The 52,378-nt window shown below is 42.5% G+C and overlaps 1 pseudogene; it reads left to right on the top strand.

Annotated features, from left to right (window-relative positions):
- The first annotated feature begins 17,758 nt into the window (after window positions 1-17,758).
- LOC114683793 lies at window positions 17,759-35,762 on the top strand (annotated as a pseudogene).
- Window positions 35,763-52,378: the final 16,616 nt, after the last annotated feature.

Below are 52,378 nucleotides of genomic sequence, written 5' to 3'. Positions count from 1 at the left end.
GAGGCTTCCCACCTCCCCAGGGCTACAGCTCGATTTTGCCCATATGCCCACCATCAGGAAAAGTTAAATATCTCCTCAGACCAGTTCTAACACCAGGTCTTTTTTCCAAGCCTCCAACTGTTCCAGATAGCCTGTTAACCCCTCTTTTATGTCACCTAAGGTCTATTCTATGGAGCTATGCGGACTGTTCACTGCCTCAGCCGTGTGACAATCCTTGCCCATCTCCAATACACACTGGAGATCAGGTTCTTCTCTCTCCTCCAGGTCAGCACCCTTCACCTCTTTCCCCTAAGTGGCAGGGACCCTTCAAAGTAATTCTTGTAACTCCTACAGCTGCTAAACTCGAGGGCTTTCCTCACTGGGTCCACCTGTCTCACCTAAAACCTTTTATCTCACCTCCATCCCAGAAAAATCTCTCTTCATATACAGTGAAACAAACAGGGCCTCTCACTCTCAAGCTCCAGAGGACATCAGGATCCACTGCTTTGTCGCCAATTCCAGAGGAATAAGGTATCACCCCTTCCTTTTCCAACCAGGGCCACACAGAGCCGGAGGCAAAAGGACCATCAAAAATATCCAGGCGGTAAGGAATATTGTAATACAACAATTTATCATTGTTCAATACTCAGCAACTGATCACCTGTGTTTCCTAAATGCTAACCTAATGAGGGAAACAGGTGCCTTAAATAAACTACCTCCAGCAAGGCTTGCCTAAGGAAAACAGGTGCCTTAAACAAACTACCTCTAATGAGGCTTGTCTCAGATAGAAATTAAGCAGAGTACTAAGACCAGATCTACCTCAGGTAAATGTCATATGCCTCTATTTGGGCAGGCCAAATCTACCTCAGACAAATGCCAACTCCAAAATAAAATAATAATGATTCTTTCTCTCTAAGCTCTCTCTATGTCAACAGTATCTTGTTAAACAGGAGGTCCCCAGCCACGGCACAGGAGGTCCCCAGCAGCAGCACAGATGGACAGCCGCAGAACCAGGAGACGGCAGAACGTCATTCCAGGACCTCCACCATCATTCCCGGACTTCACAAAATACCCCCCCCCCAGAGCCAACCAACACCCACTATTCAGCTGGAAGCAGTCTTTGAGAGAAACGTCGCCCCCGTACCAAGTCAACCACAATTTTTTCTTTTTTTAAAAAATAAAAGAGTCGGGAATGAAGGGTTCACAACACAGTCGCATTTACCAGGCGGACACTTCCGCCTAGCCAATTCCAGTCAGGCCGGACACCTCCGCCTAGCAAGTACCGGCCAAGGCATCTCGCGTGACCAGAATCTGTGACATTACATGGCTACGTAAGCGCGCAACGTGACCATGTGATCTACGCACATGCGTGGAGTAGTGACGAGACCTGGCCACGCCCCCAGCCAGTTTTTAAAGCAGAGCGCCATATTCCCGGTTCTCTCTTCTCTCCTCTCTTCTTCTCCACGCACGTGTCTCTCCCACAGGCCTGCGCACTCTATCCCTTTATCTCTAGTAAACTCTTATAAGTGGAAAAAAAAAATACCACCTTATGCCACTAGGATGAGTTTTTATATGTATTCTCCCTCTTTGTGTGTGTGTGTGGGGGGGGGCACCAACACAACAAGGAAAACATCCCATCCATGTCCAGGTGGGTGAACAAATGAGTTTTCTTGGGTTACTTACTATTCAGAGACAGTTGTACCACTGGGAAGTTCTGTAGATGTAACCAACTGTCTTATTAAATAAGAAACACAGAACAATGTAAAAGAGAAAGCCGAGAGGTCAGAGCTCAGAGCTAAAATCTCACCCTTGCTCCTGCGGTGGTACTACCTCTCCAAAAAGAGACCTACTTCCTGTGTGTTTGTCTTCATATAGTCTTTCTGTTCTGTCTTCTCATTGGTTGTAAACTCAAACACGTGACTGCCTCATCACTGCCTGTAAGTACCGCCCTCCAGGTCTTAAAGGCGTATGTCTCCAATGTTGGCTGTATCCCTGAACACACAGAGAGTTACCTAGCTCTGCCTACCAAGTGCTGGGATTATAAGCGTACGCCACCACTGCCCTGCTTTCCTATGGCTTGCTAATACCTCTGACACCCGGGCAACTTTATTTATTAACATACAATTAAAATCACATTTCAATGCAAATAAAATACCACCATATTTCCCCTTTTCTATTTTAATAAAAAGAAAAAAAGCAAAAGGTTATAACTTAACAAAAAAACTATATACAAAAGTACAATAACTATATACAATATATACAAGTAATTAATACCTAAACAATGTCTAGTCCATTTGTATTTGACAAATTCAGAAAAAAGAATTTCATTATCTATCCTATTTTGGTATATCCAAAATATATCTAATTCACTTTCTATCCTAATTAATCTTCAACTATAACTAACTAATCTTCAACTCCCTCAGAGACCCAAGAAGGAAATAATATTAGCTAACAAAAATAAAAACAGGAAGTGGGTGCAAGCAACTTCCAAAAAATTTGTGAGTTGACAGAAACAGCCAGCTGCCTGGACAGTCACCTGAGATTTCTCTGCAGTGTTGGGGCATCATCTTCAGCCTATAGGCTTAGCGTATCTGACAGACTCATTTGTGAAGTAGGATATACACAAGGTCAACAGTTCAAACCTCACATTGGGTGAGAGCAGTCCATGTACCAGAAACACCTGAATTCCACTAGTGTCATGTCATGATTCAGGATTTTAAATTCTGGAAATTGCTGACGGTTTTTTAATTCAGCTGTCCATTCTTCTTGGCTGTGTATATATGGCTTCATCTCAGCATCCCCTTCTTCTCCACATCCCTCTATTAAATGCCAATCTACTATTGAGAGGCATGAGCTTAGCTGCTCTTCAAGAATAACTGTTTCAGCTGCTGTTCCATTGCACATCAGAAGCCATCAGCCCACTGCCTGTTCAGCTGCCTTTGAAGAAAAGGGCACTGTACCTTTTCCAGATTACAAAGGCCACTTCAGGGATGGTGCCATATTGTCCTGGCCTCAGAAGATGCCTTTTGATAAAGTCATAACCACACTGTTTTGGCAAGAATCAGTAGTTCTTTGTTTCGTGTCCTGTCTGTCCATTTTGTCCTGTTGATTCGAGGATACTTTATTGTCCAGTGGCTAACTTTTTTTTTTTTTTTTAAAGATTTATTTATTTATTATGTATACAGCATGTATGACTGCAGGCCAGAAGAGGGCACCAGATCTCATTACAGATGGTTGTGAGCCACCATGTGGTTGCTGGGAATTGAACTCAGGACCTCTGGAAGAGCAGTCAGTGCTCTTAATCTCTGAGCCATCTCTCCAGCCCCAGTGGCTAACTTTTGCCACAATGAAAGTTAACTCCATATGCAGTTTCTTCAATGCCCATATTTTCTCTGAAGTAGATTGGTACTGCCAGGAGCCGACATGTCTCAAAAAAGAAAAATTTTCTAAGTTATTAAAACATTTTAAATGCCATATTCTGTAGATCTCTGAAGGGTTTGAAGATGACCTGTCTATCTAAAATATATCTGCTCAATTTTTAAAACATATCTAATATGACTACAAGTTCTATTGTAATGTCTAACTACTAACTTTCATTTCTTTATATCCTAATAGTTGGTAATAATAACATTCAAGGATCAGAAAATTGCATTACATTGTTAAATGAACGGTATAAGTACAATTAGAAATATACATATAGCATTTTCTAACAATATCAATTTCAATATATATAATTTGTATACAATATAAAACAATCCAATCCAATGTAAAGTATTTAAAACTAGTAGTTTTTCTTCTTTTTTTTTTCTTTCTTTCTTTCTTTCTTTCTTTCTTTCTTTCTTTCTTTCTTTCTTTCTTTCTTTCTTTCTTTTCTTTCTTAAACAAGAACCTTAAATCTAATCTCCTTTGCTTAGCCTTTTTCCTAACCCTTGACAACAACTTGTAACCAACCCCCCTAAACAATGAAATTCATCCCAGACCCAAAACCCATTAAAAAGACCAAAAACACCACCTGCCCCACACCACCTCTTTGGGAATGTGGGCGTTGTATTCTTAAAATTGCTTCCTGCTGGGTATGGGTGTGGTGGTAATCTAATTGTACTGAAATATTATTTTGATTGTATGTTAATAAATAAAGTTGTCTGGGGGTCAGAGCTATTAGAGCCATAGCAAGAGTGTGGCGGTGGTGGCACACGCCTTTAATCCCATAAGATCTCTGTGTGTTCAGGGTCAGAGCTATTAGAGCCATAGCAAGAGTGTGGCGGTGGTGGCACACGCCTTTAATCCCATAAGATCTCTGTGTGTTCAGGGATACAGTCAGCATTGGAGACATATACCTTTAAGACCTAGGGGGCTGTACATTCAGACAGTGACGAGGCAGTCATGTGTTTGGGTTTACAACCAATGAGAAGGCAGAACGACATACTATAAAAAAACAAACCGACAGGAAGTAGGTCTCTTTTCGCGAAGCTGGGACAGCAGAAGGAAGGGTGAGATTTAGCTCTGAGCTCTGACCTCTCGACTTTCTCTTTTACATTGTTTCTGTGTTTCTTATTTAATAAGACGGTTGGTTACATCTACATCTGGCGCCCAACGTGACAAGAATCCATTAAAAACTGCTTGGCTTGGCGGCAGGTCCGCTTTCCCGCAAGGGCAGCAGGCGGCCCGCGGCGGCGGCGGTGGCACGCGGCGGCCGGCGGCGATCGGCTTCTTAGTCCGAGCCTGGGTCTAGTTCTGCTTGACCTCAGGCTGGACTATCGGTGAGCTGCTTGCTTAAATCCTGCTTGCTTAAAGCCGGTGCTACAAACAACTCAGACCTGCCCTGCCGAACAGGGCCCTGCCTGTAAAGCCAACGCACGTGGTCGGAGCTTAAGGAAGCCAGACCCAAGCCTTGATTCGGCACAAGAGGGAACACGTGGCTGCATTTAAACTTTAGCCAGCTACGCTTTCTTGCGCTCTCTCTCTCTCTCTCTCTCTCTCTCTCTCTCTCTCTCTCTCTTTCTCTTTGGATTTACACCTGGGACACTAGGTGGCTGTTTTGAAAATCCCCTCGGATTTCTACTGTTCTACGCAGATTTGGTAAGTCATAATATATCAGATATTTTAAAGGAAACTATCTAAAAGAGAATTTTTTTCCACGTTTAAAAAAAAATGGGTTTTATGTGTACATTGGAAGAAAATTGGTTTTTGTTCGAAATTTTAGGCAGTCTGGCAATGGAACAACTATATAATATTAGTATTGGTGGAATTATGCACCTTATCACTATAATAATCCACATTTTAATATTTAAAAAGATAGTCAATTTAAGTGCCAGGATAACAGCTTTAGAAGAACTTGCTAAACCTGTAAAAATTCAGACAGAAGAAATTAACAGTGAAGTTGTTTCAAGTCGGGATCATAAGGTTGCAGAAAGAAAGCCTGTTTTCACACAGTCACCCTTAATTTATCCTGTAACCGTACAGCAGATGCCTGATCAAATGGCTACACAAAATAATTGGGCTCCAATTGAAATGTTGGATTTAAAAAGGTTTAAGGAGGCAATAGTATCTTATGGCATGCATTCCCCATATGTAAAGCAAATGTTAAACTCTTGGTCAACATATAATAGGATAGTACCACAGGACTGGCGGGACCTGGCACAAGGTGTTCTGGAACCCAGCCAGAGACTTCAATTTCTGACTTGGTTTAAGGAGGAGGCTAAAAACATAGAAAAACAATGGAGGGATAAAGGAATACAAGTTTGCCAGGATCAGCTTATGGGCGAAGGCCAATATGCTTCAGCACAAACACAATGTTTATATGATGTCCAAACCCTAATTTTATGTCGAACGGCAGCCTTGAATGCATGGGACAAAGTTGAGGAACCAGGAAAAAAATCTGAGTCATTTACAAAGGTGAAGCAAGGCCCAAAAGAGTCTTTTACAGATTTTTTACAAAGACTGGCTTCAGCAGTAAAGAGAATGGTCTCGGATTCAGAAGCTAGTAAGGCAATAATTGAATCTTTGGCCTTTGAGAATGCGAATGCAGCATGCAAAACAATAATCAGGCCATTAAGGGCAAGATCTGCACCTATGGAAGATTGGATTAGAGAAACAATTAATGTTGAAGCTGATGAGCATGATGATACATGGGTAGGAGAAGTAATTTCAAAAGGTTTGAGGAGTGTTAGATGTTTTGGATGTGGAAAGCAAGGACATTTGAAAAGGGACTGTAGACAGGTCATTCCAGAAACAATGTTTCTTCAAGGAACAATGGCAACAGAAGGCCCCTTCCTTCTGGAGTATGCAGAAGGTGTGGCAAGGGAAAACACTGGACCAACGAATGTAGATCAACAAAGGACAGACAGGGTAATCCTTTGCCTCAGTCTTCGGGAAACTCCCAGAGGGGCCTCGCGCAGGCCCCCAGTGCAAATCCAGTTCAAACCTTTCCTGCAGCCATAGAGGAAATGCCTGCTCTGGAGAGCGATTAAATAACCAAATGCCTATTGGAATAAATCATGCTGGTCAGGATGATGAAACAGAGAGAATAAAAAATTCAGGAGAAAACATAAAGAAAATTTTTTGGCAAACTTCTATTAATGAACAAAGACCAAAATTAACAATAAAAATAAATGGTGTTTTGTTGTCTGGTCTGGTAGACACAGGTGCGGACGTTACCATAATTGCACCAGAATTTTGGCATCCAACTTGGCCTCTTCAGGAGGTAAACGTTCAACTGTTAGGAATTGGGACATTATCTCAGGTGAAACAGAGTGCAAGATGGCTCGAATGTATAGGTCCAGAAGGACAGAGAGGAAAATTAAAACCATATGTGGCTAACATAACTATGAACCTGTGGGGTCGAGACTTGTTGCAACAATGGAATACTCAGATTAACATCCCTCCAATCTCAGAAACAAATCATAAATTAGCACATGTTACTGAGAGAAATATTAGAAGATATTGTTCTAATGAGTGGTCACCAGCCATCCATATTATACAAGAACAGGGCACAATAACTGATGATCTTCCAAAGACACCAACAGCTCTACCTTTAAAATGGTTAACAGACAAGCCTGTATGGGTCCAGCAATGGCCTTTAACAACAGAGAAACTCCAGGCTTTAGAAGAGCTGGTAGAAGAACAGTTAAATGCTCAGCATATTGAAGAATCAACCAGCCCTTGGAATTCTCCTGTATTTGTTATTAAAAAGAAATCTGGTAAATGGAGAATGGTAACAGACCTTAGAGCAATTAACAAAGTAATTCAGCCAATGGGCTCTATACAATCTGGGATGCCTTTGCCTACTCTGTTACCAAAAGGATGGCCTCTCATAGTTATTGATTTAAAAGACTGTTTCTTTTCAATACCCTTACAAGAAAAAGACAAAGAAAGATTTGCTTTTACAGTGCCTACTTATAATAATTCTCAACCGGTTAAAAGATTTCAATGGAGGGTCCTCCCACAGGGAATGTTGAATAGCCCAACTCTGTGCCAATATTTTGTGCAACAGCCATTGGAAGTGATACGTAAAAAATTTTCTAAATCTATAATTTATCATTATATGGATGATATTTTACTAGCTGACTCAAATGCAGATACTTTAGAAATAATATTTGAAGAAGTAAAGAAAATATTGCCTTGCTGGGGATTACAAATTGCTCCTGAAAAGATACAAAGAGGAGATTCTATTAATTATTTAGGATATAAAATAGAGCTACAAAAAATTAGACCCCAAAAGGTGCAAATTCGGAGAGATAGACTACAGACTCTTAATGACTTTCAAAGATTATTTGGAGACATTTCTCATCTACGAACTATTGTTGGGGTAAAAAATGATGAACTGACTAATCTGTTCAGAACCTTAGAAGGTGACAAGGACTTAAATAGTCCAAGAGAATTATCACCTGAAGCTGAGAAAGAATTGGCCTTGGTAGAAAAGAAAGTGCATGAAGGACACGTGGATCGTATTGATCCAAAGCTGGATTGCATTTTGGTTATTTTACCTTCTAGGCGTTCTCCTACTGGAATATTAATGCAGAGGGAAGATATTATCTTGGAATGGATATTTTTACCAAATAAACCAAATAAAAAATTAAAAACTTATGTGGAAAAAATCTCTGACTTGATTTACAAAGGAAAACTGAGACTTCGTCAATTAGCAGGCATAGACCCAGCAGAAATTGTCGTACCATTAACTAAGGAGGACATTGAAAAATTATGGACAGAAAGTGAACCTTGGCAAAGAGCTTGCAGTAATTTTTTGGGAGAAATTAACAGCAAATATCCCAAAAGCAATAGAATTGATCTTATAAAGAGAGCTGAATGGATCTTGCCTCAAATTGTACGGCAAAAACCCATATCTGGAGTTCGTACATTTTATACAGATGCCAACAAAGAAGGAAAGGCAGGTTACAAATCAGAAAATTTAAGTAAAGTGGTTCAAAGTCCGTATAATTCAGTTCAAAAATCAGAATTGTATGCTATTCTATTGGTATTAATGGATTTTTCAGAACCTCTCAACATAGTAACTGACTCTCAATATGCTGAAAGAGTGGTGTTACATATTGAGACTGCAGAATTTATCCCTGATGCTTCAGAATTAACTTCACTATTTATTCAATTACAAGATACAATCAGGAAAAGGGATCATCCTTTATATATAACTCACATTCGATCCCATACTGGTCTGCCAGGTCCTCTAGCACAAGGCAATGATGAGATTGATAAATTATTGATAGGAAATGTGCTGGAAGCCTCAGAATTTCATAAAAAACATCACGTCAATAGTAAAGGTTTAAAAAAGGATTTTTCCATAACCTGGCAACAAGCCAAAGAAATAGTAAAGAAATGTCCTACTTGTTCCTTCTACAATCAAACGCCATTACCAGCAGGATGTAACCCAAAGGGTACTCAGAGAAATGAAATCTGGCAGATGGACGTGTTTCACTTTGCAGAATTTGGAAAACTGAAATATGTACACCACACCATTGATACTTTTTCAGGATTTCAATGGGCAACTGCTTTGAGTTCTGAAAAGGCTGATTCTGCAATCACTCATTTGCTAGAAGTTATGGCCATCATGGGTATACCTGCACAAATCAAAACTGACAATGCTCCATCATATGTCTCTGTTAAAATGAAACAGTTTTTTGCTTATTACAATATAAAGCATATTACAGGCATACCACATAATCCTACAGGTCAAGCAGTTATAGAAAGATCAAACAGAACTCTAAAGGATATGCTAAATAAACAGAAATGGGTAACAAAAACCCCCAGAAATAGACTGCATAATGCTCTTCTAACTTTGAATTTTCTGAATGCCAATGAGAAAGGAACAACAGCTGCAGAGAGACATTGGATAATAGAAAAAACTACAGAATTAAATCAGCCTATATACTTTAAGGATGTGCTGACCTCAGAATGGAAACCAGGGTATGTATTACATTGGGGACGAGGTTTTGCTTTTGTCTCTACAGGAGAAGATAAGCTGTGGGTACCATCAAAATTGATAAAGGTTCGATTTGAACAAGAGAGACCTCTTAATTAGAGGAGGTGATAGTTCATCAACCAGCATGAACATTCAATTTAAACTAACTTGTATCAATAAAACATGCCTTTTCATTTAATCAGATAATAACTTGCCAAAAAGGAACATCCCCAAAATTAGTCTTGGGGAAAGGTTTTTGTTTTTGTCTTTTAGGAAAATGAAGGTTAAGGAATCTGAAGAACACTGGACAAATGAGACAACTGAAGAAAAGGGACAAATCATCTATCCCAAGAAACAGAATGAAACGGTGTATGGGTATATATTATCTAAAAAATTTTATGTCTTCCTAAATGTTTGTTTCTGCTTTTCTCTAAAGATTTAACACTATTGGTTTTCTAATAGTCCCAGTTCAATTAAAATTTAAAGCTGACTTTGGAGTTGGAGAATGGCTCTCTCCTTCTTTAAAATCAAGCATGTTGTTAAAAGGAAAATGCAAACTCCCTGTATCATGCCAGAATAAGAGCCATCTTCTGCTATGGTACAGGACAAAAGCAAAATTAATTAAGGGACTATTCTATTACTAATCTCAACTCTTTGATTCTATTCTGATTCTTTAAACTTTTCTCAAAGTATAAATTTTATATCAAAATTTATAAGATTAATATATATATATATACATTTTAAACTTTGTTAAGATATGAATGGTCACATAGAGTACTAACTAATTCTAGAAAAAAGGCTAGCTGCATATATATGTTTTTGTGTTCGAGTCTCTTATCAGTTTTCTGCAGGAAATCATGGCCAGGCCTAACATCAACTGAAGTCTACAGAAAGAAGATGGGGCCCCACAACAACAACAATTCCACGTGGACAATAATAATATCATTAAGCTGACAAACATCATCCACAGATCAGCTTTGAACTACAAGGTGCTCAGAGCAAATTTGAGATGACTAGCTGAGATGATCCAGTCTCAAAGACTACTTGAATAAGGACTTGAGATAAACCCTGAACTTTGGCATTATACACAGACTGGATAATGAAGGATATAGTTACCTCTCCTAGAATTTGACAATTAACCTAAAATCTTTCTTTCAGGATAAAGAAAACTTCGCCCATACCCAGCAGGAAGCAATTTTAAGAATACGACGCCCACATTCCCAAAGAGGTGGTGTGGGGCGGGTGGTTTTTGGTCTTTTTAATGGGTTTTGGGTCTGGGATAATTTTCAGTATTTAGGGGGGTTGGTTACAAGTTATTGTCAAGGGTTAGGAAAAAGGCTAAGCAAAGGAGATTAGATTTAAGGTTCTTGTTTAAAAAAAAAAAAAAAAAAAAAAAAAAAAAGAAAAGAAAAAGACAATTACTAATTTTAAATACTTTACATTGGATTGGATTGTTTTATATTGTATACAAATTTGAAACTGATATTGTTAGAAAATGCTATATGTATATTTCTAATTGTATTTATTCCATCCATTTAACAATGTAATGCAAATTTCTGATCCTTGAATGTTATTATTATCAACTATTAGGATATAAAGAAATGAAAGCTAGTAGTTAGACATTATCATAGAACTTGTAGTCAGATTAGATATGTTTTAAAAATTAAGCAGAGATGTTTTAGACAGGTCATCTTCAAACCCTTCAGAGATCTACAGAATATGGCATTTAAAATGTTTTAATAACTTAGAAAATTTTTCTTTTTTGAGACATGTCAGCTCCTGGCAGTACTAATCTACTTCAGAGAAAATATGGGCATTGAAGAAACTGCATATGGAGTCAACTTTCCTTGTGGCAAAAGTTAGCCACTGGACAACAAAGTATCCTCGAATCAACAGGACAAAATGGACAGACAGAACACGAAACAAGGGACTACTGATTCTTGCCAAAACAAGTGTGGTTATGGCTTTATCAAAAGGCATCTTCTGAGGCCAGGACAATACGGCCCCATCCCTGAAATGGCCTTCGCATCCGGAAAAGGTACGGTGCCCTTTTCTTCAAAGCAGCTTAACAGGCAGAGGGCCAATGGATTCTGTTGTACAATGGAACAGCAGCTGAAAGCTCATGCCTCTCGAAAGTAGACTGGCATTTAATAGAGGGATGTGGAGAAGAAGGGGATGCTGAGATGAAGCCATATATACACAGCCAAGAAGAATGGACAGCTGAATTAAAAAACTGTCAACAATTTCCAGAATTTAAAATCCTGAATCATGACAGGACACTAGTGGAATTCAGGTGTTTCTGGTACGTGGACTGCTCTCACCCAATGTGAGGTTGAACTGTTGACCTTGTGTACATCCTACTTCACAAATGAGTCTGTCAGATACACTAAGCCTATAGGCTGAAGATGATGCCCCAACACTGCGGAGAAACCTCAGGTGACTGCCCAGGCAGCTGGCTGTTTCTGTCAACTCACAAAATTTTTTGGAAGTTGCTTGCATGCACTTCCTGTTTTTATTTTTGTTAGCTAATATTATTCCCTTCTTGGGTCTCTGAGGGAGTTGAAGATTAGTTAGTTATGGTTGAAGATTAGTTAGTTATAGTTGAAAATTAATTAGGATAGAAAGTGCATTAGATACATCTTGGATTTACCAAAATAGGATAGATAATGGAATTATTTTCTCTGATTTGTCAAATACCTGTTTAGGTATTTATTACTTGTATATATTGTATATAGTTATTGTACTTTTGTATATAGTTTTTCTTTTGTTAGTTATAACCTTTTGCTTTTTTTCTTTTTATTAAAATAGAAAAGGGGAAATGTGGTGGTAATCTAATTGTACTGAAATATTATTTTGATTGTATGTTAATAAATAAAGTTGTCTGGGGGTCAGAGCTATTAGAGCCATAGCAAGAGTGTGGCGGTGGTGGCACACGCCTTTAATCCCATAAGATCTCTGTGTGTTCAGGGTCAGAGCTATTAGAGCCATAGCAAGAGTGTGGCGGTGGTGGCACACGCCTTTAATCCCATAAGATCTCTGTGTGTTCAGGGATACAGTCAGCATTGGAGACATATACCTTTAAGACCTAGGGGGCTGTACATTCAGACAGTGACGAGGCAGTCATGTGTTTGGGTTTACAACCAATGAGAAGGCAGAACGACATACTATAAAAAAACAAACCGACAGGAAGTAGGTCTCTTTTCGCGAAGCTGGGACAGCAGAAGGAAGGGTGAGATTTAGCTCTGAGCTCTGACCTCTCGACTTTCTCTTTTACATTGTTTCTGTGTTTCTTATTTAATAAGACGGTTGGTTACATCTACATATGGGAGAAGTTATCTTTATCCTGAAAGAAAAATTTTAGGTTAATTGTCAAATTCTAGGAAAGGTAACTATATCCTTCATTATTATCCAGTCTGTGTATAATGCCAAAGTTCAGGGTTTATCTCAAGTCCTTATTCATGTAGTCTTTGAGACTGGATCATCTCAGCTAGTCATCTCAAAATTGCTCTGAGCACTTTGTAGTTCAAAGTTGATCTGTAGATGATTTTGTCAGCTTAGTGGTATTATTATTGTCCACGTGGAATTGTTGTTGTTGTGGGGCCCCATTTTCTTCCTGGAGACTTCAGTTGATGTTAGGCCTGGCCGTGATTTCCTGCAGAAAACTGATAAGAGACTGGAACACAAAGACATATATATGCAGCTAACTGAAGCCTTTTGTCTAGAATTAGTTAGTACTCTATATGACTATTCATATCTTAACAAAGTTTAAAATGTATATATATCTATATATAAATATTGTAAATTTTGATATAAAATGTATACTTTAAGAAAAGTTTAAAGAATCAGAATAGATTCAAAGAGTTGAGATTAGTAATAGAATAGTCCCTTAATTAATTTGGCTTTTCTCCTGTACCTGGATCATGACTGACTTCTGCAACAGTGTGTACCAAAGGAGAATCCACACCCCAGTGGAGAGAGGATCTGTTGAAGGCCTCCTTGGTGTCTCATGAGCCACACCTCCACCCCATCTTCAGGAGAGAAGTTTAATAGTCCATATCACATATGAGTTATAACAGCTGCAAATTAGGTTATGTCCAATTGGAGGAAACAGCTACCCTACAGAGATACGTTCAGAGATATGCATAGTCAAGTGATATTGTCATTGTTTGAACATCATAGAGCACATTTAACCCTACATGGAAAGAGGAGCTGGAAAGATGGCTCAGTGGTTAAGAGCAAATTACTGCCCTTGTAGAGAACCTAAATTTAGTTCCCAGTAATTATATCTAACCATATTGGAAAGCTCACAACAACTTGTATCTCCAGCTCCAGGGGATCCAATACCCTCTTCTGGTCTCCCTGGTACCCACACTTACATGAATGTATCCACCACAACCCTCCCCCCAATATATACAAAATTAAAATAAAAACCTACAATGTATAATTCAATAACTTCATGAGAACTCCACTTTACCTATTTATGTATATTTTTTGAGACAAGTTCTTATGTAGCACAGGCTGGCATCAAAGTCATTAGGTACACCGGGCGGTGGCAGTGCACACTTTTAAACCCAGCACACGGGAGGCAGAGGCAGGTGGATCTCAGTGAGTTTGAGGTCCGCCTAGGCTACAGAGTGAGTTCCAGGAAAGGCTCCAAAAGCTACACAGAGAAACCCTGCCTCAAAAAAATAAATAAAATAAAATAAAAGTCATTAGGTACACAAACTTGGGATCCTCTTTTTCTGTGTCCCAAATGTCTACCACTGTGCCAGACTAAAGACTCTTGATACAATCAGGAAGCACCAGTAAAGGCAAGATGTCTGAGGTAGCTGTTGGTGCAATACTGCACATACTTTTATGGCAAGCTTTGTTATATTTTTATTTTTTTGGAAGGGGTTCTCACCATGTAGCCCCGGCTGATCTGGAACTCACTCTGTAGAACATGCTGGTTTGCCACTCACAGAGATCCACCTGCCTCTGCCTCTAGAATGCTAAGATTATAGGTGTGAGCCACCATGCCTGGTTCAGTAAGCCTTTTTCATATATATGTAGAAACAAATATAATCTAAAATAACAATATTGTGTATCATAGGTGGCACTTGCCCGAAATTCTAGTACTTGGGTGGGTGAGGCAGGAGGATTGCTATAAATTCAAGGCCAGTCAGATCTACTTAATGAGATCCTTTCTAAAAACTATGAAACAATAATAAAAAATACAGAATAAGAAGAAGCAGAATCCCTGTGAGCACAATTCACAGGCCCCTGTTCCTCAAGAAGGTTTGATTCTTGTTCTAGACCTAAGTGTTCACTTACTGTCCATACATGAGATGGGATAGCCAATGCAAATTCTAGCTACAGTGGGAACTCCAGGCTTCTTAGGGTTTGAGTGAGAACACTGAAGAACTGAGTCTCAGCCAGAGTTAAACTTTTAAAATTTATTTTATGTGTATGTCTGCAGCATGAGCACCCAGAATCCAGACAAAGACATCAGATCTCCTGGATGTTGGTGCTGGGAATTGAACCAGGGTCCTGTTATACTGAGCCACCTCCCCAACCCCCATTGTCAACTTTTAATCCTAATGTTAAAGTCAATTTTAATCCTAATGTTTTGTTGGCAATTTTGGGTTGCCACATTAACTTTGTAAAGGTCAATAAAGTCTGGTTGTCTTAAAAAAAAAAAAGAGGATGAGGAAGAGAAAGAAAAAGTATAGTATATAGGCTGAGAAGGATTACTCAGTGTTAGAGAACTTGCCTAGCATTTGTGAGGCCTTTAGTTCAATTCTCAGCACTGTAAAAAAAAAAATATATATATATATATATATATATTGGGCTGGAGAGATGGCTCAGAGGTTAAGAGCACTGACTGCTCTTCCAGAGGTCCTGAGTTCAATTCCCAGCACCCACATGGTGTCTCACAACCATCTGTAATGAGATCTGGTGCCCTCTTCTGGCCTGCAGTCACATATGCTGTATACATAGTAAATAAATTAATCTTTAAAATATATATATATATACAAGGCCGGGCAGTGGTGGTGCACGCCTTTAATCCCAGCACTCGGGAGGCAGAGGCAGGCGGATCTTTGTGAGTTTGAGGCCAGCCTGGTCTACAGAGTGAGATCCAGGAAAGGCACAAGGCTACACAGAGAAACCCTATCTCGAAAAACCAAAACCAAACAAACAAACAAAAAAACCAAAAACAAAAACAAAGCAAAGTCAAACACCCAAGTTTATCTCTTAAAGCAAAAAAGTACAGTCCTGGGGTGATGGCTCAGCAGATAACAGTGCTGGCCACCCAGTCTAACAACTTGAGTTCAGTCCCAGGCATCTACATGGTAGAATCTGAGAAACAACTCCTGAGAGTTGTCCTTTGGCTTCCACACATGTTCCGTGGCATGTGTGTACAAACATACACAAAATAAATAAATGTGATAAATTCAAAACAAAAACCTATAGTGTAGTAAATAAATAAACCAGGGGACTGGAGAGATGGCTCAGTGGTTAAGAGCAATGGCTCCTCTTCCAGAGGACCTGGGTTCAATGCCCAGCGTCCACATGGCAGCTCACAACTGTCTGTAACTCCAGTTCTAGGCGATCCAACACCCTCACATCAACAATACATGCAGGCAAAACATCAATGTACATAAAATTAAAATAAATAAAACTGGTAACATTTTATATCTTTGTTGTCAACAGTTTATTATCCTTATCAAGTATTATGTGCTGTAGACAATTTTGTATGTTTTACTTGTACAGTGCAGAAGGTTTTTACATCAGGATCACTACAAAAGCATGGGTTATACAGCTGTGGTGGGTAATATAGGGACAGGCAATGCAGCTGTGGAGTCATTTAGCTTCATTATAATCTTGGGGACTGTAGTTGTATGTGAAGCCTGCCACTCATCAAAATGTTGTTCTGGGTGACTAGAAAGATGGTTCAGCAGTTAAGAGCACTAACTGCTCTTGCAGAAAACCCATGTTTGAGTCCCAGCACCCCCATGGTAACTTACTATCTTCTGTAAGGTAATTCTAGTTCTGGGAGAGCTAATGCTTTCTTCTGCCTCCATGGGCACAGAAGGCATGTGATGCGCAGAAATACATGTAAGCAAAATGCATACACACATAAAATAAAACGTTTTTATTTGTATAAATATGTGTGTATATGTAAATCATGAAATAAGTTTTGGTGTAGATGTAGAGAAATGGGAAGTCTTGTGCATTGATCAGCTGTGAAAAATAACATGGCTATTCTTTTTTAACTTTTCCCCCCTTTTATTGAACATAGATTTTTTTTCCCCTCACGTAATATATCCTGCTTACAATTTCCCCTCTCTCTACTCCCAGTTCCTTTCCACTTCCCCTCCCATCCAGATCTGCTCCCTTTCTGTCTTTTATTAGAAGACAAACAGACTTCTAAGGGTAATAATAAAATACAACAAAAATATAATAAGATTAAACAAAACCTGTTCCATCGGAGTTGTGACAACAAAGAGAAAAAAAAGAGCCCGAGAGAAGGCATAAGTATCAGAGACTCATTCATTTGCAAGTTCAGGAATCCCATAAAAAACCCCTAACTAGAAGCCTTTTGCAGATGATCTGTCCTGGAACTCTGTAGAACAAGATGGCCTTGAACTCGGAGAGTTGCCTGCCTCTGCCTCCCTGCTGAAACTAAAGCTGTCTTGGAACTCGCTCTGTAGACCAGGCTGCCCTGGAACTCAGAGATCTATCTGCCTACCTCTGCCTCCTGGGTGCTGGGGTTAAAGGCGCGCGCCACCACGCACGGCTTTTTAATTTTATTTTTAATGTGTTGAAGAAAAGCCATGCTGTAGGAACTCACAGAGTCTGAGGCAGCATGCATGGGGTCTGCTTGGGTCTGTACCAGATCAAACCATGTTTTCACTCCCCTAAACAAGTTCGACCCATCTGCACCAGATGTGCTTGATCACACGTGGAGGGGAGGTTTAGGAAGCCAGGATGTGTGCTTGCCCCTGGTTGGACCTGTAGGAAATACTTTAAGCCCCTGCAAACCACGACTCAGGGCCATTTTCCCAGAAACCAGAGACGAACCTGGCCGGAGAGGCCATCCACCTGGCCAGTATTTAATTACAGCTGGCTTCAGATTTGGCTTTAAACTGTGGTAGCTAGCGGTCTTATTCTCGACTGGTAGGATTACCGGAAGGAACAGTGAGGTCCAGGAGTGACAAAACCAAGACAGGAGCTATGTGGGAAATGGGCAAAATGCCAATAATACGTCTTTATTAGTAATTTCTTTAAAATGGGGAGAATCACAGTCACCAATTAAAAGCAACGGACTGGCGTCCAACCGTGGGGTGCTCAGGCTCAGGATGTTGCACCCGTTTCAGGCTCAGGATGTTGCACCCGCTTCGCGGAACCCACCGAGACCACCAAGGAGCCGGTTTCCGATACAAGCATATAAGGGTGCTTTTATTCAGGTTCAACCTGGGCCGCTGCACTGCAGATGGAAGGAAATGTGGCGGCGGCGGCGGCCACGAGCCCAGGTCTATGTAGAGGGTTTTTATAGGGAAAAACCACAAGCCGGGAATTGGCAACTTGGGATTGGGTAGAAGGGGCAAGGTGACTTTTTGAAACTATTGGTCTAGACTTTTGGCGGGGAACCACAACCCGCTGAACAAGATTATCTGGACTGCTGAACAGGATTATCTAGATATCTCCAAGGGCCATAAACCACAGACAGGATCCTGTTAAGCTTTCCTTTAAACATAGACAGGATGTCTGCCGGAGGATAACTGCTCTGTATCCATTCGAGTTATCATGGCACATTCCTGAGCCTGTAAAGTTAAGTCTAGGCCTTCACAAGGATGCCGCTGGAGAAGCTAGAGGATGGCGCCTCACTCTTTGCCTCCGCAGGCCTACATATTGAAAAGTACTCACAGGAATTCAGTACAGCACCACCCACCCTGTTAGGAAAGGCAGAACTGGGCTCAGCCTGGAAACAGCCATTTCTGGTTCAACCTGTTTTGACTTCAGAGAGAATGGCTGCTCCCAATCCCAAGTCAGCTGCGAAAGACCAGGCTGCAGGAACAGCAGCTTTTCCCAGCTCCTTCTGGACCAGGGAACAAATACTGACTTTGCGTCTCTGGATTTATTTTGTTCTCCTTCACTATTATGTATTATTTTATCCTGAGAAAGTAGGAGTTAGATAGCTAGGAACCCAGAGAGATAGGGATAGGGGTCATGACTAGGTAATAAAGGGGTCGAATATCCAAGGTGGCTATCTTCTTCCTCACTTTTCTTACTTGAGACAAAAGACTGGCACCTTAAAACAAGTAATCTGGCCAGGCAATGGTGGTGTACGCCTTTAACCTCAGCACTCTGGAGGCAGAGGCTAGGGGATGTCTGAGTTCGAGGCCAGCCAGATCTACATAGTAAGTTCTGGGATAGCCAAGGCTACATACTGAAAAACCTGTCTTGAAAAACCGAAAAGAAAAAAAACAAGGGCTCTGTAGGCTTTTGTCTCCCACTAGCAGGTCTCCTGCTGATGGACTGGGTCGACAAGTTCAAGACACGCTCAAGATATGTCTGGGCCATCAACCACCCTAGCTTTTTTCAAACTGACCAGTTGAATTAAGGGAGGAAAATCCTTCAGAGTTTTTAAACTCCCAACCCTAGAGAAGAGACAGGATTTTCAGTTTTCCAGTTCCCCCTCTGCTTGGCAAAGGCTCTTTTTCTCTGTAGTCTGGTCTGTGGCATGCATGTTTCTCACCCCCAGTACATGCCATCCTTTAACTGCTGATTCTGTAAGTGGTGCTTGAGATTTCTCCACAGCTACCTGTTGCACTTTGGAGGATTTTTCCACCTTTTAAATCTTTAACTGGCAAAGAAAATGAATCCAGCCAAGCTCCCTAGACTGGGGTGGTGGTGGCGCACACCGTTAGTTCCAGCACTTGGGGGAAAGAGGCAGGTGGAACTCTGAGTTCGGGGCCAGCCTGGTCTGCAAAGCGAGTTCCAGGACAACCAGGACCACACAGAGAAACCCTGTCTTGAAAATGCAAAAGAGAGAGAGAGAGCAAGACCCTTAGGCTTCATCAATCCCATCTACTTTCTGTCTTGCATCTATCTTATTTTCTCTGCCATTTAAAAAATTTTTTTTTCCTTTCTTCCTTTTTTTTTTTAATGATACAGGATCTCACACAATCCAGGCTGTCTTCAAATTGGCTCTGTGGCCCAGGGTGAACTATAGCTCTGTAACAGGCCCCAGTCCTTAGCATGACCCCAGACCTTATTAGCATAAGTGACTTTATGATAGAAACACCATTCAGGCCATAAAACTCAGCATGTAGACTGCTAATCCCAAAGATGGGAGGAGAAAACCCACCAACCCAAATCGTTACCAAATTATTTAAGGCAAGCAATTAATTAAAGCAAGCTTTTTATTCCTATACACGGGCTTTCTCCCCCTAAGGTGGGGTTTGAGAGGTCAGCATTGGATATGAGGAAGACAAGGCTTTTATAGCTCAGGGGTAGGGGATTTCCAAATGGGGGATTTGGTGGGCAAATAGGTTGAGTTACAGGGGCAGAACGTAAGCATAAGAAGTTAGTCCTAATCCTGAAATGAAGACATGGTTGCAAGATGGTCATAACAACAAGCAGTCATACATAACAAGGTAGTCATAGGCAAAACTTTTTGAAACAAAGGTAGATTTGCAAGATGGTTTTAAACAACTTTTTGAAAGGAAGACATGTTTGCCATTCTGTCAGGGTGCACCATGTAGCGCAGGTCTGTTGAAAAAAGAAGGCACTCCCAAGATGAAATTTTAAGGCCTATGTGGCAACAGGAAGGTTCAGCCTCTTCTGATGACTGAACCCTGAGTAGCCTTACAAAGGAGTATGGCTTTTTTTTTTTTTAATTGAAAGTTATAGAAAGTATTTCCTCACACCAAGGTCCCTAATCTTAATTTACATGTCTTGCTGAAGGAGAGCATCGTGTGCCCCCAAGATTCTAGTCCTTTATTATGTATTGTGTGCAATACACAATAGTACAAGGGACTCAGGCATGCCTATGGCATCTTGTGACCAAAGTCATGGGATGGCTGCAAAGTCATCCTTTAGCAAAACAACTCTACGAATCTCGAGAAACAATCACTGTTTTCCACAAGGATTCTTCAAGGTCAAAGTATTTCTAAAAAATAGCTGTTCGTTCTAATATCTACCCCAGATACAGCGATTCTGCTAAATTCCTACAATACCATTCCTGGAACAGGCAGTACAGAACCATTTGTAGTTAAGGTTACAGGTGGGGAATAACCCAATCCTTGAGAAACAGAGGTTTAGTCGTAAATGGGAACGAATCTAGTTTGTCTTTACTATAAGATGGTTTTTAAGCCTTAAATGGAGGCAGGTTGGTTCTTCAGACAACACCATCTGCCAAAACTGAAAAGAAGACCTAATCCATTAAAGTCCCTAGTTTTGAGAAAGTCTCTAAATAACTACCTAGTTGTTTTTTGTTTTTCTTTTTTCTTTTCTTTTTTTTTTTTTTTTTTTTTTTGTTGTTGTTGTTGTTTTGCTTCTGTAGTTTTGATTCTGGTTAAGTGATCTTGTTAACTGAAATGGTTTTTTTGTGCTTAAAAGGATACGTATTTTTTGTGGTTAAAAGCTCACCCTGAGAAAGGCTTGGGGCTACACTGGGATCCTGAACACCCAGTGTATACCCAGTGTAGTCATTGGCCAGCTCATAAAGACTTTCTGTTCCCTTCAATCCATGTCCAAGCAGTCTTCTCTGGTGGCTACTCCACGGCAGCTCCAAAGCCTCCTGCTTCTACCTCACAACTGCTGAGCATACAGACTATCACACTTAGCCTAGTTGGCACCTCTCTAAGAAATGCCCATCTGGACCAGCTGGGCAGCAGTGGTTCACACCTTTAATGCCAGCATTCGGGAAGCAGAGGCAGGTGGATCTCTGTGAGTTTGAGGCCAGTCTGGTCTACAGAGTGAGCTCCAGGACAGGCACCAAAGCTATACAGAGAAACCCTGTTTCAAAAAAACAAAACAAACAAACAAACAAAAAATGCCCATCTGAAGAATGGCTCCCTTTCATTTTCTTACTTAATTATCAGTACCTTTTAGCTCTAATTATTATTATTTTGTTTGTTTTATGAGATAGGGTTTCTCTGTGTTGCCCTGGCTGTCCTGGAACTCCCTCTGTGAACAAGGTTGGCCTCCAACTCACAGAGATCTGACTGCCTCGGCCTACCAAGTGCTAGGATTAAAGGATGGTCCACCACCACCTGGCTCAAATTAATTTTACTACATTCAAAGATCTGGTTTGTAGGCTAGCAATGATGGAAGCAGAATGCTCTTAACTGAAAACTGACTTATTTAGTATATTAACTATCTTTCCTTGAGTCTTACCTTAGTGGAAAAGATACTCAGCTATGATGTCTATCTATCTGGGGAATCAAGATAAGGGGAAGGGCGGGAAATTCAGCTGCCCTAATTGCTCATGGAACCAGTCCGGCAATCACCCTGCAGATGATTCCTTGGAACTCTCCTCACAACTGCCCGGCAGATGCCTTCTTGGAATTAGCCCTGCAAGTACCCTATAAACTACTAGGAACCAAGTTTCATTCAACCCTAGTCCCTGGCAAGGCAGAGTAGATTCTTTCCGTAATGTCTTGGTTTCTTTCTGTTTATATAGGGTGAATAAATTTTTCTGCTTATGCTCTCTTGGTATAAATGTTCATACCCCTGATTATGGCCTCAGTTTCCACCTAACAATAAATATATTAAATGAAATAACCATAGGGGGAAAAAATCCCAAATGTAGACCCATAATATATGGAAATTCAAGTACAAGAAGCATTTCGAACCCCAAAGAGATATGGCCAGGAAAGAACCCCTTCATATTGAAAGGGAACAGTGAAACCAATGAACTGGACCACTCTGCGGGTTCCAAGAAAAATTTATTTGGAGAATCAAACTGAAGGGCTGTCTCTCAGAGGACAGAGATCAAAGGGCCATGAGAAAAGTCTTGTCAATTTGTTTGTTTGTTTTGACCTGGCCAGTTTTAAGAGGACAGGTGGCATCAGGAAGAAAGGTGTGGGCTAGAACAGCCTGGGAGAAAGTGCTGTTTGGGTTATTAGTTACTAGATGCCCTTGCCCGAATCATTGGGGGTGGATAACGGAGGTAGTAGCTTTCCCGGTAAACAGAAACCTGCCTTATGAGATTCCTGAAGAATGTGGAGCTTAGGTTTCTGTTTACCTGTTGGGAGCCATGCAGCCGAGTTTTGGACCAGTATATATGAGTGTTTGTCCAATGGGTCTCCAGATAAAGCAAAAGCCCACGGGGACAGTCTCACTCAGCAAGGATCACTGGACTTTGGGACAGCACAGAATACTGCTGGGACCACGTGGCCTGCATGCTCTCTTCTCTCTTGTAATAATGATGAGTCTCTTGGTGGTTTAAGTGTCATTTTGTCAATCATGCATGGGACAGATGTGATCATTCCGGGAAACCACGTTTTTTTCTCATCTATCTTCTCCTAAAATTCTTTGGGAGCTGATGTGTCTCAGGTTTCTTGTCTGGGAGATGCCAGTCATCACTTTAGACCCCAGGAGCTGTTCTAATTCAGTGCTGACAGGATCAGAGGCAGAGCACCCTTATTTCTGTAAATATGTTTTGAACGGGATTGTTGTTCTTGAAAATGTGTGCCTATGTCAATCACCTTTAGTTTTGTAAAGACAGGATGTACCTGGCTTGGTATTTGGCCAGGCTAACAAAATGGTAAGTGTTGTTTGGAGTTTAAAGATGTTTTGTCGTAAAAGTTAGGGAAAAAAAACAAAACAAAACTGTGTTTGACATATTTGTTTTGGCTGGAGGTTAACGTTGGAGGATGGGAAAAACTTGTTTGTTAGTAATGAAAAACATCCTTGTTTTTGATGTGTAAATAAAGAGGGCTGGAGCTATTCCTGGCAGCTTAGGACCTAACACATAACACATAGTTAAAATGTTAAGACTACAGAACAAGGGGCCGGAGAGATGGCTCAGTGGTTAAGAGCGCTTGTTCTTACTGAGGATGCAAATTCTATTCATAGCATCCACATGGTCACTAGCAACTGTTTCTAACTCCAGTTTCAGGAATCTGCTGACCTCTTCTGGCCTCTGAGAGCACTGTATGCACATGATGCACAGACATATGTGCAGGCAAAACACCCATACACATAAAAATAAATAAATATGTTTTAATGCCAACTTGTATAAAAAGGCAGATGTATCAGAATTTGATCTGTGTTAATAGCAGAATTCTTGGAATCAAAATTATTTATCTCAAGTTCTGAATGTAAACAATTGCCAACCAAGATTACTATATCCAGAAAAGTTTTCTTTTTTCTTTCTCTTTTCTTTTTCTTTTTTTTTTTTTGAAGGAAGGTCTCACTATGTAGGCTTCACTATGTCCTGGAACATATTGATCTTGAACTCAGATCTACCCCGCCAGTCTCTACCTCCTGAGGGCTGGAATCAAAGGTGTGTGCCACTATACCCAGCCAGAAAAGTTATCTTTTAGTATTGCAGGGGGGAGGGGGGGATAAAAATCTTCTAAGAAGCTGGGCTGTGGTGGTGCACACCTTTAATTCCAGCATTCAGGAGACAGAGGCAGGTGAATCTCAGAGTTCGAGGCCAGCCGGGTCTATAGAGAGAGACGGAGAGAATTCTAGGATAGCCAGGGCTATACAGAGAAACCCTGCCTTGGAAGAAAAAAAAAATCTTCCAAGATAAGGAGACATTAAAGGTGACTTCATTACTGTAAGTCAGCGTTGTGGGGGAAACTTAAAGGCTCTCATGTGGTAGATGAAGAAAGGTCCAGACATAAGAGTGCAGAAAACAGTGTCACAAGAGTAATAGATTAACACATGAGAATTAGGAAGGAACCGAACATGTTCAACTAGTAAATTCCTAAGGTGAGTAAGAGAGAAGGAAAATAAACAGATATTACTCAGATTAACCAGCACAGGAGTGGGGGAAGAACCCAACAAAAGACAGGATTCAGCAAATACTTCTCAATAATAATCCTACATGCAAATGGGTTTAATTCTTCAATTAAAAGAGCTAGATTAGCTGAATTAAAATCCAACAGACTGGCCAGGCGGTGGTGGTGCACGCCTTTAATCCCAGCATTTGGGAGGCTGAGGCAGGCGGATCTTTGTGAGTTCGAGGCCAACCTGGTCTACAGAGTGAGATCCAGGAAAGGCACAAAGCTACACAGAGAAACCCTGTCTTGAAAAACTGAAAAAACAAAAACAAAAACAAAAACAAAAACAAAAACCCAACAGACTATAAAGTCCTTCCTCTAAAAGCCTCCCCCACCCCCCAAAAACAAACAAAAACAACCAGACTGACAGCGAAAAGATAGAAAATGATATATCAGAAAGTGGAATCTAAAATCAAGCTTGAAAAGATATAGTTGCATCTGAAAGTAGTTTTTTGTTTGTTTTGTTTTCAAGATAGAGTTTCTCTGTGTAGCTCTGGCTGTCCTGGAACTTGTTCTGTAGACCAAGCTGGGCTCAAATTCAGAGATCTGCCTGCATCTGCCTCCTGAGAGCTGGGACTAAAGGTATATGCCACCAAACCCAGCAGGTTTTTTAATATTATTATATTTAATTAGTTATTTTCTCTGTCTCTTCCTCCCCTTCCCCCCCCCACACCACCACGTGCTGCGACATGTGTAGAGATCAGAGGGTAACTTGCAGGAGTAGAACTCTTCTTCTACCATATGGGTCCTGCACATCATATTCAGTTGTCAGGTTTGGCAGCAAGCACACTTCCTCATTGAGCAATCTTGCTAGTCATTGTTGTACCGGTGTCTCAAAACCCCCAGAGATCACCAAGGAGCCGGTTTCCGATGCAAGCACACAAGGGTCTTTTTATTGTCAAGTTTCAACCCAAACTGCGGCCCTATACTCTGACGCAGTGGATGGAGGGAAATTCAGCGACCCCCAGCTCAGGGGTAGGAGAGTTTTTTAGGAAAAAACAGAGAGCTGGGAGTTACATGCCTTGGCGTTTTGGAATTGAGTAAAGGGATAGTGGGCAAGGTGAGTTTTTGAAACTATTGGTTAAACTTTTGGTGTGAAACCACAACCTGCTGACAGGATATCTGGATATCTGCAAGGACCATAGACCACCCACAGGATGTCTGCAGGAGCATCTGGATCTTGTTAATTTTTTTTTTTTTTTTTTGGGTATTTCGAGACAGGGTTTCTCTGTGTAGCTTTGGAGCCTGTCCTGGAACTCACTCTGTAGCCCAGGCTGGCCTCGAACTCACAGAGATCCACCTGCCTCTGTCTCCCGAGTGCTGGGATTAAAAGCGTGCACCACCATCGCTCGGCCACACAATGAAATTTTATTAAAGCTGAAATTACTCAAAAAGTGACAAAGTCACCACATATTAATAAAGGAAACAATTCACCAAGAAAATATAATTGTAAATATATATACATCAAATATCGGTGTATTCAATTTCATAAAACAAAACCAGTCAACATAAAGAGGCAGACAATAGACCACAGTGATGGTTCAGTAGTTGTTAAGAGTGCTTTTTTTCCAGGGCTGGAGAGATGCCTCAGAGGTTAAGAGCACTGGCTGTTCTTTCAGAGGTCCTGGGTTCAATTCCCAGCAACCACATGGTGGCTCACAACCATCTACAATGAAATCTGGTGCCCTCTTCTGGTGTGCAGACATACATGCAGACAAAACACTGTATACACAATAAATAAATAAAACTTAAAAAAAAAAACAATAACAACAAATATTAACAAATAAGAAAATGAGGGCAGCGGCACACACCTTTAATCCCAGGACTCGGGAGGAAGAGGCAGGAGGATTTCTGTGAGTTTGAGGCCAGCCTGGTCTACAGTGTAAGTTCCAGGATAGCCTAGGCTACTAAAGAAATCCTGTTTTGAAAAGAGAGAGAGAGAAAAAAAAGCAAAACAAATTTAAAAAAAAAAGAAATAATTTTTTGTTTACCAGTTAATAATGTAAGAAACTAGAAATTGATATCAAGTGCAAGATTGTAAAACATCGGTAGCGAACTTCTGCCCTCTAGGGTTCTCCCATTGTGCTGTAAGCCTGTATTTAAGACCTCTTCCCTCCTTCAAAAAACAGCATTCGGCATTAAAAAAAAAAAAGAAATTGATATCAAGAGAAACTGTTCAAATCCATGGAGATAGAACAACATACTTTTTGTTGTTGTTGTTTTGAGACAGGGTCTCACCATGTAACTCTGTCTATCTTAGAACTCACTATGTAGAACAGGCTGGCCTGGAACTCACAGAGATCCTCTTTCCTCTGCTTCCCGAGTGCTGGGATTAAAGGCGTGCGCCACCACCGCCCTGCAGTTTTTGTACTCTTTAACAACTTTTATTACATTTATGTATTCATGTTGTATGTGAAGGGGGACACACATGCTACAGCATGTTTATGGAGGTCAGAGGACAACTTGTAGGAATTGGTTCTCTCTTTCCATCATGTGTGTTCCTAGGATTGAATTCAGATCATCAAGCTTGGTGTCAAATGCTTTTATCCACTGAGCCTTCTAGCTTATCAATTTTTTGGAATTTCCTTTCTTTCTTCCTGTCTTTATTTTTTTAGTTTTTTTCTAGACAGAGTTTCTCTGTGTAACATCCCTGGCTGTCCTGGAACTCACTTTGTAGACTAGGGTGGCCTCCAACTCACAGAGATGCTCTTGCCTCTGCCTCCCGAAGGCTGGGATTAAAGGCGTGCACCATCATGCTGGGCTAATTTTTAGTGCACTTCATTTAGTAAGTGTGGTGGTTTGAATAGGTATGGACCCCACAGACTCATGTATCTGAATGCTGGGCCCATAGGAACTGGCACAATTAGGAAGTGTGGCCTTGTTGGAGTAGATGTGGCCTTGTTGGAGAAAGTGTGCCACTGTTGAGGTGGGCTTTGAGGTCTCACATGCTCAAGCCATGCCCAGTGTGGCACACAGTCTCCTTCTGCTGCCTGTGGGTCAAGATGCAGAACTCTCAGCTCCTTCTCCAGCACCATGTCTGCCTGTACACTGCCATGTTTCACACCATGATGATGTGAACTAAACCTCGGAAAGTGTAAGCCAGCCCCAAATGAAATGTTTTCGCTTATAAGAGTTTCCGTGGTCATGGTGTCTCTTCACAGCAATAAAACCCTAACTAAGACAGTAAATAAATCAAAAGTAATATCAGAACTAATATTAAAATTATACTAGGGGGTTAGAGAGATGGCTCAGTGGGTAAGGGCGCTGGCTGCCTTTCTAGAGGACCTGGGTTCAATTCCCAGCACTCACATGGTAGCACAGAACTCTCTGTAACTCACATTCCAAGGGATCTAACATCCTCACACAGACATACATGCAGGCAAAACACCAATCAATGTATATCAAATACATTTTTTTTTAAATTATTAAAAAATTATATGAGGAAAAGAGATCACTAATGTACCTTATGGTTGTGTTGGGCCTGGCCATGTTGGGTTACTTTAATCTTAGAACAATCATCTGCAACTCTATTAATTATGTATTTATTATGTATGTAGTATGTATGACTGCAGGCCAGAAGAGGGCACCAGATCTCATTACAGATGGTTGTGAGCCATCATGTGGTTGCTGGGAATTGAACTCAGGACCTCTGGAAGAACAGTCAGTGCTCTTAACCTCTGAGCCATCTCTCCAGGCCTACATCTGCAACTCTAATTTATACTTTCTTTGTTCAATTTAAAAAAATATTTATTTTATCGTGTGTGTGTGATCATGTGTGTCTGTTTGTGTGTGTGTGTGTGTGTCTGTGTGTGTTTAATGTTATGCCCAGATCACAGGGACCCCCCCCCCAAAGACCACCACAGACACTGAGTCACGTATGTAAAGAAGAGTCTTTATGCTGGGCGGTGGTGGCGCACGCCTTTAATCCCAGCACTCAGGAGGCAGAGGCAGGCAGATCTCTGTGAGTTCGAGGACAGCCTGGGCTACCAAGTGAGTCCCAGGAAAGGCACAAAGCTACACAGAGAAACCCTGTCTCGAAAAAACCAAAAAAAAAAAAAAGTCTTTATTTCAAGCTTGGAGCTTGGTCTCTTTGTCTGTCGGATACAACGGTGAGAGCAGAGATCCCCTAGCCCAGGCAGGGTTTTTTTTTTTTTTTTTCATATCAGAGGTTGGGGTGAGGGGATTTCCAGGGTTCACGACCTTGATTGGCTAACATTTGTCTAGGGGTGTGGGGAATGTTTAGAACGTCAGGTACTTCCCCTTAGGTACAGGCCCTCTCTGGGTGGGGTCAACTTATGGCTTTTACAGGTATTGCCTGCCAGGAAGCCTGTCACAGAAACTGTATCCGGGCCTCTAAGTCTGTCATGGCACCTGTGTGGTCAAGCTGTTTTGGGCCCACCCCCAAACACATTGGAGTGTCCAAGGAAGACACAAGAAGGCATCCAATCATCTGGAGCTAGATAACAGGTATTTGTGAGCAACCTGACATGAGGTTTGGGATCTGAACTTTGGTTCTCATGATTAAGCAGAAAGTGCTCTTAACTGTGGAGCTATCTTACCAGCCCCCAGTTTTTCTTCTGAGACAGTCTCATTTAGGGCAGGCTGACCTTGAACATACTGTGTGGTTGAGGATGAACTTGAACTTCTGATCTTCCTTACTCTAAGACTTTCCAATCTCTAGGTTTAAAAATTTTTTTTTTCAAATTAATGTACAATGTTTTAGGTTTTATTATGACATTTCCATACATTAGTATCATTAGCCTTCTTTCCTATTCATTCCCCTCCCCATACTGTCCTCCTCTTCACCCCTGTCCACTCTTATGCCGTCCTCTTCCTCCTCTGAAATCATCCTCTCTTCTAACTTCATGTCATGTGAATAATTTCTCCCTTATCCCTTCCCTGTTAGGGCATCTTTCTCCTCTTTCATGGTCTCCTTTCTACTTTCATCATACACACACACACACACACACACACACACACACACACACACACACATCAAGATATATATGAGAAAAAATATGGTATCTGTTGTTGAGAGAGTCTGGCTTATATCACTTGACATAATTATTTCCAGTCCCATCCGTTTTCCTGAAAACCCATGACTTCATTTTCCTTTATGGTTGAAAAACATTCCCCTTTGTAAACCATATTTTCTTCATCCACTTATCTGTTTGCAGACATCTGGGCTGGTCCAGCTTCCTAACTAGTGAAACTAGTACAGCAGCTAACTTGGATGTTCATGTGGTCTGGAGATCTGGAAGCTTCAGGTATGTACAGTTCAGGTCTATAACTGTGTCCTATGGTATTACTACTTTTAGGGTTTTGTTTTGTTTTGTACTTGTGATACAGGGTGTTGTGTAACACACGCTGGACTCAAACTTACTATGTAGCCAAGCTTGAGCTTGAATTATTGATTGCTCTGTCTTCAGCTTCCTAGTGCTAGGACTACAGATACATGTCACCATGCCTGGTTTAGTTTTAGTTTTTGAGAAACCTCCAACTAATTTCTATCATAGCTTCAGTAGTTAACATTTTCAAAAGCAGTGTATATAAGCATTCTTCTTTCCCTACATCCCGCCCATCTCTGGTCATGTATATTTGCGGTTCTAAATGTCTTTTGTGTTCAGATAGCCATTTCTTTCTCTAGTTTTGAGAGATTTCCTGCTATAATTTCATTGAATAGATTCTCTAAATCTTAGGTTTTTATTTCAGCTCCCTTTCTATCCTTTGGACCCTTAAGTTTGGTCTCTTGATCATACCCCAGAGTCCTGGAAGCTATGATGATACACAAACATTTTTCTTTTGTTGCTGTTTGAATGTAGTATTTCTTTCTTCTCTTTCTTTCTTTCTTTTTTTTTTTTTTTTTTTTTTTTTTTTGGTTTTTTGAGACAGGGTTTCTCTGAGTAGCTTTGGAGTCTGTCCTGTTATTTGCTTTGTAGACCAGGCTGGCCTCGAACTCACAGAGATCCACCTGTCTCTCAAGAGCTGGGATTAAAGGCATGTGCCACCACCTCCTGGCTGAATGTAGTATTTCTTTGGCTTTACCCTCCATACCTGATATTCTTCTGCTTGGTCAAGACTATTGGTAATTATTTTCGGTGTATTTTTTTCTTTTGATTCATTGAGTTTTCATTTCCAATATTTCTATTTTTCTTCATAATTCCAGTCTTCTATCAATTCTTTTCTTACATGTTGCTGACTTTTTGGTCCATATTTCTTATCTTCTGACTTTTTCCCTCTTCCGTTACTACCTTTCCTTCCTGGGTCCGGGATTGAATTCATCTGCCTCTTTAAGGTTATTGATCATTTTTTTTCTAGTAAATGTTTGATCTCTTCTTGCACTTTACCTATTTTAGTATCTTTGAGTTCAGTAGTTGAGAAGTTCTGATCATGTGGAGGAGTCATATTACCTTGCTTTTTCTTACTTCCTGTGCTTCTGTACTGTGACTTACTCCTCTGTGGGTTTGGCTGTTGCTTCAGTTTTATGAAGAGCTCTTGTCAATTCTCAGTGCCACCCAAGGAAGAAAAGCAAGTTGCTATAACAGGAACCACGTGAAACCAATCAAAATATTGAAATACATTTAAAATCAATAAGAAGCTGGGTGGTGGTGGCGCACACCTTTAATCCCAGCACTCGAGAGGCAGAGGCAGGCGGTTCTCTGTAAGTTTGAGGCCAGCCTGGTCTACAGAGCGAGATCCAGGACAGGCACCAAAACTACACAGAGAAACCCTGTCTTGAAAAAACTTAAATAAATAAATAAATATAATAAAAATAATAATAATAAATAATAATGACTCTGAGATACCATCTTACACCTGTCAGAAGGGCTAAGATCAAAAACACTGAAGACAGCTTATGTTGGAGAAGATGTGGAGCAAGGGGAACACTCCTCCACTGTTGGTGGGAATGCAAACTTGTACAGCCACTGTGGAAATCAGTATGGCGGTTTCTCAGAAAATTGGGAATCAATCTTCCTCAAGACCCAGCTATACCACTCTTGGTCATATACCCAAGGAATGCTCAATCTTACCACAAGGACACTTGCTCAACTATGTTTATACCAGCATTATTTGTAACAGCAAGAACCTGGAAACAACCTAGATGTCCCTCAACTGAAGAATGGATAAAGAAAATGTGGCACATATACACAATGGAGTACTACTCAGCAGTAAATAAAAATGATATCATGCAGGCAAATGGATGGAACTAGAAAATATCATCCTGAGTGAGGTAACCCAGATTCAGAAGGACAAACATGGTATGTACTCACTCATGAGTGGATACTAGATGTAGGGCAAGGGATGGCTAGACTGCAGACCCCTTGATTTGGAGGATGTGGGGTGGCTTGGGAAGGAGGGCTTGAGGGGTGGGAGAAGGGAGGAGGTGGGATCTGTGGGTAGTATGTAGGGTAAGTAGAAAATTTAATTAAAAGAAAGAAAGAAAGGAGGAAGGAAGGAAGAAAGAAAGAAAGGAAGAAGAGAGAAAGAAAAGAAAGAAAGGAAGAAAGAAAGAAGATAGAAAGAAAGAAAGAGAGAGAAAGAAAGAAAGATCCTGTTTTGGCAGTACAGGGTTTCTCTGTGTGTAGCTTTTGCTGTCCTGGAATTCACAGAGATCCGCCTGCCTCTGCCTCCTAACTGCTGGGATTAAAGACCTGTGCCACCACCGACTGGTTCCTTCTTCTCCTTTTAAGAATGATACATGCAAGGTCATTTGCTGCTGTTTTTCTGCCTAAGTCAGAAAGCAGCCACTTTAGCTTTTCTTTCCCTTAATAAAGGATCTCTGTGAAAACAGATGTTTGGGTGTGGTTTGTGCCTGTGTCTGGAATGGAGTCCCCACTGTGCGGGAGTCCCCTTCAGCCACCTTCTGCATACAAAGCCTCTAGAAAAAAAGACAAACCACATGTTTGTTGATATGATACAATGGCACAGGACAGTGGCTTAATTCCCCCACAACATCAATTTCAGAAGAATTTTAAGCCTCCACAATTTTGTTTAAAATGTCCTACTCGTGTGGCTGAGGATGTGGCTCAGGGGCAGAGTACTTGCCTACATTCATGAAGATCTTGGTTCAGTCTCCAACACCAAATAAACTGTGCCTGTGATCCCAGAAGCCTGGAGGGGGGTGGAGGCAGGAGGCTCAGAAGTTCAAGACCATTCCACCCTACATACTGAGTTTGAGGTCTACCTGTCTGAAAATGGGAAATATTAGTGTGGAGCTAAAGGTATAGTTTAGTGGTGCAGCTTGTGCTTTGCGTGTGCAAGCCCCTAGTTGAATGTCCTCCCTCAGTAGGCTGTGGCAAGAGGCTCACAGGTTCAAGGACACACTGAACAACTGAGGTCAGGTGTCAGAATAAAAGGTAGTGAGAGCTGGGAGTACGTATCAGTGGTTGAGTCCTTGCCTACCTCATATGAGACTCTAGGTTCAATCTGAGGACATGGGAGTAAGCATGAGAGAAAGATTTTTTTATACTAGAAGATGGAAAGAGTTCTTAAATAAGATGGACAAGAGACACAAATGGTAGCCATTAAAAATGGGTGAAATCGGGCTGGAGAGATGGCTCAGAAGTTAAGAACACTGGATGTTCTTCCGGAGGTCCTGAGTTCAATTCCCAGCAACCACATGGTGGCTCAAAAACCATCTACAATGAGATCTGATGCCCTCTTCTGGCCTGCAGGGATACATGCAGGCAGAACACTGTATACATAATAAATAAATAAATCTTTTTTAAAAAATGGGTGAAATCAACTTTATGAAAGTTTGTTTTGAATTTGCTATCAAAAGACTCAATAAAAGATAGTTTGTGCTGGGCGGTGGTGGCACACACCTTTAATCCCAGCACTCGGGAGGCAGAGGCAGGCGGATCTCTGTGAGTTCGAGGCCAGCGTGGCTACAGAGCCAGTTCCAGGACAGGCTCCAAAGCTACACAGAGAAACTCTGTCTCAAAAAACCAAAAAAAAAAAAAAAACAAAAAAAAGACAGTCTGCCAGGCTTGGTAGCACACACCTGTGATCCCAACACCTGGGAAGCTGATGAGGCAAGATTGGGCAACAGAGTGAACACCAGGCCATTCTTGACTAAAGAGTGAGAACTATTCTAAAAAAAAAAAAAAAGAATAATTAATAAAATGGAGAATAAAAAGCACACATTGCCAAAAAAAGACGGTGAACTGGAAGCTTCTGCCAAGTATTAAGAAGAACAGCCAGTAAAGTCGAAGAAAAGACTCTATTCCAGACAGAGAAGAAGGAAGAGCTCTGGAAATTCACAAGGGCACTGACTGTAAAACAACTGCCAAGTGTGTGTGTGTGTGTGTGTGTGTGTGTGTGTGTGTGAGAGAGAGAGAGAGAGAGAGAGAGACAGAGAGAGAGAGAGAGAGAGAGACAGAGACAGAGAGAGAGAGAGAGAGAGAGGCAACAACACGCAGAAAGACAGCGAAACTGAACACAGCTCCAGCCAGAGGGCTTCCCACAAGGGTGAAGGGAAGCAGAAGCCTCATCCACAAGGTAGACCAGGTAGCTCTGGTAAAAGATACTGGCTGTCTTACCATCAGACAAGCACCACCCTCACCAGCCTCAAAGCCAGTTGTGAGTTTTGGAGGGATAGTGACTCCTCCAGGGGATAGCAGAAGGAGGATACATCAGACATCCTATGGATGGATTTGAATGTCTAAAACTGAGCAATCCCAGAGGACCTGAGAGGAGAGAAGACCATGAGTCAGGGAGCCTGGATTGAACCCAGCACACCTCCAGGTCAGAAACAGCCCTGGGAGAGTAAGAGTGCTTGATGCTGACAAGCCAGAACAAGCAGGCTGCCGCTCAGTTCAGGCCACACATTGCATAACGATGCAGCCTCGTTAGCTGGAAATGCAAGAGAGTAAATTTGGGTTTCGTTTTCAAAGGTATGGTTGCTCACAGGGTTCCTTTGCGTGTGGAGACAACCTTAGGTGTGATCACCTTTTCCTTTTTTTCCCTCCATTCTCCCCTTTTGTTCTTTTTCTTTTCTCTGCTTCCCTCCCTTCTCTCTCTCTTTTCTTTCTTTCCTTCCTTCCTTCTTTCCTCCCTCCCTCCTTCCTTATTATTTATTTATTTATTTATTTATATATTTATTTTTGAGACAGGGTTTCTCTGTGTAACAGCCCTGGCTGTCCTGGAACTCACTCTGTAGACCAGGCTGGCCTCGAACTCACAGAGATCCTCCTGCCTCTGCCTCCTCCTGAGTGTTGGGATTAAAGGCGTGGGCCACCACTGCACAGCTGACTCACAAACATTTTTAACTTCAATTCTAGATCGAATGCTCTTTTTTTGGCCTCTGTGTGTACCAGACATGCACGTAGAACATGTAGGTAAACAGAGATATCCACTTAAAGATATTTTTAAAAAGAGAGACCCTTAAAAGCACTTGGGAGGCAGAGGCAGGAGGATCTCTGTGAGTTCGAGGCCAGCCTGGCCTATAGAGCGAGCTCCAGGACAGGCACTAAAACTACACAGAGAAACCCTGTCTCGAAAAACAAAACAAAAACAAAAAAAAGCTTTAACTTTCCCAGGCGGCTGCCGAAGGTGGCGGAGGGGCAGGTTCGAGCGCTGGACGGCCGCAGCCGTCTCCTGGGCCACCTGGCGGCCGTTGTGGCCAAGCAGGTACTACTGGCCGGAAGGTGGTGGTTGTGCACTGTGAGGGCATCCACTTTTCTGGAAATTTCTACAAAAACAAGTTAAAGCGCCTGGCATTTCCCCAAAAGTGGATGAAGAGCAACCCATCTCGAGGCCCCTTCCACTTCCGAGCCTCGAGCCGCATTTTTTGGGCACACTGTGCGAGGCATGCTGCCCCCCAAGACCAAGCGAGGCCAGGCTGCCCTGGGACGCCTCAAAGGTGTGGAATGGGATCCCTCCACCCTGTGACAAGAAAAAAACGGATGGTGGTCCCTGCCAGAAGGTTTGCTTACCTGGGACGTCTGGCTCGTGAGGTCGGGTGGAAGTACCAGGCAGTAACAGCCACTCTGGAGGAGAAACGGAAGGAAAAGGCCAAGATCCACTATCGGAAGAAGCAGCAGCTCTTGAGGCCACGGAAACAGGCAGAAAAGAACGTGGAGAAGGGGCTGTAGAGATGGCTCAGAGGTTAAGAACACTGGCTGTTCTTCCAGAGGACCTGAGTTCAGTTCCCAGCACCCACATGGTGGCTCACAACCATCTGTAATGATACTGGCTCCCTCTTCTGGCCTGCAGGGATACATGCAAAACAGAATACTGTATACATAATAAATATATAAATATTAAAAAAAAAGAACGTGGAGAAAAAAATCAGCAAGTTCACAGAGGTCCTCAAGACCAATGGACTCCTGGTATGAGCCCAATAAAGACTATTTGCTTCAAAATATAGCACAGACGTGGAGGACATTATAAATAAAGCTTGTACCGGGTGGTGGTGGTGGCGGCGGCGGCGGCGCACGCCTTTAATGCCAGCATTCTGGAGGCAGAGCCAGGCGGATCTCTGGTGTACAGAGCGAGATCCAGGACAGGCACCAAAGCTTCAGAGAAACCCTGCCTCGAAAAACAAAAGAAAACAAAACAAAACAAACAAACAAAAAAAAGATAAATAAAGCTTGTTATATAGACCAGGCTGTCCTCGAACCTGGAGATCGCCTGCCTCTGTTTTCTGAGTGCTGGGTTTAAAGGTGTTTGCCTTTGGAAATTGACCTGTAGGCAAGTGGGAACCATGAAGTAGCCTTGTAGACATAGTTTCCTAGGCTACTTTTCTTTTGATATTCACATCTAGGATTCTTTCAATATTTATTTATAAGAAATTTTTTATTAAATATTAAAAGACCTTCACCAACCCCACATCTGACAGAGGACTGATCTCCAAAATATATAAAGAACTCAAGAAACTACACATTAAAATATTGAACAATCCAATTAAAAAATGGGCTAAAGAGCTAAACAGAGAATTTTCAAAAGAAGAATCACAAAGGGCTGAAAGATGTTTAAAGAAATGCTCACCATCCTTAATCATCAGAGAAATGCAAATCAAAATGACTCTGAGATACCACCTTACACCTGTCAGAATGGCTAAGATCAAAAACACTAATGACAGTCTATGTTGGATGTGGAGCAAAGGGAACACTCCTCCACTGTTGGTGGGAATTCAAACTTCCACAGCCACTCTGGAAATCAGTATGGCGGTTTCTCAGAAAATTTTTGGGAATCGATTTTCCTCAAGACCCAGCCATACCACTCTTGGTCATATACCCAAGGAATATTCAATCATACCACAAAGATCCATGCTCAACTATGTTCATAGCAGCACTATTTGTAATAGCCGGAACCTGGAAACAACCTAGATGCCTATCAACTGAAGAATGGATTAAGAAAATGTGGTACATATACACAATGGAGTACTACTCAGCAGAGAAAAACAATGACAGCATGAAATTTGCAGGCAAATGGATGGAACTAGAAAATATCATCCTGAGTGAGGTAACCCAAACCCAGAAGAACAAACATAGTATGTACTCACTCATAAGTGGATTCTAGATATAAAGCAAAGGAAAATCAGACTGAAAAAAAATTTGTTAATTTATTTAATTTTTTTATTCATGTAAGTGTTTTGCCTGCATCTATGAATGTGTACTATATGTGTGCCTGGTGCCTGAGGAGGCTACAGGATACCCTATTTTAATTATTTAATTAATTAATATTTTTTTTTTGTTTTTTGTTTTTTGAGACAGGATTTCTCTGTGTAGTTTTGGTGCCTGTCCTGGAACTCACTCTGTAGTCCAGGCTGGCCTCGAACTCAGCGAGATCCACCTGGCTCTGCCTCCCGAGTGCTGGGATTAAAGGCATGTGCCACTGCCCGGTTAATTAATTAATTTTTTAAGAGACAGGGTTTCTCTGTGTAACAGCCCTGGCTCTCTTGGAACTCGATTTGCAGACCATGCTGGCTTTGAACTAACAGAGATCTGCCTGTCTCTGCTTTCTGAGTGCTGTGATTAAAGGCTTGTGCCACACCATGCCTCACTGGGGTAATCTACTTTTAAACACACACACACATACACACACACACACCACACTTGCTAGGAAAGAAACAAAAATAATTAACATAATCATTAACTTAAGAATCAAAGAGGTAACATGCTCTCTGTGCAAGATAACAGTCTTTTATTTTACTTTATTTTATTTTTGAGATAAGAGCACACTCTGTAGTTCAGGCTGGACTCAAACTTGCAGTAATCTCTCAACCTCCTGGGAGGTGGGGGTTCCATGTACAGAGCTCACAGAGATTCACCTGGCTCTGCCTCCCGAGTGCTGGGATTAAAGGTGTGCGCCACCACCGCCCGGCTATACAGTCATTTTAATTTGTGTGTGTGTGTGTGTGTGTGTGTGTGTGTGTGTGTGTGTGTGTGTGTTCAGACAGAGGGTAAGCTATACTTACTACGTTATACAGTATGATCTTGAACTTCTGCTTCTCCTTTGTCTACCTCCCACTGAAAGGACCAAGCAGACGCCTTAACAGGCTGCTTAATCTTCTTTCAGAGATCAGGCCTCAATTTTAGTTTCCTGAGACTTGATCAAGCAGTTTCTGGGAGGGCCATGAACAAAAGACATAGTCCTTGCAGTAGCTCCCTTTCTGCACATACTCATACTCCGACTGCTCCTCACCAACTTAGAGCTACCTGCATGGGTCAATGTGAACATGTGAGGGCAACAGCCTCCATGGCAGCTCAAGGACAGAGTCTGGGCCACTGAGTCAGCCTCCACAGTCAGTACGTGCAGGGACAGCCAGCCTCCATGGCAGCTCAAGGACAAAACCTGGGACATGTCCAGGCCTGCCCAAAAATGATAACTGTAACCCCCAACCAGTAAATTCAAAGGTTACATACCCTCACCCAATCATATGATGAAAAGGCTTGTACCATCCTGCTTGTGGTTTTCCTTTTAAAAACCCCTCGCCCTGAGAGCTCAGGGTCCTCTTCCACCTGCTGTGTTGAGTGTTGGACATGAACCAAGCCCTGGCTTGCTTGTTATCAATAAACCCCTGTGTTTTCCATCGGATCGGCTCTGTGGTGGTCTTGCTGGGGGGGTCTCTCGATGCAGACACAACACCACATGTTAGAGTGCAGGTATGTACTACCTTCCCAGCAATAAAATACTTTTAATAATTGTGCTAGGCGGTGGTGGTACACACCTTTAATCCCAGCACTCAGGAGGCAGAAGCAGGCGGATCTCTGTGAGTTTGAGGCCAGCCTAGACTACAGAGTGAGTTTCATGACAGGCTCCAAAGCTACACAGAGAAACCCTGTCTCGGGGGGGAAAAATTTCTAAAGGGGCTGGAGAGATAGCTCAGCGGTTAAGAGCACTGGCTGCTCTTCCAGAGGACCCAGGTTCAATTCCCAGCACCCACATGGCAGCTAACAACTGTCTGTAACTCCAGTTCCCTGGGATCTGATATCTTCACACCAATGCACATTAAATAAAGTTAAATAAATTATTAAAAAAACAATAAAGGCATGTGCTACCACTGCCCTGTGAAATGGAAGACTCTAAAAAAAAAAAAAAAGAGGATATAGTATGTCCATTCTAACCATCTTTGAAGACAGGCCTCACTGAACCTAAAGCTAGGCTAGTCGTCGGCAAGCCCAGCGATCCTCTCATTGCTGTACACATACCTAAGCACTGTAATCACTCACATAACTGGGCTCAGCCTTTCATGTGGGGTCTAAGCTTTGGAACTCAGATCCTCTTGCTTGGGCAGTAAGCACCGTTGTTCTCTGAGCCCTGCCGTCCCCTCAGCCCTACAAGTCTCTTTAAAAGGTGATTTGGGGCTGGAGAGATGGCTCAGAGGTTAAGAGCACTGCTTGTTCTTCCAAAGGTCCTGAGTTCAATTCCCAGCAACCACATGGTGGCTCACAACCATCTGTAATGAGACCTGGCACCCTCTTCTGGCCTGCAGTCATACATGCAGGCAGAATACTGTATACATAATAAATAAATAAATTAATTAATTAATTAATTAATTAATTAATTAATTAAAAAAATATATAGTTTGCTTTAAAAAAAAAAAGGTGATTTGAAGCTAGGTGTGGTGGCGGCAGAGGGGAGCCATCCTAGCCCTCTGGAGGCTGAGGTTTGAGGACTGCCATAAGGTAGAGGCCAAGGATACATAACAGGACCATGTTTTTTTGTCTTGTCTTGTTGAGGGAAAGAAAGAAAGAAAACAACAACAAACCACCTGGCCTAGTGGCCAGGCTGCAATCCTTGAAGTTGGGAGAGCTCAAGGCCCAACTCTGCTGCATATGAGACAATCTTGAGCTACATGACACCATGTGTCAAAAATAAAAGAAGGAACCCCCCTCAAAAAAGAGTTTTGGACTGGGCAGTGGTGGCGCACGCCTTTAATCCCAGCACTTGGGAGGCAGAGCCAGGTGGATCTCTGTGAGTTCGAGGCCAGCCTGGGCTACACAGAGAGATCTAGGACAGGCACCAAAACTACACAGAGAAACCCTGTCTCAAAAAAACCAAAAAAAAAAAAAAAAAGTGTTTCGGGTTCTTTGATCTTAGAAATGACCTTTCTTGGGGCACAGAAAGTGACAGCAGTTGGCCCTGCTGAGGCACTGAAGAAGGGCTTCAGAAGCAGTCTCTGGCCTGCCTTTCTGTGTTCACTGAACCTAGATTTCCTCACAGCAAACAAAGAAACTGGAACTTGTTCCCTCAAGAGAAACCTAGAGATTGCAGCAATCTGCCCCCACCCCCTTTCAGTGCTCAAGCTGGCCTCCAACTGGGGATGCAAACAAAGGTAGCTTTGAACTCCTGACCCTCCTGCCTCTGCTCTCCAGTGCTTTTATTATAGACAGGCTTTATCACATCAGTTCCAAACTATGGCTGTAGTGCACACCTTTAATCCCAAGACCAAAGAGGCAGAAGCTGGAGGCAGAAAGCTGGAGGATCTCTGTGTATTCAAGGTCAGCCTGATCTACATAGGGCATTGTAAGCCAGCCTGAGCTACGCAATGAGACCCTGTCTAATAAATTGATAAATCAAATGAAATAAGACAGAAGTGGGGTGGGGGTGGGGGGATGGATTGGGAGATTGGATGTTCAAGTGGCAAATGCTTGTGGCTGGGAGTCCCATCTGCTCAAGAGAATTAGGCAGTGGGATCAGGAGTTCAAGGTCAGCTACAGAGTGGCTCCAGGCCAGTGTGTGCTACGTGAGAGTGTCTCAGAAAATAAAACAAACAGAAAACATACATTCAACTGTTTCCCCAAGTTTGTTGGAAAAGAAGTAAAAACTAGTAAGTAGGGGCTGGAGAGATGGCCCAGAGGTTAAGAGCATTGGCTGCTTTTGCAAAGGACTGGGGTTTAGTTCCCAGCACCCATATGGCGGCTCACAACTGTCCACAACTCCAGTTCCAGGGAATCTGACACCCTTTTCTGGCTTCAGTAGTATACATATATATGCAGGCAAAACACTCAAACACAAAAAATTTAAAATGATAGTAACTAACAAAAGTCTTGGTAACTTTTAGACTGTAATTTATTTTATTTTATTTTTTTAAACGTTTTTTTCTTTCTTTCTTTTCTTTTTTTTTTTTTTAAATTCATTATATATACAGTATTCTGCCTGCATGCCAGAAGAGGGCACCAGATCTCATTATAAATGGTTGTGAGCCACCATGTGGTTGCTGGGAATTGAACTCCGGACCTCTGGAAGAGCAGCCAGTGCTCTTAACCTCTTGAGCCATCTCTCCAGCCCCTGTAATTTATTTTTTAAAACCCAATAAATACAGGTATGGTGCTGCACACCTGTAATTCCCACACGGAGACAAAAGGATAGTGAGTTCTAGGCCAGCCTGGGACATGTAGGGAGACACTGTCTCAAAACAAAAAACTCAAGGGTTAAAGATATTACTCAGTGGCAGAAGGCTTCCCAAGTGTGTGCTAGGTCCCAAGTTCCATCCCTAGCATGGAAAAAAATCCAATCAATTCAAAGTTCTAGTTTCCTGTGTGGATTTGGGGAAAGCCTGTGTGTATGCGTGTGTGCGTGCATGCGTGCGTGCGTGAGTACGTACGTACGTATGTACGTGTGTGTGTGTGTGTGTGTGTGTGTGTGTGTGTGTGTGTGTGTGTGTGTGTTCATGTGTGTAGAGGCCTGACATCAATTTCAGGTGTTGTTTTTCAGGAGTTTTTTGAGATACAGTTTGTCCCTGGAACTGAGGCTCACTGATTAGGCTAGGCTGGCACATACCCAGCCCTAGGAACTAGTTTCTAATTCCCCAGTGCTGAAATGACAGAGGTGTGCCCTTATGGCCAGGTGTTGTGGCACACAGCTTTAGTTCCAGCAAGGAGGCAGAGGAAGGCAACTCTTGAGTTCAAGGCAATCCTGGTCTACACAGTTCCAGGACAACCAGGGCTACACAGAGAAGCCTTGTCTCGAAAAACAAAACAAAACAAACAAACAAACAAAAAACCCAACCAACCAACCAAAAACAGGCAGTGGTGGCATATGCCTTTAATCCCAGCACTCAGGAGGCAGAGGCAGGCGGATCTCTGTGAGTTTGAGTCCAGCCTGGTCTACAGAGAGAGAGATCCAGGACAGGCACCAAAACTACATGGAGAAACCCTATCTGAAAAACAAAAACAAAACAAAAAGTCACACAGCATCGTGTTACTTGTTCACTTAAAGCCTGTGCTTATGAGTTTTCCATGAACTACAGGAACATTCTGACTCTATGGTGGACTTGCCAGGCCTCCAGAGTCTACAGGTGCCGGTGCTTGTAAGCCCCTCACAGGACCTTCTTCTCTGCGCATAGTCTTCCATTTCCCAGGAGTCTTCCAGTTGCTGATGCTTGCTGTCATCATCCAGTTGTTAATTTTTATTTTTAATGGTATATGTGTGTGTGTGTGTGTGTGTGTGCGTGCATTTGAGTGCAGGTGCTTACATAGTCCAGAAGAGGGTATATATACATGCAGATAAAACACTCATTCACATAAAATAAAATAGGTAAATCTAATATATATATAATAAATTCTATATTGTATTAATAGCAAATACTGAGTTTTAGAATCACCATGCCAACATTTAAAGAATGATGATCGGAGGTGGGATGTGTGCATTTGCAATCCCTGGTAAAGTTTCAGGCCAGCATGGGATAAATAAGGTTCTGGCAGCTAAAAAAAAAGAAAAAAGAAAGAAAAGTTAATTCAATGTTGCAAGAGTTCCCTACTACCACAGATGCAGTTTCTCAGCAGCCTTTGCATAGAACCATTTATTTGTCTTTCCGAATAATCAGTGTAAGCGTACCTAATGTCCCCTTCCCCTGTCTGCTCTCAGGGACCATTTGTGTTGAATGTTGCTTTCCATGAGTGTGTCCTCAGATCTGATTTCTTACCAACCTTTTAGTGGCAGAAGGCTGCCATGGCAGGGTGCTCTTGGTAAGGACATCTTGCTTGCTTCTGCATGTATTTCTTCGGAAGGTCTTCCCCCGTCTCTATGTTAGTTTTCTATTGCTGTGATAACACACCCTGTCCATAAGCAACTGGGGAAAAACACAAGGGCTTGTTCCATCTAACGCTTTCCAGTCCATCACTCGGGAAGTCAGGACAGTAACTGGGGGCAGCAGCTGAAGCAGAGACCCTGGAGGAACTTTGCTGACTGACTGGTTCAGCCTGTTTTTTTTTTTTTCCAGGACAGGGTTTCTCTGTGTAGCCCTGGCTGTCCTGGAACTTGCTCTATAGACCAGGCTGGCCTTGAACTCAGAGATCCGCCTGCCTCTGCCTCTTTTTGTTTGTTTGTTTGTTTGTTTGTTTTTCGAGAGACAGGGTTCCTCTGTGTAGCTTTGCGCCTTTCCTGGAACTCGCTTTGGAGACCAGGCTGGCCTCGAACTCACAGAGATCTGCCTGCTTCTGCCTCCCGAGTGCAGAAGATTAAAGGTGTGTGCCACCCTGCTTTTTTTTTATTTAATTTTTTTTGTTATTAAGAAATTCTCTATTCATTTTGTATACCAAAACAGATCCCCCTCTCCTCCCTCCTCCCTCCCCCTAGTCTTCCTGCCCCCCAACTCACTCCCTATCCCCACCTCCTCCAAGGCAAAGCCTCCCATGGGTAGTCAGCAGAGCCTGGTACATTCAGTTGAGGTAGGTTCAAGCCCCTCCCTGTGCACTAAGGCTGTGTCCCACCATAGGTAGTGGGCTCCAAAGAGCCTGCTCATTCACTAGGGATGGATCCTATTCCACTGTCAGGAGCCCCTTAAGCTGGTCAAGCTAAAGAACTGTCTCACCTATGCAGAGGGTCTAGTCCAGTCCCATGGGGGCTCCACAGCTGCTGGTCCACAGTTTATGAGTTCCCACTATTTTGGCTGGCTGTCTCTGTAGGTTTCCCCATCATGATCTTGATGCCCCTTGCTCATAGAATCCCTCTTCTCTCTCTTTGACTGGACTCCTAAAGCTCGGCCTGGTGCTTGGCTGTGGATCTCTGCATCTGCTTCCATCAGTTATTGGATGAAGGCTCTATAATGACAGTTAAGTCACCAATCTGATTACTGGAGTAGGCTGGTTCAGGCACCCTCTCGACTATTGCTAGTAGTCTAATCTGGGGTCATCCTTGTGGATTCCTAGGAACTTCCCTAACACCCGGTTACTCCCTATCCCCATGATGTCTCCCTCTATCAAGGTATCTTTTTCACTACTCTCCCACTCCATCCCTGTTCCATCTCAAATATCCTGTTCCCTTATGTTCTCATCCTCTATCCCCTATCGTCCATTGCATCCCCAGTTTACTCAGGAGATCTCATCTATTTCCCCTTCCCAGGGGGATCCATGCATCTCTCTTTGGGTCTTCCTTGTTAGGTAGCTTCTCTGGAGCTGTGGGTTGTAGTCTGGCTATCCTTTGCTTTATATCTATTATCCACTTATAAATGAGTACATTCCATGTTTGTCTTTCTGAGTCTGGGTTACCTCATTCAGGATGATATTTTCTAGTTCCATCCAATTGCCTGCAAATTTCATGACAGGCTTTTTTTTTTTTGGTTTTCCGAGACAGGGTTTCTCTGTGTAGCTTTGCGCCTTTCCTGGGACTCACTTGGTAACCTAGGCTGGCCTCGAACTCACAGAGATCCTCCTGCCTCTGCCTCCTGAGTGCTGTGATTAAAGGCATGCGCCACCACCGCCTGGCGACAGGCTTTTTTTAAAATACCATCCCAGCCCACCTACCCAGGGATGGCACCACCCCCAATGGGCTGGACCCTCCCACATGAATCATTAATTAAGAAAATGCCCTACAGGTTTGCCTATAGACCAATCTGATGGAGACTTTTTCTCACTGAGATCCATCTTTTCAGGTAACTCTAGCTTGTACTGACTTAGCAAAAACAAAACAAAACAAAAAACCCCCAAAGAAACCAACAAACAAACCCAACCAGGACACTATCCATCAACAGCAAAATGAGGGTGATTACTTTTCTCTGGGACAATTTTATTTTTCTAAATATCCCTCGTTCTGTACAGAATCTCTTCTTCACTCTGTTCCATGCCCATTAATGTCACATTGCCTCAATGAAATACCCGTGGCAGCTAATTCTATAAGGAACGTTCACAGGCAAGATGCTGTGGACTCTAATGGGATCTGTAGTAGATAGTGAAGCATGAGCTTGAGGAAGGAAGCACATTAAAACAAGAAGCCAGAGAGACACTTGGGTCAGAGATTGTGTGCTGGGTTTCTCTCTCTCTTTTGGTTTTTCAAAACAGGGTTTCTCTGCGTAACAGCCCTGACTGCCCTGGACCTCACTCTGTAGACCAGGCTGGTCTTGAACTCACAGAGATCCACCAGCCTCTGCCTCCTGAGTGCTGGGATCAAAGGTGTGCACCACCACTGTCCAGCTTATTTTAAACATATTTAAGCACAGCACAATTTGGCGAAAACCATTCTGGTGATATACATGTATACAACAAAGCATACATTAGTCTCCTTGAGGAAGCTAAACACATATCAGATGTGACTACATCAAAACTCTTTGTAAAGTCCATAAAGATAACTTCTGTAGATTGACTGTGCAAAAAGAGTTTTACAAGAATGGGTCTGGAGAAAGGTCTGGTGCCAGAAAATCTTCAGCCACAGAGATTGCACAAAGGTCACCAGCCTCGAAGGCACATCCACTCCAGCCTTCTGGGCAGGAAACAGGTTTTGCATCCTTTCCCTTGAAGGAACAGCCCTGTGTATTTAACATTCCAGGTTCTCCTAGCGCATATCTATGAGCAAAAAAAAAAAAAAAAAACCTCCGTGACCCTTGTAAGATGCAAATTCCAAACCACTCCAATGGTACTTCTCAGTTGTCCTAAGGACCTACCACCAGGCCTCACCTCCTGGAGGTTCCACAGCATCTCAATCCTGTCACCAGCGGAACAAGATCTCCATGGCAGCACCCTGGAGGGATAAACCACCTCTAAGCCACAACACCATCTTATAAACAAAAGGAACAGTATAGTTCTTGTGACTGATATACGTGTTTTAAAAATATGAGGAGAAGCTGCCGGGCGGTGGTGGCGCACGCCTTTAATCCCAGCACTCGGGAGGCAGAGGCAGGCGGATCTCTGTGAGTTCGAGGCCAGCCTGGGCTACCAAGTGAGCTCCAGGAAAGGCGCAAAGCTACACAGAGAAACCCTGTCTCGAAAAACCAAAAAAAAAAAAAAAAAAAAAAAAAAAAAAATATGAGGAGAAATATTGTTACATCAGAACATTTATATTGAAAACAACAATCGCCAGGTTTTGTGAAGAAAGAAAGAAGGAAAGGAAGAAAACAATAAGATACAATGATATGGATACACTCCTTTAATCTCAGCACTCTGGAGGCAGAAGCAGGTGGATCTCTGTGAGTTTGAGGCCAGCCTGGTCTATATAGTGAGTTCCAGGACAGTCAGGGCTGTGCAGAGAATCCCCTTCACAAAACAACAAAAAGATGCAATGCTATATCTGGACGATGAGAATCCAAAATGTTGACGGCCCTGAATGCTGATGAGAGCAAAAGGAACTTGTCAGTATATATGCTTGGGGGATGCAGATGTCGGGGGAGGCTGTGCAAGTGTAGGCGTGGATGTCCCACCAGTGTTTATTTATTTACTTCATCTTGTTGGGAACCTAAAATTTTCAAGAAACCTAAAAGGAGTCATATGTGAATGCCAGCTTTATTGGTTGTGTGTCCTGTTGTACTTTTGGGTTTTCTTCTATGTATCTCTCTCGGTTTGTGTTTATTTTTCTCCTGAAAGTTTATATTTATAGCTTGGAAAGTAGGAAAAGCATTTAGTGACAGGAATAGGGTGATTCATAACTGTTATACCTGCTTAATTTTAGGTTTAGTCTCTCTCTCTCTTTTGGTTTTTGAGATAGGGTTTCTCTGTGATGCTTTGGCTGTCCTGGAACTCTCTGTACACCAGGCTGGCCTTGAACTCCCAGACATCTGCCTGCCTCACCTCCCCAGTACTGGAATTAAAGGTGTGTGCCACCACTACCCGGCTTAGACTTATTTTCTTAGAGAAGAGGCATCCAATGCAGAAATTCAATGATTATATAATTGACAATATAAGGGAAGATTAAGTGAGTATTATGGCTTATATCTTTTGTGTCCCCAAATGGCCTACATGATAAAACCTGGCCTATGACCTGGGGCACCATTGAGAGGTGGTAGAACCTACCAAAGGTGGGGCCTAATTAAAGGAAGTTAGGGCCTTGAAAGGGAATGTGTGACCCTGGCCTGGCCCTCTCTCTGCTTCTCAGCAGTCCTGAGGTGCACAGCTTCACTCCACCAGGTGCTCCACCCTTGATGTTTGCCTCACCACCGGCTCTAAGGTAACAGTCAGTTGACCACGGACTGGAGCCTCCGAAACTACGAGTCAAGTCCAGTCCTTCCTTCTTTATAGGCTGGTTTATTCAGATATTTTTGTCATAGAGATGGGAAATTGACTACTGTACTGGATGAAAGTTTATCCTTGAAAGAATTATTTCATATTATTATCATTATTATTTTGGTCTTTTGAGATAAGATGTCACTACATAGCCCTGGTTGGCCTGGAACCCCTTATGTAAATTATGCTGAGCTTAAATTGGCCGTGATCTGCCTGCCTCTGCTACTCACGTGCTGGGATTACAGGAATGGTCACCAAGCTCTGCATAGTTTATTACCATCATCATCATCATCATCGCTCTTATTTATTTATTTATTTATTTATTTATTTATTTATTTATTTATTTATGAATGATACAAGGGCTCATGCAACCTAGACTGAACTTTCTGTGTAGCTGAGAATGATCTTGGAGTACTGCTTCACCTCCTGAGTTCTAGGCTTATAGAGATGCACCATACCTTATTTTTTAATATCATAACATTTTATTAACTAAAAGGATCTTTGGGGCTGGAGAGATGGCTCAACGGTTAAAGGTACTAGCTATTCTTCCAGAGGTGCCGAGTTCAATTTCCAGCAATCACATGATGGCTCACAACCATCTGTAATGAGATCTGGTGCCCTCTTCTGGCCTGCATGCATACATGCAGACAGAACACTGTATACATAGTAAATAAATAAATCTTAAAAAAATGAAATAAAAGGATCTTTGAAGTAATCTAATATAATATATAATATTCTCTTTTACAATTTGATTCTAAGGTGGGCAGTGGTGGTGCATGCCTTTGATCCCAGCATTCGGGAGGCAGAACCAGGTGGATCTGTAAGTTTGAGGCCAGCCTGGTCTACAGATCAAGATCCAGGACAGGCACCAAAGCTACACAGAGAAACCCTGTCTCAGAAAAACAAACAAAAATTTGATTCTATAAGGCTAGAGAAAAAGCTCAGCAGTTAAGAGCACTTGCTGCTCTTGCAGAGGACCCGGGTTCAGTTTCCAGCATCCACATGGCAGCTTACAACCATCTCAAACTCCAGCGTCCTCTTCTGGCCCTTACAGACACCGGGAACAGACACATTACACTTACCTACATGCAGGCAACATATAGCAAGGCCCCAGACCTTAGCACAACTGACTTTATAATGGAAGTACCATTCAGGCTGTAAAACTCAGTACATAGACGGCACCACATGCCAAAACCAAAACAAAGACCTAATCCATCCAAGTCCATAGTTCTGGGAAAGTCTCTAAATGTACTAACCTTGCTTTTTGGCTTCTGTAGTTCTGCTTCTGGCTAACTGTTGTTGTTAACGGAACTATGTTAACCCAGAACATGGTTTTTGTGCTTAAAAGCTCACCTGAGAAAGGCTTGGTGTTACCTTGGGATCATGAACACCCAGTGTAGTCACTGGCCCGCTATTAAAGACTTTCTATTGGTTTAAATCCGTGTCTGTTCAGTCTTCTCTGATAGATACCCCACAACATTTTTGGAGATCCTAACAAGATCCCCGGAGACCAGACCTTGTGACTCTGGGGTTGTGGGTGTTGCTCAGAGATCCTTGGAGGAGGAAGACTGTAGTCAAAGAGCTCCCAGGGGATGGACAACCTAAGATCCAGGTCCCTAAGACTCCTTTGATCAATCACTGACTAATGCTTCAGAGGAATCCGAAACCCCTCTCCTAAAAGGAAAGGGGTTTCAGAAAGTCGCGCTTGGTCTGTCACCTCTGGAGGTGAGTCTGGCTAAGGCACCTTTCATTTGAACACATAGGAGAGGTCAGATGTGGCCACTGATCCAGTGTCTGGGATCCATGTGAGACACACTGGGTTCCCCTGTCTGTTCAGGGTTAAGGATGTGTGGTGGCCACCCCTGTTTGTTTGTTTGTTTGTTTTTTAACTATGTGTGTCTCTCTGTGTGTTTCTGTCAGTTCAGTTATCCTATATTGACCTGTGGCTTTTTCTTTTCCTCTGGCTTAAGACCTGTGCCCCTCCTGTTGGGGACCTGAATTCTTTTGGGTCTGCCAGGTCACTCCAGAGAGACCCAAATCACACTGAACAAACCTCCATCTGCCCCACTATGGCAGCAGGAATGCTTGCTTGTTTCATTGCTCCTGCTCAAGGGTCAGGTGTAGACGAATTGCTACATGGTCTTATTAAATAAAAAAACACGAGCCAGACATCAGGGTTGAAACTTGAGAGATCAGAGAAGTAGGAAGAGCCACAAGCTAACCTCACCTCACCTCCACCTCCAAAGAGAGTGACTTCCTGTATACTCCCGCCTATATGCCTTTCTGTTGTTCTCTCATTGGCTTTCTCAGCCCAGCTACATCACTTCCTCTTCCTGTCCAGCTCTGTCACTTCCTGTCTGTCTGTACAGACCTCCAGACCTCTATGGTTAGTGCTCGGGATTAAAGGTGTGTGTCATCACACTTGGCTCTGTTCCCCCGTGTGGCCTTGAACTCACAGGGATCAGACAGATCCCTGCCTCCTGAATGATAGGATTAAAGGCTTGTGCTACCATTTCGTGACTTCTCGCCCCCCTCCCACCTCCACACGGTTTCTCCGTGTAGTTTTGGTGCCTGACCTGGATCTCGCTCTGTAGACCTCGAACTCACAGAGATCCACCTGGCTCTGCCTCCCGAGTGCTGGGATTAAGGGTGTGCGCCACCACCACATGGCCATTGCCTGACTTCTGTGTTAAATATAGTGGCTGGCTTTTTCCTCTTATCCTCAGGCAAATTTTATTGGGGGACACAGTATATTGGGGGACACAATACATCACCACAGTCAGGGGTGGTCCCTATGTGGAGGTGGGGAGGGGTCAGGCCTCTCATCCAGGACCACCTGCCATCTAAGCATTATATACACAGCAGGATCTACTCCTTGTCTGTTCTAAGCAGCCTCTGGGAAGAGGAAAAGTTCCCCTGGGCTGAGCCTGAAGGAAAAGAGAGAGTTCCACTCCTTTGTCTTTCATAATTTATGTCTTCTTTTTAAGAGAAAAAAAATAATAATTTATGTCTTCTTTTAAACTAGTGATGCTTATAACTAGAAACTTACCATTCTCTAAAAAAAGTAGAAAAACTGTCCCTGGGCTGGACAGGGGGATCACTGCCAGACAATTGGATTGTCCCTTTGGTCCAACACTGACTAAGAAGACCTAAAATTTTTTTGCTAGTCTACAGAGTGAGATCCAGGACAGGCACCAAAATTACACAGAAAAACCCTGTCTCAAAAAAACAAAAACAAAAAAAAATGAATAATTTTTTTTTACTGGGTCCTTTTTAGGAGGATTAAAGATAGATGCTAAAATGATTTCCTTTGCCACTCAGTTAGCCCCAGATAGTGAAAAAATTTATAAAATTTAGAAAAATTTGAAGGTATAATTAGGTCCCAGTTGCTGGAGGTGTTTAGCTCAGAGGTGTTTAACAACGGAGAACTGACTGGGACAAGATCCTCTGCATAAACTGGAAGCCATCCTCACCTTCTCTGGTGAGGGCGTAGTTAGATTTACAGATAGCCAGCAAAAAGTTGGTGTCTTACCCTCTATCAGAAGAATATCTCCTAGCTGCATGTTCTGCCTCCAATCAAAAGCTACAGACGGACTATCTCTTAGACTGACAACCGAGGGCAGAAACCAGTACCCGAGGACTGGCCCTTCACCGAGCTCCTATAATTGTTCAGCTAAAGAGTCCAGCTACCCCATCCAGATTAAACACTACCCACTGAACCTGGAAACAGAAGGGGAAGTTGCAGCTCACTTTGCCTGGCTTGGAGAGACAGGCATCCGGGTGCCCTGCTGGTCACCCTGGCGTATAGCTCTCCCACCTGTGAAGAAACCTGGGCCCTCTGGTTCTCACGAGTCTGACTCTTCCAGAGAAACAGGTGGACACTGTCTTGGACCTGTAAGATGCATCCTTCAGCTTTCCATTGGCAAAGGTGAGTCAACCTGTCTTTGCTTTTAAATGGACAGACCCAGAGGGAGGTTACAGTGGTCAGCTTACACGAACCACATTTCCCCAAAGATTTAAAAATTCTCCAATCCTGTTTGATGAGCCAATAAATGCTGACCCTGCCCTTCTGCCAGGGGTTTCCCATGAAAATAGATTATAAAAGGGTCACCGAGGGACTGCTAGATCTTGGGCTACAGATCTGGTACATCAGAGGCTACCTATCTTGGCTAGGGGAGGCACAAGGAGCCTGTCTCAGAGTAGGATTGCTGCCATCCTTCAGATCCCAACTCCAAGGACTGAGACAGGTTCGAGAGTCCTGAGGTGCAGGTAAGAGGTCTTGCTTCCTCTGGATACCAGAGTTTGTGGAAATAGCAAGGCCTCTAGACACCAGCACAAGGGAGGTGCTGACCCTCTAATCTGGACTGAGACTAAACACAGACATTTTTTGCTTTAGAAACAGCTCTGCCTTTGGCTCCAGCCCTAGCATTTTCAGACGTCTCGAAACCTTTTCATTTGTTTGTCCATGAAACAAAAGACAAGAGGGGTTTTAACCCAAAATTAGGGCCATGGAAACATCCTGTGACATGGCTGTCCGAATAACTGGACCCTCTACGTAGTCATAGGATGGTCCACCCCTCTACCCGTCTAAGAGTTGTGGCGGCGGTTGGGGATTTAGCTCAGTGGTAGAGTGCTTGCCTAGCAAGTGCAAGGCCCTGGGTTCGGTCCTCAGCTCGGGGGTGGGAGTGGTGGGGGTGGGGAGAGTTGTGGTGGCTATTGCTAGTCTAATAAAAAAACAAACAAACAAAGAAATTAACTCTGGATCAGGATCTTAAAATTCACGTCACTCCATAGCAGTGAGGCTCTCCTCTGAGGAACACCGATGCTGGCTGGCTGATGTCTGTGTGCCCCTTCCTGGGCGCTACTCCTAGACTACCCTCGAGTCTAGTTCCAGAGACCCGCTGCTATCAACCCTGCTACTCTCTTGCCTTATGATAACTTATCGGTACTAATCCGTGACTGTATGAGATGAAAGATGAAACCAGGTATGTGGGAGCTGCTGTCGTTACTTTAGCTGAAATGATTTGGGCCTGGGGTGGTTTGAATCGAAATGGCCCCTACAGACTCACGTGTTTGAATGCTTTGGCCCTCATGGAGCAGCA

This window comes from Peromyscus leucopus, chromosome 9, assembly GCF_004664715.2.
Source record: "Peromyscus leucopus breed LL Stock chromosome 9, UCI_PerLeu_2.1, whole genome shotgun sequence".
Taxonomy (NCBI): Eukaryota; Metazoa; Chordata; class Mammalia; order Rodentia; family Cricetidae; genus Peromyscus; species Peromyscus leucopus.
This window is presented reverse-complemented; position numbering and strand designations above follow the sequence as displayed.